The sequence below is a fragment of the Lycium barbarum genome, chromosome 7, assembly GCF_019175385.1.
Source record: "Lycium barbarum isolate Lr01 chromosome 7, ASM1917538v2, whole genome shotgun sequence".
In the NCBI taxonomy this organism is placed as follows: domain Eukaryota; kingdom Viridiplantae; phylum Streptophyta; class Magnoliopsida; order Solanales; family Solanaceae; genus Lycium; species Lycium barbarum.
This window is the reverse complement of record NC_083343.1, coordinates 23897113-23969201: the sequence shown is the minus strand read 5'-3', so window position 1 is coordinate 23969201 and position 72089 is coordinate 23897113. Positions and strand designations below refer to the sequence as shown.

Below are 72089 nucleotides of genomic sequence, written 5' to 3'. Positions count from 1 at the left end.
TGTTTCCATCCTTGCAACAGGATCAACGGTCTCATCATAGTCAATACCTTCTTCTTGATTGTAGCCTTGAACCACCCTTGCCTTGTTCCTTGTAGTGTTTCGAATTTCATCAAGCTTATTGCAAAACACCCATCTAGTCCCAATCATTGTTCTGTCTGAAGGCCTTAGGACCAAGCACCACACCTTGTTTCTCTCAAATTAATGGAGCTCTTCTTGCATAGCAGCTATCCAAGCAGCATCTTTTAAGGCCTCCTTGATATTCTTGGGTTCAATTTGAGATAGAAAGGCTGAAAAGGCAAACATGTTTCTCCCCCTAGACCTTGTTTGAATACCAAATTCTAAGGGAGTAATCACATTCTAGAGTGAATGAGATCCTTTGTGCTTCTAGTTGGATATTTAGACTTCAGGATTCGAAGAACCAGGTTCCTTAATGTTTGATATGTCATTAAAATATACAGAGGCATGACTTATGCTTCTTTGTTCATCCCCAGAAGTGCCGGACACAACATTATCTACCCGATGTTCAGCTTCAAGAGGGATAATGGAGGGACCTGAGTCCTCCATGACTTCTAGAGATTCTACTCCATCTTTTCATTGCCCTACTTGACTTGACTCATCAATTTAGTCATTCTATTGGAGATTTCAATGGTTTCATCAGAAGCCTTTGAAAACTCCCCATCTACATCTTCATCATCGTGTGTCCCCTTGTCACCCAATTCATTTGGTTCATCAAAGATCACATGCACACTTTCTTCCACACACTCCATTTTTTTGTTGTAGACCTTGTATGCTTTGCTATGAGAAAAGTAACTAAGAAATATTTCTTCATCACTCTTTGCATCAAATTTTCCCAAACCTTCCTTACCATTGTAGAGACCAAAATATTTGCATCCAAAGGCTCATAGGTAGGTCAACTTGGGCTTTCTCCCATTCAGCAATTCATAGGGAGTCTTCTTAAGCAAGGTCCTGATCAGCATCAATTGATCACATGGCAAGCAGTGTTAACAGCCTCAGCCTAAAAACGTTTGGACATACCACTTGGTATCAGCATTGTTCTGGCCATATCTTCAAGTTACCTATTTTTCCTCTCCACAACACTATTTTGATTAGGTGTTCTGGGAGTAGAAAAATTATGAGTTATACTATTTCAGCACAGAATTCTTCAAATTTGGCATTTTCAAACCCAGTACCATGATTAGATCTAATACTCACCACTTGAATTCCCAACTTCACTTGAATAAGTTCTACAAAGGCCACAGACACATGGAATGTTTCATCCTTGGTTCTTATAAACAGAGTCCAAGTGAACCTAGAATAGTCATCCACAATCACAAAGATATACTTCTTTCCTCCTCTACTTTGAACCCTCATTGATCCACACAGATCTATGTGAAGAAGATCTAGTAACCTTGAGGTGCTCATTTCCTTCTTTGGTTTGAAGGAGGATCCCACCTGCTTTCCTTTTATACAAGCATCACACACATTGTGATCATTGAATTTGGCATTTGGCAGCCCACGGAGTAGGTCCTTCACAACAAGCTTGTTCAGCAGAGAGAAACTTACATATCCTAGTCATCTATGCCACGGCTAAGCATCATCATCTATAGCACTAAGGCATGTCAAGTCACTACCATTTAATGAATCAAAATCTACAACATACATGTTCTTGAATCTTTTTCCTATCAGCACCACTTCACCAGATTTGAGATTGGTGACAGTGCAAGAATAGGACAAGAACTTCACTTCATTTCCCTTATCACAGATTTGGGACATACTTAACAAACTATATTTCAAGCCATTTACATAATAGACATTTTCAATCGCATGGGAGAGTGTCTTGCCAATTTTTCCAATGCCAAGAATATATCCTTTCTTACCATTTCTAAAAGACACACTCCGACATTGGAAGGCCTTAAATGAGAGGAAATAATTCATTCATTCTTCCAGTCATATGCTTCGAGCAGCCACTATCCATGTACTATTTTTGACTGCCTCCTCTCACTTCAGCCTCCAAACAGAGTGTCACGACCTGCCTAGGGGCCGTGACGGGTACCCGTAGCTAACCACCGAGCACCACTCGTTCTACTCTTCATCATACTCATATTACACTTCTTTAATATTCATATGCTCATAGTCATAGGAAAAACCATTTTTCATTTGAGAACATAGATACTTTTATAGATATAAGCCTTTCGGCTATCAAAATAAATACATACATATATATATATATATATACAACAGTAACCTCGTGAGACCATATAACCCACAATTGCGTATCTACGAACCTCTACTAGAGTGCTAGACATAGGGACGGGACAGGACCCCGTCGTGCCCAAAATATACATATATACACAAAAGAATAGTCAAAGGCACCTCCGGAACAACGGAGTGCTCTTAAATCATCTAACAGCTCCTACGAGTCAGGATCAAGCTCACCTCCCTGTCTACCTGTGGGCATGAACACATCGTCCAAAGAAAACGGATGTCAGTACGAACATTGTACTGAGTATGAGAGGCATAAGTAATGAAAATACATCAATGAGATAAAGGAAGTATCAATAAAAAGCAATTGTATCTGACTGTCACTTATAAAAGAAATAACACATGCTGGCTTACTTCATAATCATCATCATATCATGTATGCAAAAATGTATGAATGTATAAGTATAAGCTGCCCTTCCATATAGGTACGGTGCGATAATAATTAACCTGCGTCAAGGCCTCCCGCGTCCGGGGTATAAGCTGCCCACTGCAGTGGTGTGTCTGCCCGTCCATATAGGCACGGTGTAATATCATCAACATATACTCATCATAATGCATGTATAATAACTCAAAGATAGCTATACTTTATCGAGGTGACCTAAGGTCGTGAACCCCCGATTCCATTATGGAACATTTATAAGTATTCTGCCTCACCTTGAAGGAAATAGTATATAAGGTGAGTATGTATGATAAACGACATCATTAACTTAATGTTATTCTGCCTCACCTTGAAGGAAAATAATATATAAGGTGAGTGTATACAATATACGACATCATTCACTTTATGGTACTCTACCTCACCTTGAAGGAAATAATATATAAGGTGAGTGTATACAATATATGACATCATTAACGTTATAGGAACATCATATCATGAACTCTAGAATCTTTATACTTAACTCATCATCATCATTATTGAACTCATAATATCTCTCATCTCATATGGCTATTCATGAACATGGGCTATTAGTCTTTCCGAGATATAGAGGATTCATGAGGAAGAAGGAAAAATTATGCCATCGGATTCATGCCATAGAAATAAAGGACTAGCCTCATATACCTTTTCGTCTAGCTACTCTATCGCTTGAATGCTCCTCTTTAATATTCACGTTTCTACCTTCAAGAAAGTTCATACTTCTATTAGATAATCAACAATATAAGCATATTTGAACTAAAGCTATAGAAAATTGAGAAGCATCTCCTTTGTTTCTACTGCTTTCCCCATATCATATTTCAACTCCCAAACGTCAATAATAACATTGATAATATCATCATCAATGACTTTGGTCAAATTCATTATTATCCAATTCCTACAATTTCCTCTCATGGTCATCCATAATCATAATCATACTATCATGTTACACTCATTCTCATCTAATGTTTCTCTCATGCTCTTAACATCATTCACAACATAATTACATTCACAACATATCATTATTCATCATTCATATTAATCTAGTATGCACCATTGGCACTAATCTCATCTTTTGTAATCCATTTGCCATCTTCTTCCATAATCCACGTGTTTCAACTTTTCCATACTTTAAACAACATGGAGTAATCATGAAACTCACCTTCGAATGCATAGGAACGGGTTTCAGTAGGAAATACTTTACTTGGAGAAAACCCTAACTTCACTCCCAAGAGAATTCTTGACTTGGAGGAACCCTAGTGAGCTTCTTGCACTTGAATTCTTGATATTGATCTTTGTTTTCCTTTGTATTCTTGTAGATGAAGTATGTGGAACCTTCTAGAGGTCTTGAGAGAGATGAATAAGTGTGTGGGAAATGAAATTAATGAAGTGGGATCACATTTATATAAGTGAACTTATTCAGCCCGTCGGGACTTCCACGGACACTTGTTCGGTCCGTGGAACATTGCACGGTCCGTACAAGTGGTCGTGGTTCACCACCATGGAACACTTCGTTGCTGTTGGGTTATACAGACCATTATATGGTCTGTATAACATTCCACTGGCCGTATAATGTGGTCGTGTAACTCACAGTTTTCCCGAAGTTGTTCTCGTCGTTTTGTTTGGTCTCCAATCCTTATACAACCTTCTTAACACTTGTTTAATACTTCATTAATGATCTAAACATCCCTATAACTCACCCTCAAGTCCTTGCCAAACAATTCTTAACACAATAATTTATGAAACCTTTCCTAAACCTCACTTAAATTCCACTTATCCTTATCGATCCTTATTCCATCAATTCATATGACTTCAATATCTTAACGTAAGCATTCTAAGACCACCAAATATTCATCTTATAGTCTTAAAAACTTCCTGTCACCCTCAAGCTCGCATTGGTTCATTCACTATGCGACGACATGAAATTTCCAAGGTGTAACACAGAGTCACTTGTAAGGTTTAGGAACCCAAACCAACTTAGGTCCCTTAACTGATAGAACGGGTGAATTAAACTTCTTTTTTCCCATGCAGGCAGCACATTTTTCTTCTTTCGTGGACCAGGCCCCTCAACCTTAGAATTCTTTTCAGCAAAATTCTTGTCTTTCTGCAAGGACTGAAATTTAGCTTTACATGTATCCTTGTAGTGGCCAGTTAGGCCACAATGAGTGCACATCCAATTATTAGTCACAGTAACATACTTGCTATGAGGATTTTAGGGGGCTTTGGCTTTCTGAAAACCAATGCCTTGCCTTCCACCCTTACTCTTGTAAATAGCAGCAACCACATCAGAGGACCAAGTCCAATGAAGTGACTTGTCAAGATCAGTTTTAACCCTTTTCGGATCCTCTTGAAGTTGCTTATTCTTCTCTAGCTCAGCAGTGAGACTTATTTTGGTTTTTTTTAACCTCATTTTCAAGCTTAAGGTAAGTCTCACTGGCCACTTACTTCCCTTTAGATGGACAGTTCATCCCTTTTTTTCATTTGGCTTTGTAATAGAGAATTTTCTCTAGTTACTTCCTCAACTTGCTCCTTTAGATCTGCAACATTGACTACCAAATCATCCTTTACTTGTTCTAATTCATCAATTTCTTCACTTAGAGAATTATTCTCATTAATAAGGCTATGATAGGCATCAATCAACACATTTTCTAAAGATACCAAAAACAAATTAGAGTAACTTTTTAGATTTTTCTGAACATCAAAAAAATTTACTTCACTTAGAGAATTATTCTCATTAATAAGGCTATGATAGGCATCAATCAACACATTTTCTAAAGATACCAAAAAACAATTAGAGTAACTTTTCTGATTTTTCTACACATCAAAAACAATTACCTCATCTTTCTCATTATCATCATTCTCTTTAGATTTGGCCATGTGTGCAAAGATTGACTCGTATTCTGAATATTCACTGTCAATAGCCAGCATGGATGTGTCTCCTTCATCTTCAGACTCACTAGAGGAATTTCCCCAAGCAGCCAAAGCCTATTTTACGAAGTTGTCAGCAGCATCCTTTTCATTGAACTTCTTATCATGGACCTAGTTTCTCTTACCCGCCTTATCAGTATTTTTCTAATAATACTTCTTGTGAAGAGGACATTCTTTGATGAAGTGTCCAGGCTTCCCATATTTGTGACAGTAATCATTTCCTTTGAAGTTCTTGCTGGAGCTTCCTTTCTTTGGGACCCCATCATTTCTTCGAATCATCTTATGACATTTTCGAGTGAGGTACGCCATCTCAGATTCATCACTGCTTGTGTCACTTTTAGTAGCTTTGAGAACGAGGCTTTTCTCCTTCTTTGGCTCTCTTCTTTCAAGAACTTTCTTTCTCTTCATCTCATACGTCTTAAGGTTACCAATAAGCTCATCAATAGACAGTGTCTACAGGTCTTTGGCTTCAGTGATTGCATTCACTTTGCTTTCCCAAGAACCTGGTTGAACACAAAGTATTTTCCAGACTAGCCTGTTGGTTGGAATAATTTCTCCAAGAGAGTGAAGCTCATTGATTATGGAGGTGAAGCGAGTGTGCACATCGTGAATGGACTCATATTTTTTCATTTTAAAAAGCTCATACTCAGTGGTAAGCAGATCTATTTTGGACTACTTTACCTGAGTTGTTCCTTCGTGGGATATTAGAAGAGCTTCCCATATCTCCTTAGCAGATCCACAAGATGAAACATGATTGTATTCATCTGGCCAATATCACAAATCAAGATCTTCTTTGCCTTGTAGTTCTTATCCACAAATTTCCTGTCAGTTTTAGAGAATTCTTTTCTTATTTTTGGAACTGACTTGGAGGTCAATCAGTATTTATAGGGATAAAAGGACCATCACAGATGATGTTCTAAAGTTCTGAGTCCTTATTGATGATATAATCATGCATCCTAGTCTTCTACGACCTATAATACTTTTCATTAAACTGTAGGGGTCTTGTAGTTGATTGTCCTTCCTCGAGGTTTAGTGGAGCGTCCATGATGAAGATCCTTTCTAGGTGTTAACCTTTTATAAAGAACCTGCTCTAATACCAATTAATAGAAACTAAGCGTCCACCAACCAATATAGAGAACCAAGATCTCTATTTGTTCTCTCAAGCACACAAACAGAAAGTAAATAAGACAAGATATTTATGTGGAATCACCTTGCTCAAGAGATTAAAAATCACAACCCACCAGAGTGGGATTTCTACTTCACTAACTGAGCAACTTAAAGATTACAACATCTTGCAACCTAGGAATTAACATCTTAACTCCACACCCCTTAGAATAGCTCTATTGTAAGCTACAACCCTTGACTAACTCTAGTCAAGCAACCAACTCAACCTTGACTAACTCTAGCTAAGCACTCAAACACACCTTGGCTAACTATAGCCAAGAAACCAGAATAACAAAGGTTGAAACCTTCCTACAATGACACTTCTCGAAAGTATAGTAGGATTACAAATGAAGAGCAAATGACAAAGACTTAAAAAAACTAAGACCTAATACATCTTTAGTTGTTGGGATCTGGTCTGTTGAGTTTGATGAAGCTTTGTTCTTGATAGCACAAAACGAGCAGTGGCAGCTGCACTTGTGAGAATGTGATTTTCTGATTTTGCAAGTGTTAGGTTAAGCATTGTAACATATTGTATATGTATTGGGGAAAATGTGACCATGGATAGGGACATTTCATCTTTTGATATTGACCTTTAGCTGCAAGTTTGGCATCTAGCAAACTGCACCTATGCTGCTGCGGTTCTGCCAGTCGGCACAGTAACAGTATCGCAGCTTTACAGCTGTAGCGCATTGACTGTATGACACTCAGAGGATCTAATCGATTACCTGGTCCCTCAAGTATTTGTCAAATCATCAAAACACCAAATGGTATAACTTAGCACGGGTTTTACTTTCTTAACTTTGTTATTTACGCTTTATGATTTTAGTGAAATATGATTTTATAAATATTAGAGTAAATAATTTATTTTGTGATGATCGTGATATGCATGATGATTAGGACTAACATTTTTAATGTGTGTGAATTGTTATTTTTGCTTAAAGTTCATATGGAATTAATTACTTTCAAGTTGAAAGATTATATGCAATAAAATAAAAAAATTGGGGGAATAATCATATCAATACTTAAAGATGATTTATCATTATGAGATCATGAGATCCTATGATATTTACATTTGGATATTATTTATGGATTAATGACCTTTCATGAATTTAGTGTATTTTGACAACTTTAAGTTTCATACGTGCATGAAATAGTTAAAATGTGGGGGTATTTGGCTTATGATTAGAAGTTAACATTAGACAATTATTTTTATGCCTTCAAATGGAAAAATTTGTGTTCTTTGAAGGGGTGTGATTTAAAAATTGTATTCTTTCATAAACACTTGAAAGGTTGTGACTATTCATGAAAAGTTGTACATTATATACACCAAAGTATGTGGCAATTATATTTATGCTAGTTGATTTATTCATATGTTATTGCAAGCAGTGATATGAAGAATATAATAGAAAGAAAGAGAGATTTCTACGGTAAAAATATGGCAGAATGGAAATGATGAGGTTTTGCTTTCTTCCTCATTTAAAATAAAGGATCTTGAACAAATTGATGTTGTGTTGGGTATCAAAATTAAACAAATAGTGGGCGTATGTGTTGATTAACCTCACTACACTGTGAAAGTGCTACATAATATTTAGTCACTTAAACATAAAAGAGGCTAATACCTGATTTGATCCTAGATCGAGTTAATTAATAATTATTGAAAGTGGCTTTACTAGTGTAAGCAAGTGCTATTGGAAGGGCCAGTAGCCGATTTTTTTATTTTCTTTATAATAGTAAAGATTTGAGAAAGTCTAAGTTTCATACTATTTTAATACCGTGCAAGTTGGATATAGAGTATGTGAGAAAATAAATTCATCACATGATGGGCATTTACCTTGGGAGGAGGTGAAATTTCTTGAAATCAATAAATAGACTTGCAGTAGTAGAGCAAGGAGAGGAGTTGAATGGTTGAGGGATTTTTTTGTAAAATCCATTGATTTTTCAGAGTGTGAGCTCAACTTTGTGATAGTCAAGCCACATTAACTCGAGCATATAAATATACTATGTGAAATCAATCACATAAATCTTCGACATGATTATGTGAGCAAGTTAATTCAAGAAGGAATTATTACTCTCGAATTTGTGGAGTAAAAAAAAAAAGAAAAGTAATTTTGGTGACCAATTACTAAAACACTTATAAGGATGTTTGTGAAAACCAACCTCGAGCTGATTAAATTAAAACTCCTTCATTAGACCCACCAATAATGGCAACCCTACCCGATACTATTAAATCAATAGTTATGGGTTCAAAGGGTAACAACAAGTTATTGATACGTGGATGTTTCAGTACTAAATTAAGAGATATACTAGTACTGGTTGTCACAGAATAGAGGGTTGAGTTCTTATACTCTTAATGAGGTTCAGTTCAAGGAACAAGTATCTCAAATGTGACAAAGACACTGAAAGAACTTCACCTATATGAACATAGAAGTTGTGCCTCTTCGATTGAGAGGTGGAGTTACTCTCATTAATGTTTATGAATTTTGGATAGCACATGGCCATAAAAGTGCTAAGCATGTTTGAGTGGAAAGCATGAATGAAATGTTTATGTGTATAATGTCACCGATATTGGCACAAGGAATAACATGTTCAAAGCTATTATGCTACATAGGATTTCGATTTCATTTTGTGATATTATACTAAGGTAACGTTCAAATCGAAAGATACATTACTCTACGCGTGAACATAAGTTGATTTTGAGTCACAATTTATATTTAAACAAGTGGGGGATTGTTGGAATTTTGTTTAAATAAAATTAAATCTTTTAAATGAAAATGTATCTTTTAAATGAAAGTTTTTGTCCTTTCATTCTTTGATTACCACTACTTCTATTTAAAGCCAACTTCTTAACATTCCAACTTAACTTTTAAATCCTGTAGAATTTTCTTGTCTACAAAAATACTCTTTCTTCTCCAATTCCAAAAAATAAGTCCTAAGTTCTTTTCCAATAGAATTTCTTCACTATTTGCTTAGTGCAAAAATTCATAAGCTTGTCATATCCACTAAAACTATTTGCATAGAATCCCATAGTAATCTCGCACAAGAAAGGGAGCAAATATGGTTTTTAGAAAAGTGTTTGGCACCTATTTCAAGCCTCAATCCTGTGTTTATTGTTCATATTGTTAAACCTTCATCTTTGTATTCTTCTTCATGTATTTTTTGTGTTCTCGGATAATATTTTCCAACATTACTAACCTTATTGTGTTACTTCCTTTTTTTTTTTTTTAATATGAAATGTCAATTACTTGTATGTGAGGCCTGCCCAATGAGGCTATTGGGTGAGCCTACTATAGTACACACATACCGGGAGGCTAATACGATACCAAATTCATTAGCAAAGCATGGAAGCAACAATAGCACAACTTCTTTTTTGATCAACCACCTTCTTTTACTCAACAAGCAGTTCGGGATGGCCTATGTCACGATCCAACCGGAGAGCCATGACAGGCACCGAGATCTAACCTACCGAGTACTACAGAACATACGTGCATTACATAATCGTACCTGAGTGGGCCATAATGCTAACTAATAAATATCATCAACTAGAAGGGACACAAGCTCAAAAGATATATACATACATATATCATAAAGCTGAACCCAAAATATACAAGCCGACAAGGCTGTCAAGATAATGATACGACAAAATATGGACCAAGAAGGTCATAATACATCTAACTGTGCATATCTATCTACGAGCCTCAACTAGAGTGCATAACATAATAAGCACGGGACAGGACCCCGACATGCCCAAATGTACATAAAAGAATCATACTAAACTGAACTGCAACTCCGGAATAAGTGGAGTACTCCAATACAAGCGCTGAGAATGCAGCCCAAGGGTCTGAACCGTCTCTTTGTCTACCAGCAGGCATGAACACAGCGTCCACAAACAAAAGGACGTCAGTAAAAATAATGTATCGATTATGTAAGGCATGAAGAACAAATAATGAAGACAGGAAGGTAACATGAAATAAAGAGAAACAACCTGCACATCTGAATACCTCTGAAGGCGGATGACATGCATGCTTTCCTATTTTAAAAAAAATCATACATTTATATATATATATATATATAGGTATATATATCATACCATCATTATACCATACCCGGCCACAATAAGGCTCAGTGTCATCATACCAGGCCATAATAAGCTCAGTGTTACCGTACCCAACTGCAGTGGTGTGCACAATAGGTGTCGTACCTGACCGATTATAGCACGGATTGCTGTCATAAAATAGCTACACACACACACACACACACACATACACACACACACACACACACACACACACACACACACACACACACACACATATATATATATAAATATAAAGTGTGCGTGAGAGCACAAAAAAGCATTACGACTCTATCGGAGTGACCTAAGGTCGGTAAACCTCCGATTACCATTATGGAACTATATCGTCGACATATCTCACCTTGAAGGATCAATGACCATAAGATGAGATCAACAACCATAAACAAAATCAATAATGTCAAAAAAACATAAACTTCAAATATTTCTAAGAGTGGAGTCATTATGGATATCATTTGTATATGTTCATATCAATATGATCATGCCAAAATAAAGAAAGGGACAGCCTTAACATAGCTCAAGTCTTCCAAGTAATCCAACAACAAGCTTATCACCACTAGAGCGCCACTCTGATAACCAAAAATATATATACGACATAGATGGCACTTGTATATCAATGATAACTCGATTCCAAAGTGAAATAGAAAGCATTTCTCCTATTCCTTAATCATTACCACAAAATCCACAACCAACAATTTACATAACAATTCCATATGATCTCCTTCAACCTCATATTCACCATATTTAAAGATATACCATTGAGAAGCCCCATATACACTTGTATACAACACTTCCTCAACATTACGATTATCCCTCATAACAAAATTATGCTCAAAACACGCTAATAATCATAGATCAAGTTAACTTACAACTCAAAATATCATCAAGTTCATGTTTGAACTTTTCCTCCAGCTTCTTTCCCTCAAATCTTAGCATAATTACCACATAAACTCATAAACATGAAAATAAGATGAAATCTTACCCCAAGAAATCAATAACACTTCAATTCCAAGATCACTTCACCTTGAAATACTCTCCAAAACTTCTACAAGAAGAAGATACAAGTTTCAACCACACTTTGAAACCCTAAGTACTTTGATCCTCACTTTGATCTTTGATTTCTGCTTGGAGAAGTGTTTGAATATGTTGAGAGAGGTTTCTAGAGCTTTTTTGAACTTGGGGTTATGTTAAAAATGACTTAAAATGAAGAGGAGTCATGATACATACAATTAGAAAAATTCCACCGTCATCTAAAATATGGCCCGTATTCTTGGCGGTATAAAAGTATACCGTCCGTATAATGGGCCGTATTCCTCCACCTCAAAAATAGTATTCTCTGAAAATTTTTAAAATCCATAAATACGATCCATATCTCAAAATACGGACCATGTCTCTTTTTATACGGTCCATGTTTTATATTCCCCAGAAACAACTTTTGACGAACCTTTCTGCTTTGATTCACTTATTCTCTAACCCTTTCACAACTTACCAAACATGAACTTAAACCCTTATAAGCATAAGTTAAGCATGTCCAACCTCATATGACCTTGAAGACAAATCTGGGTGTCCAAAACTAAGACAACTAACGTACGACGAATCTAAATGTATAAAACTAGAAGATGCAACATTCCTCCCCCCTTAGAAAAATTCGTCCTCGAATGTTAAAATCTCAAAAATCCTATAGAAATTTTGGCAGAGTCTCCTCTATAATTGTACCACTACCAACCTGCCACACAGCAATCCAAACCATACAATGCCACACAGGGCCACAACAATCAATGACAACAACAGCCCCTTACGACCAATAAGAGTAACTGGTAAAAAATACATACTTTAAGACGATTGTGTTGTAGTCTGCATCTGCTATGGAGTCAGAATTAAATGAGGATATCTAGACTGCATATCTTCCTCAGCTTCCCAAGTCATTTCCTCAATATTTTTTTTCTCTATAGTACCTTTACCGATACCACATCCTTGGTTCTCAACATACGGACCTATAGATCCAAGATGGCAGTAGGGACCTCCTCATATGATAGTTGCTCGGTAATCTGAACGTCATCAATAGGTATAACTCTAGAAGGATCTCCGATACACTTACGAAGCATAGACACATGGAAAACGGAATGTACAGGCTCCAAGTCTGAAGGGAGATCTAACTCGTAGGCCACCTGGCCCACTATTCGTCTGATCCTGTAAGGTCCAATATATCTAGGGATAAGCTTGCCTTTCCTGTGAACCTCATAACACCCTTCATTGGTGATACTTTCAGGAACACCTAGTCGTCTATCTGAAACTCCAAATCTCATCGCCGATTATCTGGATAAGACTTATGGCAACTTTGAGCAGCCAATAGACTTTCCTGAATAAGCTTAACTTTATCAACTGCCTGCTGGATCAGCTTTGGTCCTATTAGCTTAGATTCTCCATCTTCGAACCATCCCATAGGTGATCTGCATTTCCGTATGTATAAGGCTTCATACGAAGACATTTGAATACTAGAATCATAGATATTATTATATGCAAACTCAATAAGTGGTAAATGATCATCCCAACCACCTCCGAAGTCTATCGCACATGCTCGTAACAAATCTTTCAGTGTATGAATCATACGTTCAGCCTGCCCGACTGTCTAGGGGTGGAATGCTATGCTAAGACTCACTTGCATCCCCGATCCTTTCTAAAGAGATCTCCAGAATTTGGCTGTGAATTGCGCACCTCTATCTGAAATAATAGATACTAGAACGCCATGAACTCCCACTATCTCGTTAATATACAGCTTCGCATAATCCTCAGTAGAGTAAGTAATCTTGACAGATAGAAAACATGCTGACTTTGTAAGCCTATCAACAATCACTCATATCAAACCAAACTTATGTTGAAAACGAGGTAAGCCTATAATGAAATCCATATTGATCGCCTCCCATTTCCAAGTCAGAATCTCTATGCTCTATAGTGACCTACTGGGCTTCTGGTGCTCAACCATTACCTGCTGATAATTAGGACACTAATCTACAAATTCAACAACATCCTTTTTTCATCCTGTCTCACCAGTAAATCTCCATAATATCATAGTTGTCACGACCCAACCAGAGGGCCACGACGGGCACCCGAAGCTAGCTTGCCGAGCACCTCAAACATACATCTCATAGTCATATCTGAGTGGGCCATGAAGCTTAAATATATATATATATATATATATATATATATATATATATATATATATATATATATATATATATCATCAAATTGTGCCTGTATATCTAAGCCGACAAAGCTGCTAAGGGATATATCAAAAATATACACTGAGGAGGTCATAGAACATCTAGTTGTACACATCTGTCTACGGAGCCTCTACATAAGGTGCATAACATAGTAAGGACGGAACAGGACCTCGCCATGCCCATATACGGAAAAGAATCATACCACTCTGAACTATAACTCTGAAATACTGGAGTGCTCCTGGACCAACGCTGAAGTGGCAGCCTAAGGATCCGTACTGTCTCCCTGTCTACCCGCTCTATGAACGCAGCATCCACAAACAAAAGGACGTCAGTACAGACCAAGTATTGAGTATGTAAGGCATAGAAGTAACATAAAAGAGATACAAGAAACTGTAAAGTAGGTGAATGCAACCGGTATACATGAATTGTCCATGTGAGTGAATCATATTGTCACGACCCAAACCGATGGTCCATGACTAGTGCCCGAGCTGGGCACCCGTATACAACCTGCTAGATATAATCAGACTAAAACTGAAAACAATATGGCACTCTGTAAAAGCATGCTATGAACTCATCATGTCATACATCAAAGAGAACTTGTCTATTGAGAAGCCACAGCTAACCAAAACATAACAAATATGCAAGCCGACAAAGCTTCCACTATACACGGGGACATCCAAGACGAACTACATCGATATAGCTGAACAAATCGTATATACACAACCCACATATGTCTACACACCTATAAAAGTATAACCAAGTCTATGTCAAAAGGATCTGTACCAAAATAACTCAAGCTCCGGAACAATGGAGATCTCCAAGCGGCTAGGCAGAAGTCCTAAGCCGGAGGATAACCAAACTGAGTGTCTATACCTGCGGGAATGAAACGCAGCCCCCGAAGAAAGGCGGTCAGTACGAATAGTGTACTGAGTATGTAAGGCATGAAATCGACATATACATAAAATCCTGGAAAACATTTGAGACATGTCAATGAATGGGCAAAATAAATGCATCAGTATAACTATATCAAAGAAACACATATATCCATAGAAATATCACAACAAAGGCCACAGCGTCACCCCCTGTCAACTGTGTCATATATACACATCACAACAAAGGCCGCAGCGTCACCCTCTGTCAACTGTGCCATACATATACACATCACAACAAAGGCCACAGGGCACCCCCTATCAACTGTGCCATATATATACACATCACAACAAAGGCCACAGCACACCCCCTGTCAACTGTGCCATATATATACACATCACAACAAAGTCCATAGCACACCCCCTGTCAACTGTGCCATATATATACACATCACAACAAGGGCCACAGCATCAACCCCTATCAACTGGGCCTTGTAATACACAACAAAGGTCACAGCGTCACCCCCTGTCAAGTGTGCCTTATATATACATGAAGAATGAAAATGAGTGTAGTGCATAATCAAAATGAAATAAAAGAGATCTCATTAATGTCACAAAATAGCCATATACATATATTATACTCATGGCATGCATAAGAGTTCAAATGAAAACTATCGCTCTATCCCACCTTGGTGGAACAATTTATAAAGTGAGATCAACAACAATGAAATAAATCGAGAAAATCATGAAATAGCTTAGCATTTTCATATCATCATTGAAATCATATTTGAGACCTTTAAGCATAAAATCATCCTCAACGTAATCCTCATAAAAACATTCTCGTTCTTAACATCATAAGAAGATTTAAGAGTCATAAACTTCTAGCTTTGAAATCAAGGAGGTTATGAAAACACTTATGGAATCATACCATAGGAATCATGTCTTTGAAAGAAAAGGACGAGCCTTAACATACCTGTTCTACTTCCTACTAGTTACGCTTAATCTCCCAAGATCTTAAATCTACATTCGAGAGCAATTACACTAACGTTAGACTCATCATCGTACACTTGTCCTAAGTTTTCAAATTAAACTATTTTATATCCTGCCGGAAATCGGGCAGCATCTCCCCTGTTTATATGCCTAGTCTGAAATCTCAAGTCAACAACCAACAACAACAACAACCATACCAACATCAATAATATCATTTCCAACACCAATATGTACCATAAAACAGCCCACACGCTATTTTCCAACTTTCATAACTAACCAACTTACTACACAATTATTTAACGACTTTGTCTCCGAGAATAAGCCTTAAATAATACCAAAAGAGAAAGATTCATACCTTTTTTTCTTGTTAAGAAAGCAATATCCTCAATATCCACGCTAAAATCCACCACAAAACAAGACTAGAATCACAACCATGCGTTATCCGGACCTAAACTAATATTCTGTCACTTGAAAATTGCTCACTTTTTGGTACCCTCACTCTCCCTACTGATTTCTGGAAATTTCTGGGCTAAAATCTGGTGAAGGGGGGGGGGGGGGGGGGGGGGGGTTACCCCTTACATAAGGGTCAAATTCGGGTCGGGGTCACTGTAGCAATTTACTGTACCAAGTCGGTACTGTAGCAGTACTGTAGCACAAGTTTCCGCTTTGTCAGCCGAACTTGTAACGTCTATAATTCTCTACCCCGATGTCGTATCTATGAGCAGTTTGTTGCGTTAGAAGCTAGACTCGACAAACTTCATTTTAGGCTTTTGTTTCACTTCAAAAAACTTCATATGCGAAAAGATATTCGTCCCCCAAGTTGGACCAAACTTTTCACACACAAACTTCACCCATCCTTTCTCCAAAGTCGTACTACTCCATTACTTCCCCTCATTTCCTTATAAAACCTTCCGATATACCTTATATACATCCTTCACTCATTAAATATACATAATAATGCTTGCTCCTTACATTCCATAGTGATTTTACTTAACCATAACTCAACGTGCTTATGTTTCAAATTTGATAAGTGCTTCTTCGAAGATACGGGGTGTAACATCCTTCCCCCCTTAAAAACATTCGTCCTTGAATGTTGTAGTGCACCGATCCTCAATATCCTTAGTGAATTTTTGTTCGATTACCATACACCTATACTATAATTTGGTCTGTTTCGTCCTGCTCTTTCTTAGCTCCTTATCAAATTCATTTGTGAGTCGTACAGTCTTCAATCTTCATGTATACAAGTTAGCTAGTATTCCATTCTCATTCTGTCTTCCTTCCTGTGGCTTAACTAGCCACGCCACGGATACTCACCGTCATGCGAGCGTCCTTCCTCTTCGTTCCTCATTTCTTTATTAACGGATGACTCCCTTGCTCGAATACAATGCTTTCTTTTATTGAATCCTCCGATGCTATCTCTGCTATCCCTACTTGTACTTGTTGAGCTTAGATACGTGCTAGATTACCCTCTCGTAATTCATCAGCCAAGCTCTCTGATTCATCGTAATTTTCTTATACTAATGTCCTGTTGCTTGTTCAGCGTTACTCTGCTACTGACAAATTCTTACTCTTAACGGCTACGTTTCTTCAACTATCTGTCTTAATTCCTTTCCATGATCAGTTATAACCATATCCTCAATACGATTTCTTAAATACGTACATTCCTAATGTTCCGTCACCATCTATATTATTCCTCGTAGCAGGATTATATATTGCAATGAACCAATAATCATAGTTCGAACTGGTCTATAGCTCACAATATCTTCGAGCTCTTGCCAAAACTCTCCCTTTAATACCTTTGCCTCAAATCTTGCAATATAACTTATAATTATGAAGTTAGGGCAATCTCGCTTTACCACAGCTTCTTTTCCAACATCGGTATGGTATACTTACCCTTGACTTCCTTATTCCAGTGATCACTTTATATATATATATATATATATATATATACATTCCTTGTTGGCTTTCCGGTGTGTCCATTCCCATTTGCGGGGCATAACCTTGCGCTGATGGTTCGTATAATTCTATAATACATACCCTTATGCTCAATATGGTTAGTGACCCGTGATATACTTTCTAAATTCTGGTGATGCTGCTGCCTTTCTATCTGCACCCACATCGTTCTTCCTCTCTTTAGAGATCACCACACCGCTTATCCTTACTCCCTTTGTTAAGATTTTCATATTTTTCCTTTAATATCAAGATTTTCTTCCGTCGTAACCCAAAGTGTCCTTTTTACTCATCATCCATTTCATCATTCTCTTTGTAGTTAGCTTGCAGAGCTTTCTTACTCTCCTTATTACTCTTTAGGATACATCGCCGCCTATTTAGGTGGGGCACAAACTTCCCTGGTCTAGAAATATCATATCTCACGTCCGTATGAAGTATTCTCTTGATCCGTTTTAATTCCTTTTCATACCTGCTTTGTGATATGATTATCTTTAATTCGTTCATACTCCCTCTTAATGCATTCTTGCTATGCCACTACGTCCCAAATTTTGGCCTCTTTAAGCTAACCTCTTTCTTTCCTTGGACTTTTGACAATGCCATACCTCGTTTCAGGACTAGATCTGCTCCCCCCCCCCCCCCCCCCACCTTTTAAGGGGCTTCTTATACACTAGTAACTCCCGAGTATCAGTAGTCATCAGCCTACCCTAACGATCCTCCGACTCTTTTGGTCTCTTATAATACCGGAATTCTCTCATCGTATAGCTTGACTTATTTTCCTTTCTGCTAATCGAGGGCTTTGCATTTGAACGAAGCGCTTATGCATTACAGATCCATTCTCGCTACCTTTTTTAAAGCCTTTCTACTTCTACCTTTTATGACTGAACATTTCCCGAATCAACGGGTTAATGGAAACATTGAAATCCATCAAAACATTTTACGGAACGTTTGGTCATACTTTGCTCTTTTTATCCTCCGTCTTCCTCCACAACTATTATCACTGAAATTCTTCTTACTCTGAGTTTCCGGTTTCACTTTACGTCTACAATATATCATTGAGAGTTAATATGCTACACTCTTTCACTTCCACTATCAATCCTTTTATTCACTTAGCTCACTTATCCGGAATTTTCCTTAACTACTTAGTTGCATCCCACCTATGCGTTGTAGTTCTTCTAGTGTTCTGCCACTTCTTGTTCGTGTCGTGAAATCCTTACAAATATACTCTCTTCTTTCTTCTCCTTCCTGCCGCCAAGGCTAGTCCATACTCATGAATATTTCCCATACATCTGTCTATTTCGTTTATAATCGAATCTCAGTATTCCTTATCCTCATCCTATGTCATACACATCACAACAAAGGCCACAGTGCACCCCCTGTCAACTATGCCATATATACACATTATAACAAAGGCCACAGCGTCACCCCCTGTCAACTATGCCATACATATACACATCACAACAAAGGTCACAGGGCACCCCCTGTCAACTGTGCCATATATATACACATCACAACAAAGGCCACAGCACACCCCCTGTCATCTGTGCCATATATATACACATCACAACAAAGGCCACAGCACACCCCTTGTCAACTGTGTCATATATATACACATCACAACAAGGGCCACAGCATCACCCCCTGTCAATTGGGCCTTGTAATACACAACAAAGGTCACAGTGTCACCCCTTGTCAACTGTGCCTTATATATACATGAAGAATGAAAATGAGTGCAGTGCATAATCAAAATGAAATAATAGAGCTCTCTGTAATGTCACAAAATAGCCATATACATATATTATACTCATGGCATGCATAGGAGTTCAAATGAAAACTATTGCTCTATCCCACCTTGGAGGAACAATTTATAAGGTGAGATCAACAACAATGAAATAAATCGACAAAATCATGAAGTAGCTTAACATTTTCATATCATCGTTGAAATCATATTTGAGACCTTTAAGCATAAAATCATCCTGAACGTAATCCTCATAAAACCATTCTCATTCTTAACATCATAAGAAGCTTTAAGAGTCATAAACTTCTAGCTTTGAAATCAAGAAGGTTATGAAAACACTTATGGAATCATACCATAGGAATCATGCCTTTGAAAGAAAAGGACGAGCCTTAACATACCTGTTCGACTTCCTACTAGTTACACTTATCCTCCCTAGATCGCAAATCTACATTCAAGAGAAATTACACTAACGTAAGACTAATCACCGTACACTTGTCCTAAGTTTTCAAATTAAACTATTTTATATCCTACCGGAAATCGGGCAGCATCTCCCCTGTTTATATACCTAGCCCGAAATCTCAACCAGCAACTTACAACAACAACAACAACAACCATACCAACATCAATAATATCATTTCCAACACCAATATGTACCATAAAACAGCCCACACGTTGTTTTCCAACTTCCATAACTAACCAACTTACTACACAATTTTTTAACGACTTTGTCTCCGAGAATAAGCCTTAAATAATACCAAAAGAGAAAGATTCATACCATTTTTTTCTGGTTAAGAAATCAATATCCACGCTAAAATCCACCGCAAAACAAGACTAGAATCACAACCATGTGTTATCCGGACCTAAACTAATATTCCGTCACTTGAAAATTGCTCACTTTTTGGTATCCTCACTCTCCCTACTGATTTCTGGAAATTTCTGGGCTAGAATCTGGTGAAAAGGGGGGTTTTACCCCTTACATAAGGGTCAAATTCGGGTCGGGATCACTGTAACAATTTACTGTAGCAGTACTGTAGCACGAGTTTCTCTGTTGTCAGCCGAACTTGTAACGTCCATAATTCTCTACTCCGATGTCCTATCGATGAGCGGTTTGTTTAGTTAGAAATTAGACTCGACGAACTTCATTTTAGGCTTTTGTTTCACTTCAAAGCACTTCATATGCAAAGAGATATTCGTCCCCCAAATTGAACTAAAATTTTCACACACAAACTTCACCCATCCTTTTTCCAAAGTCGTACTACTCCATTACTTCCACTCATTTCCTTATAAAACCTTCCGGTATACCTTATATAAATCCTTCACTCATTAAATATACTTAATAATTCTTGCTCCTTACATTCCAAAGTGGTTTTACTTAACCATAACTCAACGTACTTATGTTTCAAATTTGATAAGTGCTTCTTCGAAGATACGGGGTGTAACGCATATATATAATTACTATGCGTATGAACTATCTTCTGAGGGCCGATGATATGCATAAATACTCTGCATGTATGAGGTCATACAGCTTGGTCATATATATATATCGTATCGGCCAGCATCATCATCATCATCGTATCATCACCATTGTATCTGTATCATCACATGATCAGGTGGTAGTGCGTATATAACGCTGTCACCTTTTCCTATTCCCCATACATATATACATATATAATTCATAATATGCGCGCATATAGAGCCTGAGGGGTCTCGGGTCTGTGCATGCATACATATATATTTATATAAATGCAATGCAAAGCATAAAACATGATAGGAGTACAAGTAACTCTAAAGATTATACTGAATATAAAGGAAAACCTTCTAAAGATACATTGTGGAACATTAATCAAGTAAGTTGTCCCTAACTCTAAGAGTGGAACCATTACGGATTGACGTTATGTGTACGTTCAGTTCACAAGGATCATGCCAAGAGAAAGAAAGGGATAGCCTTACATACCTCGTCGTCTCTTTACTACTCGACGCCTATCCTCCCGAGTTTGTAATTCTACATTCAAGATGATTCACATAGCAATTAGGATAGGGATATACCTATGATCAAATTTAAACTAGTTCTTGAGTTAACGGAATTCGGACACCATTTCTTTTATATCTTCTACTTCCACCAACCTTCAAACAACAACCGGATATCAATAATAATGCCAACGATTATATAGCTAAGAGATTATATACAATTTACACTTAATTCAATCCAAAACTTCCTTTCATAGTCAACAACTTCAACACAATACTTATGACTTTCTCTGCCATAATTTCCATCACTTTTGTGACTTACTATCCTCCAGGTTAACTCAATATAAGTAATAAAAGGGAGAGCATACCTTATACTTGAAGAACTTCAACTCACACAAATCTTGTTTTTAAACCAAATCCACCACAACTTCACCCAAATCAAGGACCATCTTTCATAAACTAGCTTAGGGTTTTGAAGCTTAATTCTTTACTTGAATTAGCTTAGGAGGTGTATGTATAAGTAGAGATGGGTAGATAGAGCTTGAAGAGTCTAGAAAAATCTGATTTTTGGGTGTAAATAATGACCCAAGGTCGTGGCCCTTTTAATTTATTAAAAAAAAAAATCCACCGCCTCACCTCGACGTGCACTTCGACGGACCGTCGTTCCACTTAACGGTTCATCCTGTTGCACCGTCGTTGTGTAGCCTAGATTCAGAGGCTAAGGTAACTCGATGGTGGTGACTCGACGGTCCGTCCTTCTACCCGTCGAATTGCACAGCCCTCAAACTTGCTTCGATTCAATTCGTTTAACCTCTAATCCTTTCGTGACTTATAAGTCATGAGCTTAAATCTTTGTGCACCTAAAATATCCCACTCAACATCATCGTAAGCTCGGAGATAATCTTAGTATTCGAAACCAATGCGGCTAGTACACCACGAATTTTAACATGACGAAAATAAGAGGTGTGACCATAGTACATTTTCGCCGTCCCTGGATAAATAGAGTAACGAGAATGATAAGCTTCTCCCATAATCTGTCGGTGTAACCCTCAACATCTGAAACACTCAACCTGCCTCGATATCTGAGAACCCCGTCTCTAGTAATCTCAAATGGCGACTTTTCCTTCTGTGGAGCTGTATCTCTATAATGAATTAGCATGGAATCCTCATACTGACGCTCCTGCACCTCGGCTATTAGTGATAAGGTTGTTGAATCCTGAATAGTAACTCCTGCATCGCCTGAGTCTAATAATCGAACTCCTGGGCTAGCTAATTGGTGAAGCTTATGAGCTAATCCCCATTTCTCTGACCGCAAATAAGATAGGTTACCCATGGATCTGCGGCTAAGGGCATCAGCCGCTACATTTTCCTTCCCTGGATGATAAAAAATATCAACATCATAATCTTTTAACAGCTCTAACCATCACCTCTAACGCAAATTCAACTCCTTCTGCTTAAAGATGTACTGAAGACTCTTATGATCGATATATATACATCAACATGTACACCATATAAGTAATGCCTCCACATTTTCAGTGCATGAATCACTGCAGCTAACTCTAAATCATGTGTTGGGTAATACTTCTCGTGCTTTCTCAACTGTCTCGAAGCATAAACGATAACTTTACCGTGCTGCATCAACATAAAACCCAGTCCGACGCTCGAAGCATCAGTCAGATCCTTTTAGAAATGTTAGGACTAGTGCCGAAATTAATTTATCCTTCAATGTTTGGAAACTTCGTTCATAAGCGTCGGTCCACTGGAACTTAGTTGCCTTTTGAGTCAACTTCGTGAGTGATGCAGAAAGGGAAGAAAAGGCCTTTATAAATCTCCTATAATAACCTACCAAGCCTAGAAAACTATGAACCACTGTTGGTATCGTGTGTCTAGGCTAATTCTTCACGGCTTCAATCTTCTGTGTATCAACCCTGATACCCTCTTCTGATATTATATGCCCCAAGAAAGCCATAGAGTTCAACCAGAACTCACATTTAGAGAACTTTGCATATAACTTTTGATCATGAAGAACTCTGAGTACTGCACGCAAATGATCTGCATGCTCAGCCTTTGATCTAGAGTAGACTACAATATCGTCAACGAATACAATCAAAAACTGGTCTAAAAAAAGGTCTAAATACACGGTTCATCAAATCCATAAATACTGTTGTAGCATTAGTCAAGCCAAATGACATCACACGAAACTCAAAGTGGCCCTATCTTGTTCTAAAAGTTGTCTTAGGAATATCCTTCTCGTTGACCCTAACTTGATGGTACCCTGACCTTAAATCTATCTTCGAAAAATATCTAGCACCTTGCAACTAGTCAAATAAATCATCAATTCTCGGAAGCGGGTACTTATTCTTTATCGTCACATTATTTAGATGCCTGTAGTCAATACAAATTTGTAACGATCCATCTTTCTTTCTTACAAACAACAAAGGCGCTCCCCATGGCGATGTACTAGGCCTAATAAAACCTTTCTCAAGCAAGTCCTTCAACTGCTCCTGCAGCTCCCTCAACTCAGCAGGTGCCATTCTATAAGGAGGAATAGATATTGGCTTAGTATCTGGTAAAACATAGATAGTAAAGTCAATTTTCTGCTCCAGTGGAAGACCTGGAAGGTCGTCCAGAAACACATCTGGAAACTCATTAACCACTGGAATAGACTGAAGGGTCAGTGGCTTCGCTTCTGCATCCCGAACCCGGACTATATGATATATACAACCTTTGGAAATCATCTTCCTTGCCTTGAGATAGGAAATAAACCTACCTCTTGGCGATGCTGTATTACCCTTCCACTCTAAAACTGGCTCTCCCGGAAACTGAAATCGAACCATCTTCGTTTTACAATCAACATTAGCATGACAAGAGGTCAACCAATCCATACCCATAATGACATCAAAGTCTACCATATCTAATTCAATCAAATCTGCTATAGTATGACGATCACATACTATAACTACACAATCTCTATATACTCATCTAGCTATCACTGGATCACCAACGGCTGTAGATAACTCAAAAGGTTTAATCGACTTGGGTTCCACCCCTAACTGACCAGCAATAAAAAGAGTAACATACAACAATGTAGAACCTGGATCTATCAATGCATCTACATCATGGGAAGATACTGATAGTATACCTATAGCCACATCAGGAGAAGACTCGAGATTTTATCGACCAGCCAATGCATAAATACGGTTCTGAGAACCGCTCGAACTAGACGCTCACCCTCTACCTCTACCGTGACCTTTTGATGTCTAAGAGCCTCCCAAAGGGCGTACTGATGATTGCGAATCGGCTGCTGATCCTGTGGGCTGAACTATACCTCTACCACCTCTCGATGGATACTCACGCATAATATGTCCCAGCTGACCGCAAGCATAACAAATATCTGAACCCAAGCAGCACTGTCCAGAATGTAACCTACCACACTGAGTATATCGCGGTAAAGGTGGCCTCATCTGGCCCGACTCATCTTTATACCGAGAACCTGAGGCTCTGGAACCCCGACCTAGTTCTGAATAGGTAGATCGATCAAATCTCTAACTTGTGAACTGTGGAGGCACACTAGTCGTTGAATGGGCTGAATGCCTAGGATACTGCTGCCTCTAACCCCCTCTGAACTCACTAACAGCATTTGAAGATCTAGCTCTCTTACTATGACCCCTATCATGCTCACTCTCGGCCCTTTGCTGCTGCCTAAGCTCCTGAAGGTTAAGAGCATGCGCCTGAATACGAGAAATATCCATACCTATCTGAACTGAGGCCGTCATGTAGTCACCAATCAAGTGTGGTCCCAATCCGCTCACAACGTGGTAAACACGATCCGCGATCTCAGCTACAACAGCTGGAGCATATCTAGCCAGTGAATTGAAATGAAGACTATACTCCTGAACACTCATGCTCCCCTCTCTAAGGTTCAGGAACCTATCAGCTCGGGCCCGTCGAATCTCTGGCGGAAAATAATGCCTAAGGAAGGCATACGTAAACTCCTACCACACAAGTGGGAGGGGGGTGCATTAATTCCTCTAGAAGACACCCATGTCTCATACTAATAAACACCATCATCCCGTAGTTTATAGGAAGATAATTCTACTGACTTGGTGTCTGAAACATGCATCACCCGCAACGTCCTCAACATCCCATCTATAAAATTATACGGGTCCTCATCTGGCTTCGATCCAAACAATTCTGGAGGGTCTAAATTAATAAAATCTCGAACCCTGGCACTAACAGCCCTGTCACCATAACATGCACCCTGACGTTGGGCCTGAGCGGTTACTAACTGGGTCAACAACTGAATAGCCTCTCGCATCTCCTGGCCTGAGGCATCCGATGGAGAAACTGAGGGGTGCTAGAGCTCCTCTATGCTCCGTTGGAGCGAGCGGAGTATGAGAGGACTAAGATGGAACCTCATTCTGGGACTCGTCCTCCTCAACCTCTACAGGTGGTACCCGACCAGTTCTCCTTCCGGCCGCTAACTTGCCTTTCTGGGCCACTAAAGCTTTCTTTGTCACGGGCATTACTGAAATCACAACACATGTCAGGAAAAGAGAATCCTCATAACATGGCTCTATCGCACGATCTAAGATGAGAAAGAAAGGTAATCTTCCTAAATGTCCTGCAGCCACCTGTTTATAGTGTGGTGCACACTCATAAACAAGACTATACTAGACACGGCTCGTAGATAGCCCTAGGACGAGCTTCTCTGATACTAATTTTTTCACGACCCAACCGGAGGGCCATGACGGACACTCGGATCTAACCTACCGAGTACTACAGAACATACATGCATCACAGCCATGATGCTAACTAATTAATATCATGAACTGGAAGGGACATAAGCCCAAAAGATATATACATACATACATCATCAAGATGAACCCAAAATATACAAGCCGACAAGTCTGTCAAGATAATGATACAACAAAATATGGACCTAGAAGGTCATAAGACATCTAACTATGCATATCAGTCTACGAGCCTCTACTGGAATGCATAACATAATAAGCACGAGACAAGACCCCGCCATGCCCGAATGCACACAAAAGAATCATACCAAACTGAACTGCAACTCCGGAATAAGTGGAGTGCTCCAATACAAGCACTGAAAGTGTAGCCTAAGGGTCTAAACCATCTCCATGTCTACCTACGGGCATAAACGTAGTGTCCACAAATAAAATGACGTCAGCACGAATAATGTACCGAGTATGTAAGGCATAAAGAACAAATAATAAAGACATGAAGGTAACATGAAATAAAAAGAAACAACATGTACATCTGAAGGCGGATGACATGCATTCTTTCCTTTTTAAAAAAAAAAAAATCATTTTCATACATATGTATATCACATACCATCATCATACCGTACCCGGGCATAATTAGGCTCGGTGTCATCATACCCGGCCATAATAGGCTCGGTGTTACCGTACCCAACTGCAGTGGTGTGCACAATAGGTGACGTACCCGACCGATTATAGCGCGGCTCGGTGTCATAAAATAGCTATATATATATATATATATATATATATATATATATATATATATATAAAGCATGCATGAGAGCACAAAGAGGCGTGACGACTCTATCAGAGTGACGTAAGGTCAGTATACCTCCGATTACTATTATGGAACTATCATCGTCGACATATCTCACCTTGAAGGATCAATGACCATAAGATGAGATCAACAACCATAAACAAGATCAATAATCATGAGACAAGATCAATAATGTCATAAGAACATCAAGAACATAAGCTTCTAATATTTCTAAGAGTGGAGTCATTATGGATATTATTTGTATATGTTCGTATCAATATGATCATGCCAAAAGAAAGAAAGGGACATCCTTAACATACCTCAAGTCTTCCAAGTAATCCAACAACAAGCTTATCACCACTAGAGCACCACTCTTATAACCAAAAATACATATACGACTTAGATGGCGCTTGTATATCAATGATAACTCGATTCCAATGTGAAATAGACAGCCTTTCCCCTATTCCTTAATAATTACCACAAAATCCACAACCAAAAATTTACATAACTCCATATGATCTCCTTTAACCCCATATTCACCATATTTAAAGATATACTATTGAGCAGCCCCATATACACCTGTATACAACACTTCCTCAACAATACTATTATCCCTCATAACAAAATTATGCTCAAAACACGCTAATAATCATAGCTTAAGTTAACTTACAACTCAAAATATCATCAAGTTCATGTTTGAACTTTTCCTCCAGCTTCTTTCCCTCAAATCTTAGCATAATTACCACATAAACTCATAAACATGAAAATAAGATGAAATCTTACCTCAAGAACACTTCAATTCCAAGATCACTTCATTTGAAATACCCTCCAAAACTTCTACAAGAAGAAGAGATAAGTTTCAACCACACCTTGAAACCCTAAGTACTTTGATCCTCACTTTGATCTTTGATTTATGCTTGGAGAAGTGTTTGAATATGTTGGGAGAGATTTCTAGAGCTTTCTTGAACTTGGGGTTATGTTAAAAATGACTTAAAATGAAGAGGGGTCATGATATATAAAATCAGAAAAATTCCACCATCATTAAAAATATGGCCCGTATTCTTGGTCGTATAACATTATACGGCCAACTACCATCCATATAATGGGTTGTATTCCTCCACCTCAAAAACTGTATTCTCTGGAAATTTTTAAAATCCTTAAATATGGTCCATATCTCAAAATACGGACCATATCTCTTATTATACGATCCATATTTTATATTTCCCAAAAACAACTTTTGATGAACTTTTCCGCTTTGATTCACTTATTCTCTAATCCTTTCACAACTTACCAAACATGAACTTAAACCCTTATAAGCATAAGTTAAGCATGTCCAACCTCATATGACCTTGAAGACAAATCTCATTGTCCAAAACTAAGACAACTAACGTCCGACGAATCTAAATGTATAAAACTACAAGGTGTAACAACCTACAACACAAACAATTTGTCCGTTAGGTTGATAGCTCTTCTTGTCCACATGTACCAACACTCTTTTTAACTTCTTCTAGTGTTAGCCCCCCCCCCCCCCCCCCCCCCCCTATATGCTTTCCCCTTGTAGCGTCCCTCTGAATGGACGTCCTTTTAGTTCGGATACTTTTGATAGCCATCTTTTGGCCGCTTCCACAAATCGTGTAACTCCCTGTACTGTAAACTTCTAATACATTAGAGTACATATATTTTGAACTAAAAAATAAATAAAATTTCTTAGTACACGCACATCTTACTGCAGGTGAGTTTGCTATGAACATAAGGCCACTGAATTCTCTGTTTCAGCACCACACATGAGAGCATTGATTTTCTTCTTTGCTTGTGTTGTTTCCACATTTGCTGCTCCAGCCCTCCCCCCTATAATCCGTGACAATCCAGTTGATCTTACAACTACAGACATTGGAAATGCAACAGTTTCTGATGCAGTCCACGGCTTGCTTCATCTGCACCAGCAGTTATCTTAACTGCAATCTCCAATCCAGCCATCTCCTTCCTTTTAGTCTGTTTCTTCACGAGGTCTTCCATTAGCCACTTTTGTTTTGACCCAATTCTGGATGAGCTTTATGTTCTCTTCTAAGGTCGTTGGCATGACCAATGGAGCTGCGCAGCTAATTATGCCTTTGGTTCTTTCGCTAAGAAGAAAAAATGTCTTTCATTTACTTTCTCATATATTTCATGAGTGAGATATTTGTTCTAGTCTGTCTATCAACACATGCAGATCTTTAGGACCTAAAATTCGCTGGAATTTAGAATTACACAACTTCGTTTTGATTGTATGGAACTTATAGGTAAAAATTAGATCAAAATGGAGTAAAACAACTCCTAAAATATCAGTTTCCTACCTGTCTTTTCTTGATGATTAGTTAAGTTACTCGGACTCGGGTGTGGGTGTCCGGTACGGATGCGGATCTAGAGGTCGGATCCTTCATGATCTAAACTTTAAGATTCGGGAATACGGATCCAGGTATGGATTCGGGTGCGGGGATTCGGCTAAAATAATTCAAATATCTAAAAATAGAATTATAAAACCTAAATAATGAGAAATTATGTGGAAAACTTGAGGGGAAAATATTAATCAAGAGGAAAATCTCGGGAGGAGATAAAAGGAAAAGAAGTGACATAGAAATTTCAATATACAAGGTATTCCATTTACTTCAACTTCACCATAGCTTTTGTTTTTCTGGAATTTCTCCCTCGATTTTGGTCAAAGTACCCAAAATTAGTTGACCATATCGGGTACAAATCCCACATCCATGTCGTGTCGACACGGAGGCGCCACCGAAAGTGAAGAGTCCGAGCAACAGATGATTACAGCTATTGGACACAGCATGTATCAGAATATTCTTGAATTTCTAGTGATCTTTTGTCAAATAAAAAGGTGGAACACCTAAGTAATACAAGATCTTTCATTTGTTTAGCATGGATGAGGCTTTTGTTTGTCCTTTTCCTGAAGAGACTTGGAAAATCATTGTTTGCGTGATCCCATTTCACCGTTAACTCATGCTACTCAGTTCTTTGGGCCACCTTTATCACCGCAATATCGTGGCATTGGGAATAAATATGGAGTGGCGCCTCAGTCGGTGTAATTTACAGAGAAGAGGTTTGAACATATGCAGCAGGTGGATGATATGAAGTGAAACAAATGCTCGAACTTTTTAAGACAAAAATTAGAGAAAATACTACTAGGTCTCAAGTTTAAATGTATCATTTTGCTTCCCTTTGGGATATGAATGTTCCTCAGGATGTTGAGGCCACGTTTGATTTCTTTAATTTCTTACCCACACTATTATATCTAATAGAAGCTTGTAACTGGATACCTACCCCGCAGCATCAAATTCAGCTTTCTTTCAAAACTAGATGGGATTAGCCCGTGCAAGCACGGGCCCAACTCTTCGCACGGTAGCGGGTAAAGTTCACTAATGGCCTCCGTATTGATTTTTTGGCCCCACTTAACAAACTTTTTAAAAATAACCTCCGCTTTAGAAAATTGGCTAGGTAACGTTTTATTGCCGATCGAGCATAAATTGTGGACATAAATTAATTTAACGAACCTGCTGAATTGACCACAAGTCATACCTTATAGACAAGAGTTAGAACTTATGTCCAATGGGGCAACAAAGGGAAGCTTTTGTTACCCACAAGGCATAACTTCTAGCTCTTGCCTACAAGGCAAGAGTTCAGGAAGCTCTTGCCTATAAGGCAGGAAATCAGAATATTTCAAGACAGTGAACTGCTCAATTGACCACAAGTTCTACCTTATAGGCCAAAGTTAGAACTTAACAATAGTTCTTCTAACAATTTTTTTCAAGTTAAGGTCATTTTTTAAAGATTTTGTTTAGCGGGGACAAAAATTCAAGACCAGGCACTTTGGGGGACACCACGCGTCATTTCTACCATGGTTGCATATTTAGTTTCCACAGTAACAATGCTTCATATATATTTTTAAAAAAAAAATCATAATCAAAGATTCTTCCATACAACATGGGCATAATCTGGCTATCTTTTTACAAGTATCTGCAAAAAAGGACATATGGACAATGCCTCTCCAATAACCAATCCAGAGCCTCTATTACTTCATCTTTATCCATGATTTTTGTTGTAGAAAGCCTGTACAATTATCTGCATTATGCGATCAAGTAGCTTTGTCTTACAGGTTGATGCAGCGAGGTTGTCCAGCATACCTTGTTCAACTCAGAACAGTCTAGGCTACTTTCTTCCTTTGCCAAAACACTTGGTGCTGCTGCAACACATGGTTTAAATGGAAGTAAAACTGCATGATTTAACACTTTTAAGTGACTGCCCTTCAAATGATAGATGATTTGACATCGACACTGAGAAAATGTGAGACAGGCCATTAACCTCGATACAAATTCCTCTTCAGAATATAGGATAATTATGAGAAGATGGGCACTCAACAATTCTCCTTTGAGATGGTTTCTCCATATATAATCAACGACGAAACAGAAAGAAGATAGAGTTCGCATTGATTTATTGAAAATCAACAATGCATACAATATCCAGGGAACCTGGGCTTTAATAGTTCTTTCAACAATATGACTTGAAATAAGGAATAATAGATAAGCATGACACATACTTGCACTATAAAAGCACCTGATCATCTTCCGCTAGCTTCAATGAAAATGGCTTTTCACCATGCCATAAACACATTAATATAAAGAATGCAATTAAAAGCAAGGGTACTTCAAAGCTCACTATAGAGAAGATATGCTATTCCTTGGGGTTCATACTAAAGCCTAGAATCATCTAAAGAGCAACTTCACTAATATGGCATTGTATATTTGTTTTTGTGGGTAAATTGTAGTTCCCAGGTCGTTTCAAAATGGAGTACTTGTCAGATACTTGGGTAGCGGAAGTGGTTAACACAACAGATTCCAGGGTACAACCAATAGCAAGTAATTGCTTGAAGGAAATGCTTACCATATCTCAAATAATTATAACTGGTGGTAATGTTGTCAACAGAATGGAATCCTTAAGCAGAGAGTAAAACTCCCTGAGAAGGGAATGGATAGCTCTCATAGACTGTGCAGATAAAATTTCTTTCAGTAAAAAGTTAGATACAAATCAGAAAGGAGATTGGTTGAAAAGAAGAAGATAAAGAAACTTAATACCAGGCAGGCACAAAGAGAATTATTAGAGAAACAACCAGAATCCTACCTAGAAAACATCACTCAGCAGACTTGTAGCTTTTTATTGCAAGATGAAAGTGTAAGTCTTGTACCCTGCAAATACAGAGAAATATTAATATTACATCTCAAAAGATGTTTAACAACCTACAAATATTGACATTGCACCGTGAAATATACAAAACATACACCACAGTAGATAAGGAAAATCCATTCTGGTTGCATTGCATTTGAAATTGAGGATTTCATTTGATGAAGTCAACAAGAATCCACATTTTGTTTGGCTTTATTTTCTCTTTCAGGATGCTCGGATGGATGTACATTCAAGCAGAACCTAATCCAATCAGTCGCTAATGACTGCAAGCTATATTCCTCAGTTTAGTTTAGTGTTATATTACGCCAAAGGAATCAACACCAATCAACAGTGGATGTGCTGGGAGAAAGGAATCTATAGAAGTACTCTAATAATGCAATTTTTTAATTATTGAATTCAATATTGAGCGGCTTCAGGCCGTAGAAATTAAAAGATCTAGATAAGTAGAGATGAAAGCTGAAATTAAAACCAAGCCTGATAAAATACATTTTGCAATTCAGCACGATGAAAATGAAGGCCTCCATAATAGGATTTTCCATATTCAACTTTCCTGCAAAAGTAAATACTCATGGGGAAAGTTGGTAATCAAGTATACGTCAAAAGGTTAGTGATCAAGCTATAATCACGATCCCCATGTAAGTCAGTCCTATTTCTGTTGAGTAGTTTGTGCTTGTGAAAAATAGGAATTATGTCGATCTAGAACCAAAAAAAAATGCCTCTAGCTCCTGTCATACCTTAGATTATACCTAATGATCGTCGTGAAAGGGAATAATACAAAATATTTCTCCCTCTGCTGCTTGAGTGCTTTAGAAGAAGATGATCCATAGGTTAGCTCTTTCGAGGAGGATGCAGAAAACTCCACCAAGTGTGCAGAAAACTCCACCAAGTGTTTGTAGGATCCATAGGTTCCATAGTCTGCCCCTCATTCCAAAATGTTTGGCTAAAAGTCTACTGACCATCCTCCGAAGGGTCGAGATAAGAGGTTAGTCATACCAAAAGGCAGCTATCATTACAGTCATCCGAAGCTTTAGATCAAATCTATGAAAACAATTAAACAGATTTAATTAGAGCATGAAGATTAAATAGTACTACTTGTAACGCAAACCTTAATTATGGATGCAAATCGAACATATCAAAGTACTCAGCAATCACATCATCTGTAGTCAAATCAACTCCCATGGAGTATCCATAGAGAAGGACAAATATACATGTCCTGTAATTTGTTGCAGCATACCACAATATCTATGAAAATATAGAGATGGAATAGTTAGCTAAAAAATAAAGTTGTAGTTAAACTCTACCTTATTAGAATTAAAGCAAGGAAAAAAGTACACCTTTTCAGCCTTTTCTGGGCCTCATATGCTTTGGCATGGTCTCCGTCAAAAGCCTCCACACCTAGCTTTCTTGACCACAGATGAAGGTTAATTACTGTTTTTGTCTTATATCCTGGAATTGGGACATCATAGGCAACAACAGTTATACTTTCTCTTCCGACCCATTCCTTCCTCCCATCAGCTCCTTCAATGACCTCCCATAGAATTTTACATGATATGAAATACCATTCCTGACAATTTCCTATGGATTTCCCATCAGAGAATAATGGTCCTATTACTTCAGAAAATAGCAACAACAAAAAAAACTATTGAAGTATAACAAAGCTGCATTCTAGCATCAAGGTCCCCCAACAATCTCATTAAGTGTTTCAAACTGCGACAAGTAAAAAATTAACATATCATACCTCAAGCCAATAGCTTTCAGCAACTTTCTCCTGGCCATCTTTTGTAATACGTTGTTTGAAAACGACATACCGGTATCTAAGTCCATAACCCCATGCAGGGTAGTTTAGCATGGCCATCGAGTCTAGAAAAAAAGAACAAGTCTTCCAAAACCTCCATTCCCTAAAGCTGCATCTGATTCCTGTCAATCATTACACTAAACAGCTTAAGCTAATTTCAGCAGACTACTATCCTGAGTATGTCACACGTCAGATATGCTTTGATTGAGGGGGTCAAATAAAACCAAAACACACTGGTGGTTTTTCATTAGGAGATCAATTGACATAATTACTATGGAGATAGACCTAAGTAGAAGGTCCACATGCTCTATATCACAATGTCAGAACGGTGAGGAGAATGGGATAGTTTTACTGTGTTGATGTGCTATTAAACCATTTTGGAAAAGCATATCAATCAAACTTGTGCAATCTAGAAACGGGAGCTAGTACCCTTCAACATTTCTCATTTAGAGCATAATTTAGGTGTCACTTTTTTATATGCGAGTACCACTTTTGAGTAGCTGAACTGTATCCGAGCTTTAGTTAAAGCATCTCCATAAGGTCCTATTAGCCCCAAGTTATCAATAGCATTGAGTAAAGCTCTTCCTAAAATCATATATTAAAGAAACTCACTCCAAATGAACAACCTGTCAGTCATATCATCAAACAATTCGGATGCATATTCCACTTCAATGATTATTAGTGCTAATAATCACATTTAAAAAAAAAAAAGGGGGGGGGGGGGGGGGGGGGGTGACAAAATCGGACAAAAAATATATGGGTGCAATGTCGTCTTCCCTTTTTGTCATAAAAGGAGAGATGGAAACACAAGCTGGTGAACCAATAATTGTATATCATTGATCTTCCCTCATTCCTTGTACATCTCCAGCTATATTCGAGGAGGCGGTTCGAGAAATTCTGAGAAATTACCAGCAAATAAGTGCAATAAGCAAAGATTGAATGGAGGAAAAAATTTACCAGAACTGAGAGTTGAAACCAGACATAAAGTAGAACCAGATTCCGTATCTATCCGCACCTAGCACCGTTGCAATGTATATGGGGCTGCTAAATTACATATTGCCAACGTCCCACGACAGCACAGTTGATACCAGATGGCTTTCGTCCACGTAATTCTGGTTGTACTCCATCTTTGGTTTGACTGAAAGGATACCAAATGCAGAAGAAGTTTACTGAGGAAGAAAGAGACAGAGCGAACAGGCAGATGGAAGAGAGACAAAAGGATAACTGATGCGGTGGGTATTGACGGTCGATCGAAATGACAAGTAGCATAAAAAAGTATTCCTAAAAGACAATGCTGCCCTTAGATATGAATTTATTGTCAAAAAACTGACTTGTCGATCCTAGAAAAGAACCAGCTCTTCTATATCTATAATAAATTACTGATACTTAATAATGACATAGGATCATCATAAGCACGTATCACAACAAGTATTTTTCCCTCATTCCGTCTTCAGTATTAGATTATAGATATGATCACCACCTCTCCTTGCAAATTAGACAAGAATATAAACAGACAGATTCAGAAACAAACCATCACAGTTTCACCAATTACATGTACTAGATAGAAAATTTTACGCAATATCGTAGGCGAAAATTCTGCCTTGAGCTGATACTATAAGCATACTCTTCCCTTCTCCATTTGCCTCAACCAAACAAAGTATATCAATCTCAATACCACCAGCATTTCCTCCAATTCCTCTACCAAGCCTGATAATATCGACGTGATATTTCAGCGACCACTTGGAATAATCTATCTTCAACTCCATTATGTCCACCAATGAAGCTCCACCATCGCATTCCTGAATAACATGGAGACGCTCACCCCAATCTGCCACTATGCACCTTCCTAGTGCTAGTCATTACCTTATCCCAAAAAAACCAAAAAACTACCGCAATCATGAGTTCTTAGCAAAAATTATCCCTTAGATTGGGGAGTAGACCTGACATTATATTTTCCTCCAAGTCCTTGAGCACTTAAATACCTTATGCCCGCTAAGTTAGGAGAACATCGGCACATATAGTCAACCTAATAGAGCTAAGCTATTATACCATGTAAACTAACGGGAACATGTAACTTTCACGTGAGGAGTAAGAACCTTCCCCCAACTTTGTTCTTTTCACCAGTAAAGCTCTTCTTCCAAATCATATTTCCCCTACTGAATAACTCTCTATTACTCTCGCTTAGAGCAAAGCACATATATTTTGAAGTATCTTGCGCTATGAAACTTTGTATCTTCAAACACGAGGTATTAAGCGTCGCTTTCAAAACATATTCAATTACATTCATGGATCTTATCTAAACTAATACCCATTCAATGTTGCTAGTAAGTTAGATCCAAACCCAAAACATTTTAGCAGCAGCTCATGGTAGATTGACGGCCAGCAAAAATTAAAGTACTCATATTAAATGAATACATCAACAATAACTACACCTCAATCTCAAAAAAGTTAAGAGTCGGCTATATGAATACTCACTGACTATGTTTCTCCATTTCAGCCCAACCTTGAATGAATGCATACGATTCATACAACTAGCTCCAACTAATGTAGGACTGAGGTGTAATTGTTCAATAAATCGACTATCCTGGCACAGGTACAGGAAGCAAAATTTAGGAAACTAGAAGTATATAGTTTGAGTGAAACAACCAAAATAATGATACACACTACAAACACAGGCATCAATGAGACTGTTTGTAGGCTAATCTCAACAACATACCCAGTGAAATCCCACAATGTGAGGTCTGGGGAGGGTAAAGTGTACGCAGACCATACCCCTATCTCGAAAGACAGGGAGGCCGTTTCCGAAAGACCCTCGGCTCAAGAGAAATCACAACGAGAAAGGTTAGATAAGCACAAGCAGTTCAAAGCAGAATGCAAATGAAACTAAAGAAAGCGAATAAGTCAGAATAAAGCAGTCTGAAAAAAAAGGAACAATAGCTACCACAGATAAATAAGATAATCGAAGTACAAGAAACCACATATAGTAGCAAGAAACAAAGGGCAATAGACTATAGATCGAAACAACGACTACCTACTAGCCTTCTACCCTAATCTGAGTCCTCCAAAACCTCCTATCTAGGGTCATGTCCTGGGTAAGCTGAACCTGCGCCATGTCCTGTCTCAGCACCTCTCCCCAATACTTTTTCGGCCTACCCCGACCTCTTCTGAAACCATCCATAGCTAACCTCTCACACCTCCGCACTGGAGCGTCTCTGCCTCTCCTCCTCACATGCCCAAACCATCTCAGTCTCGCTTCCCTCATCTTGCCCTCCACTGATGCTACTCCAACCTTATCCTGGATATCTTCATTCCTAATCCTATCTCGGCTGGTGTGCCCACACATCCATCGCAGCATTCTCATTTCCGCAACTTTCATCTTTTGGACATGAGAGCTCTTAACTGCCCAACACTCTGCCCCGTACAACAAGGTCGGTCTCACAACCACTTTGTAGAACCTGCCTTTAAGTTTTAGTGGCACCTTCTTATCACACAGCACTCCTGAAGCAAGCCTCCATTTCATCCACCCTGCGCCAATACGATGTGAGACATCATCTTCAATATCCCCATTTTCTTGTATAATAGACCCGAGATATTTGAAACTTCTTTTCTTTGGGATGACCTGGGTACCAAGCCTCACTTCCACGCCAGACTCATGTGTCACGTCACTGAACTTGCATTCCATGTACTCTGTCTTGGTCCTACTCAACTTGAACCCTTTAGACTCCAGAGTTTGTCTCCAGACCTCCAGCTTAGCGTTCACTCCGCTGCGTGTCTCGTCGATCAAGACTATATCATCCGCAAATAACATACACCATGGCACCTCACCTTGAATTCGCCGCATCAGACAATCCATCACTAGAGCAAATAAAAATGGGCTAAGAGCTGATCCTTGGTGCAACCCCATCTCCACTGGGAAGTACTCCGAGTCTCCTCCCACTGTCCTTACCCTGGTCTTGGCTCCCTCATACATGTCCTTGATCGCCCTAGTGTACGCTACAGGTACACCTTTGGCCTCCAAGCATCTCCATAAAACCTATCTTGGCACTTTGTCGTAAGCCTTTTCTAGGTCGATGAAAACCATGTGCAGGTCCTTCTTCCTCTCCCTATACTGCTCCACCAGTCTCCTCACAAGATGGATGGCTTCTGTAGTCGAGCGCCCCGGCATGAATCCGAACCGGTTCTCTAAAATGGGCACGCCTCTTCTCACCCTCATCTCCACCACCCTTTCCCACACCTTCATAGTGTGGCTTATCAGCTTGATCCCTCTATAGTTGTTGCAACTTTGAATATCACCTTTGTTCTTATACAAAGGGACCATCATACTCCACCTCCATTCCTCAGGCATCTTCGCCGTCTTAAAAATAACATTAAACAATCCAGTCAACCACTCCAAACCTGCCCTGCCAGCACTCTTCCAAAACTCCCCAGGGATCTCGTCAGGACCGGTAGCTCTTCCCCTGCGTATCCTGCGAACAGCACCCTTAACCTCCTCCACCTTTATACTCCTACAATACCCAAAGTCGCGGCGCCTCTCAGAGTACTCCAAATCTCCCATCACAATGTCTCTCACACCTTCCTCGTTCAAGAGTTTATGGAAGTATGACTGCCATCTCCGTCTAATAAGAGTTTCCTCTACCAATACTTTTCCATCCTCGTCCTTGACGCACTTTACTCGATCCAAGTCCCGTGCCTTTCTCTCCCTCACCTTGGCTAGCCTGAACAACTTCTTATCCCCGCCTTTGTCCTCTAGTTCTGCATATAGACGTTCGAAAGCTGCCGTTTTTTGCCGCCGAAACTGCCAACTTTGCTTCCTTTCTCGCAATCTTATACGTTTCCCTATTCGTCCGCTTCTCCCCCTCATCTTTGTTGTCTACCAACCTCGCGTACGCCACTTTCTTTGCTTCCACCTTTCCCTGGACTTCTCCATTCCACCACCAGTCCCCACGTTGCCTACCACGGCGACCTCTCGAGACTCCCAGGACATCTCTAGTTGTTTCCCTAATGCAGCTCGCCGTCCTATCCCACATACTGCTCGCGTCCCCCCTACTCTCCCAAGCCCCCATAGACATCAACTTCTCCTCATCTCCTGGGCACTCGACAAAGTCAGACTCCCCCACCTGATCCTTGGCAGGTCATCCGCGACCCTCTTCCTCTTCTTCCTTGTAATCCCCAAATCCATCACCAAAAGTTTATGTTGGGTCGTAAGGTTCTCACCCGGAATGATCTTACAGTCTTTACAAAGACCTTTATCCTCTTTTCTAAGGAGCAAAAAGTCTATCTGCGTCGCAGCCGTCGAACTACGAAAGGTTACCAAGTGCTGCTCCCTCTTCGGGAAATACGAGTTGGCTACTATCAATCCAAAGGCTTTAGCGAAATCCAGAAGTGAGACTCCTCCTCCATTCCTGACTCTGAGGCCGAAACCTCCGTGCTCATCATCATAACCCCCCGAGGTTGAGCCGATGTGTCCATTGAAATCTCCCCTTATGAATAACTTCTCGGTGGGTGGTATACCTCCTACCACTTCATCCAAATCCTCCCAGAAGCGCCTCTTCTCCTCCTCTATCGCTACGAAGCAGATGAATAACCTATTTCCACAACCTAATATCACATTAATTTAATGCATACAATAAACCCTAACTTAAAGGGGAATTTTTGGTGTGCGTTTTCCAACACTCATAATGTTATTTATATAAATTGTGGCGTTAGGGTTAAGCGTTGGACAAATTAATAGAACCGTTAATTAACTAGCCAACACTGTCTGGTTTCATAAAATCATTTAATGTGCCGATCTTTGATTGCGTAAGAGTTAAACTTTGCCTTATATATAAGCAGTATATTACAAGAAAACATTGAAGTAATGATTAAACAGTTAAAGGAAATATTCACATTCTATATTTTCATAGGTTAGAAATTAACTTCGGTATTTATGTGTTATATCTTCCCTTCTTTGAAAGATGCTGTTTTGTTATACATTGTCTACAGGGTAAATATTTACCTGAATAGGGTGTTCGCATCAAATCATATAAATTTACTATAGCTAATTAGTTGAGAGTAAATTTTACTTAACCCCCTCAAATAATTTTTGGGTTTGAAAAATAATACCCCCTTCCCCTTTTGAAAGGGAACCCCCTTGATCTTAAATCAACAGAGAAAAATAAATTGGATCATTGCATGTATATTAAAATGTCACAAATAGCCCTCAATTAATATGGATTATAACATGCACTTTTTCAATAACTAGTGTTTAGACACGTGTTGCACACGTATCTCATTTTGAAGAGTAAAACCGATTTAAGATGATATAGATATTATTAAAATAATCATTTGACGAGTTACACAAAATTTAATGAGAAAAACGCAAGCTCAAAATGATGAATAATGAGTCTATTAGGTCAACATTTATTATCATTGGAAACCACAAACATACTGAAGATTACTCCCTCTGTCTCAAATTGTCTGTCATGATTTCTAAAAATAGTTGTCTCAAATTATTTTTCATTTTAGAAGTTCAAGAAAAAATATTATTATTTTTCCCCATTTTACCCTAAGTAGTTATTGTCTTGAAGACTACAAATTCCTCAATTGATGGAGATGGCACATAAATAAAGTAAATAAGTGAAGAAATATTATATCTTTTTTTTAAAAAACTGGTACTATTGAAAATATTATATCTTAAGACATAAATAAGGGTAAAATAGTCAAACGCCCCTCCTAATTAATGTTTCTTAAGGGGAGAGATAGAGATTGACAAAAAAACTATTGGGGAAAGGTGATTAGGTAGGACATGGCGCAATTACAGTTTACCGAGGACATGACCTTAGATAAGAGGTTCTGGAGGACAAGGATTAGGGTAGAAGGTTAGTCGATAGTAGAGCGTTGTCTCGCTTTTCCTTCCTTAACAGTAGTCGTAGTATTTCTCATGTAGTTTCTTATCCTTTGTTTTCTGTTATTATCTAATGTCTCTTGTTATTCGCTTAACCTACTATTTTGTTGTAGTTACTGTTCCTTTTTCCTTTTTAAACTACTATATTTTTGGTTTATCCTGAGTCGAGGGTCTATCCGAAACTACCTCTCTACCTCCCAAGGTAGGGGTAAGGTCAATGTACACTCTACCCTACCCCACTTGTGAGATTATATTGGTATGTTGTTGTTAAGGGGCGTGTAAAAGACCCCTCCTAATTAATGTTCTTAAGGGGCGTGGAAAAGAGTCACAACAGATAATTTGAGACGGAAGAAGTACTTTCAGATGAACGTGAAAGAATATCCTTCATATTCAGGTTCTTGAAAGTCGAATTTTGGTAAGGAAGAAACATTTCTTTAGTGGTACTTTTAAATATCTACTTCGATCACCATTTTAGCTTGGTATTGTGCATAGTCAACTAAATTGGTATCACCATTTCTCACTTGGTTAAAATTTATTTTTCATTAAATATTATGAGTTGTTTTATATATTGCTATCATTATTTTGATAATAAAATTCAATGCAATAAAATAATATTCAAACAACTTCAATTTTGCAGTTCTACTAATATATCAAATACTCAGCTTGATAATTTTCTCATATTTTTGTATTTCAAAAACACAGTTACAAATGAATGCAATATTGGCTATGATTGCAAATACTTCACGTCTAAAAATTTTGTTTTGACTTTAACATGTAAGCTCCTTTTTATAGCTGCGTATATATTAAGCATATGTTGTCGAATGAAAGTAGCATGTGTAGAAGTTGTACATTTATAAAAAAAAAAATTGCTAAAAGGTTACTACAAGTTCCATTTTCAAAATATTTAGAATGGTTGTTCAAGTTGTGATGAGATTAAAAAAGCTACATATCCTGAAATCTTCAAACAACATTCTTTAATCAGTGTAAAAGACACATCGAACCACTTCTCGAAACAATAATAATACTATAGGCATAGATGGAACTAGAGTACCACATGCGTTCTTCAAAAAATCACGTTGTATCTACAAGGCAGTGTTATCAAAAGCGAAAAGTGCAAAAAAGCTCTAAGTTCAGCTGGGGCTTTAAGTGCAAAGCGCAAATAAAGCGTGGCCTTTAATTAAAAAAAGCGCAATGGTGGAAAAATACAAATATATATATGTTTAGTCCAAGATTAATAATAATAAGCATGAATAACAAATATATGGACAAAAGAAATTGTAAAAATATTACGATAAAGTGAAATATCAATCATCTATTGTCACCTCCTCAAGAGAGGCTCATTGGCAAGGAAAAGGCTCATTAGCAAGGAAAAGTATGTCTTAGAGTCTTGATGACGACACTGAAGCGCACATAAAACGAGGTGAAGCGCTGAACATGTTTTGAGTCTCGCTTCAGGACTTAAGCGCTCTTAAAGCGCGCCTTTGATAACACTGCTACAAGGTCAAATTATCTTTTTAATATATATATATATATATATATAGAGAGTAGATGGTTAATCCCCTTATTTTTTTCCTATGTTTACTTATTTCTATTTTGAATCTCCTTAAAGAAGATTTTGGCTCTAACACTACAACAACAACAACAACAAGCCCAGTATAATCCCACCATGTGGGGTCTGGGAAGGGTAGAGTGTACGCAGACCTAACCCCCACCTTGAAAGGTAGGGCGGTTGTTTCCGAAAGACCCTCAGCTCAAGAGAGGAAAACAAGACAAAAGGTCAGATAGGGCCAAGCATATCGAAAACAATATGAAAACAAGCAATAACAAAAGCGAGAAAGTCATGATAGAACAGTCCGGAAAGAAAGGAGCATTAACTACTATAGATAAATAAGATAATCAACGTACAACGGCCCAACAAATATAAGCAGCAATCAAATACAGAAATCAAATGGCAATAAACAAATGAGCAAAACTACAACTACTATGGTGAAAGGATAAGCCACTTAGCTTTCTATCCTACTCTGAGTCCTCCACAACCTCCTATCTAAGGTCATGTCCTCGGTGAGCTGAAACTGTGTCATATCCTGTCTAATCACCTCTCCCCAATGCTTCTTCGGCCTCCCTTTACCTCTCCTGAAACCGTCCATAGCCAACCTCTCATACCTCCGCACTAGAGCATTTGTGTCTCTCCTCTTCACATGCCCAAACCATCTCAGCCTCGCTTCCCGCATCTTGTCGTCCACCGATGCCACTCCCACCTTGTCTCGGATATCTTCATTCCTAATTTTATCCCTCCTAGTGTGCCCACACATCCATCGCAGCATTCGCATTTCCGCGACTTTCATCTTCTGAACGTGAAATTTCTTGACATTGAAATTTTGGCTCTAACACGGAATATAAGATATGCTAAAATTGCTACCTTATTATGCCTAAGGGTTAGAAAATGTAAGGTGAACGGATAAAATAATAAACTAATGATTAAAAGGTATATATATACTTGACTAATTGGAAAGTGCAAAAAAAACTCCAATCCAGCAATTTCCATACAGGTTCTGTTAGTTTATCAAAACTGCAAACTTAAAAGAAAACCAAAAACAGTTGAAATAAGGAATGAAAGTTAAAGAGGAAACCATCTAATAGAAAGCCAATTAACAGAAAAAAGCAATAAGATCTATCATGCCAAATAAGAAGAGCAAAAATAAGTAATAAATTTATGGGGAAAAAAGATTGAACCAATAAGTAAAATTTCGCGTAAAGAAAGATGAGAGGATGAAATACAAAAGTGAAGTGAACTGACATTTCATTGGGCATTTTATAGAAGGACGAAATCTATACGAAAAGGTTGTGAATGAATGAGTTTATTGATACAAGTTAAGAAGGACCAACAATTAAAGCTCATTAAGAAGTGGAAAATGGTAAGTCCTAACCATGTATTCGGTCTAGTCTAGCTGAAGTTATTTGTTAAATAACTTTTTTTATGAAGGGCAAAATGGTCAATCAACTTTTAACGGGTATTTTCGTAATTCAACTTTAGGCTTAGGACCTTCCCACTTTTAGTATAATATGATTAAAAAATTTAATAATGCAAACCCAATTTCGACAGTTAAAGTCTGGCATTGTCATCTCTGCACATCTGCATTAACGGAGTTTCGATAAAGAAACAGAGCTAGGAAAGGGAGTTGCAGGTTGTTATTTTGAGAACTTAAAAGAAGTAAGAGGAAGAAAAAATGATATATTACTTTACTAGTAATACTAAATCTCAAGAACTAACCTTTAAACTCCATGAAGTTAAATCACTATGTCCATGTCTCAAGTACCTAAATTTATAAGTGGGATTTATTATGCAACTTCAGATTCCTCACTCCTAGTCCCCCTCCTTTCTTTCCTTTGATTACCTCCTGCCATCTTCCCGAATAGAATGTTTTGTTAACCGCATTGCCTTCCCACAGGAATTTGTTTCTCATAGTATTCAACTTTTTCTCTATTATTGTTGGCATTTTAAAGAGTGACATCAAATAAGTTGGAATACCATCCAACACACTATTGGTCAATGTAAGTCTACCCCCAAAAGATAAATATTGTCTCTTCCATGGTACCAATTTACCACTACACCTATCCAGGACCCCCTACCACAACCTTGAATCATTCTTATTTACTCCAAGTGGTAGTCCTAAATAAGTGGTTGGTAACTGCTCTACCTTGCATCCTATAACATCTGCCAGCTCATCAATACAATGTTCAGTATTAAGACTAAACACGCTACTCTTTGCCAAGTTTACTTTCAAACCCGACACAGCCTCAAAAGCTAGTAGTACTCCTCTGAGATGCAGAAGTTGAGCATTTTCAGCTTCACAAAGTATCAAGGTATCATCAGCATAGACAATATGAGAGACATTCAGTTCTTCCCCTTCATTTCTTCTAACCTTCAGTCCTCTGATCCATCCAAAATGTTCTGCCTTCTTAAGCATTCTACTTAAGATTTCCATCATCAACAAGAATAGGTAGGGAGATAGGGGATCTCCTTGTATGAGTCTCCTATGTGATTTGAAGTATCCCTGTGGACTCCCATTAATTAAAACTGAGAAGCGAACTGCGGATATGCAAAATTTTATTCACCCAATCCATTTCTCCCCAAAATTCATTTGTTTCATCAAATTTAACAAACATGACCAATTCACATGATCATACGCCTTTTCCAGATCAAGTTTGCAAGCTACCCCTTTAATCATCCTCATGATCATACTGTTTTGTTTTGGCTCTGTGTGCCATTTACACTACGCCACAAAGGAAAGAAACCAAACAAGATGTTAATTAGTACCATAGAAAAGTATGCTTACATTTTTCGAATGTTTAAACCTCTGAATTTTCCGCTTATCCCTGCTTTGTCAAACATCTCTGACGTTTTCCTTCTCCTCTTCAGGTTCTATAATATTTGTAATGCATTTACTTTTTTACTCCATCGTGTTTCTCCTAGAGGCATCAAATTAGTTTCCACTGGGTCAGATTAGTCACTGCTAATGGAATAAGGTCGCAACAGTTGGTTCCTACTGGATTTAAAAGGAAAATTACCAGAGGATGTGGGAGGAAAGACAGGTGTGCTGCCAACCATTTATCTTGGAGTGCCTTTTGGTGCCACAAAAGCAATTCCAAAGATATCTGAAATGTTGTCTAATAGAAGTGTGAAAATAAGGTAATTAACCGGAAGCGCCAATACTTATCCTTGGGTGGATGCATTACCAACCTATATGATGTCCATTTTTCCTATTCCAACAAATGTGGTGGATCGAATAGATGCTCTTAGAAGGAACTTCCTCTGGCAAGGCAACTGTGACACCAAGAAGATCCGTTTGGTAGAATGGAAGTCCCTGATTATCAGCAAGAAGAATGGACGTATGGGAGCCAAACACCTGATAACTCAGAATCATAGTCTATTGATGAAATGGCTATGGAGGTTTGCCTCAAATGAACAATCTCTCTGGAAGAAGGTAATTACTCAAAGGTATCAACAACCAAGCCTATCATAAATCTAAGGGCAAAATTCATGAATAAGTGCAGTCAAAAAGTGGGTAATATTCAACACGAACTAACAACAAAATGGCACTGTAGGAGAAGTTTGGGATGTTCATGGCTGGAACCTGAGCTTCAGAATTCTATAACACCCTCAATCTATTCAAGGGCACCTCTTCTCCCGAGGATAGTCTTATATGGCAAGTGGATAAACAAGGGACAATTTCAATCAAGTCAGCTTACAAGGAATTCAATCATTCAAACAACCAGAATAGCTGTTGGCCCTGGAAACTAATCTGGAAAGTCAAAATTCCTCACAAAGTGGCTTGTTTCACTTGGCTCGTGGCCAGGAAAGCAGTCCTAACTCATGAAAACCTTAAGAAAAGGGGCTTCCACCGATGCTCTAGATGTTGCATATGTGGAGAAGAATCAGAGACAACCAACCATCTTTTTTTACTTTGCAAGTTAACTATACAACTTTGGAGAATTTTCCTTAATTTAAAGGGATTCATGTGGGTGATGCCAAGAGATACACTTGAAATGCTGGAGTGCTGGAACAAATATAGCACTCAATCAAAACAGAAAGAAAGATGGAAGATTGTCCCTGCTTGCGTTTGGTGGTCAGTTTGGAAAGAGAGAATTCAAAGGTGTTTTGAAGACAAATTATAGCTTTATCCAGGAACTGAAGATGAAGTGCCTGGCCCTTTTCTATTTTTGGTGTAAACGTGAATATACGGAAGACAGAGAATCTTTTGTTGATGTTCTAGGATCTTTGTAAGTAGGTTTTAGCTTAGTACATCTTGTAATATTCCCTTGTAATTACGGACAGCTGCAGTTTTTATGTTGCGGCAAATAGTTATAAAAAAATATGTTACCTTCTCAAAAAGAAATTACCAGAGGATGAGCAACAAAGTAAATAGCAAATAAACCAGAAGAACAACTTTAATCGTACGGTTAGATCTTGAAGAAAGCTTTTCATAGTCTCCTTACGAGAATTTTATTGGTTGTTTGGACAATTTAAGCGGAAAGATAAAACTCTGCAATATTTGGAAAATTAGCCATTTTAATACACACTTAATTATGAAGGGGAGCCTTGGCGTAACTGGTAAAATTGTTGCCATGTGACTCGGAGGTCACGGGTTCGAGCTGTGAAAACAGCCTCTTGCAGAAATGTAGGGTAGGGCTGCGTACAATAGACCCTTGTGGTCCGGCCCTTTTCTGGACTGCGCATAGCGGGAGCTTAGTGCACTGGGCTGCCCTTTTAATACACACTTAATTATCAGAAAGAGGCATGTGACTCTCATTTATAGTGCTTCTTAATACTTGAAGATAACATAGGATGAGCATAAACAGGTATCATAGCAAGTATTTTCCCCACATTCTGTCTTCAGGAGTAGACTATAGATATGATCACCACCCCTACTTGAAAATTAGGCAAGAATATAAGCAGAGGACAATAGATTAAAAAACAAACCATCACAGTTTCACCAATTACATATACTAGATTGGTTAATAGATCCAAGTACTTAGACTGACACAAGGGATGCAACATTAAGGACAAGCAAGGGTCTCAAAGTGTTGAAAGGCTCGGCACCAGTGATATTTGTACCCATAAGGATCCTGCTTGACAGAAGCAAAGTTGGAGACATTACATACCTCCTCAAAGGTCCTGCCAATGATATCGTAGGCGAAAATTCTGCCTTGACCTGACACTATAAGCATAATCTTCCCTTCTCCAGTTGCTTCAACCAAACAAAGAATATCAATCTCAATACGACCAGCATTTCCTCCAATTCTCCTACCAAGACCGACAATATCAACGCGATACTTCAACGACCACTCGGAATAATCTATCTTCAACTCCATTACATCCACCAATGGAGTTCCACCATATTCCCGAATAACATGGAGACGACCGCCCAAATCGCCAAAATAACGAATCTTTCTCCCACTTTCAGGAACCCTAGTACTAGGCATGTCCCTAAACCTCTCATTCTCAACATCGAACGCTAGAAAAGAGTTGTTCTTGCAAACCCAATGAAGACAACCCTGCGAAAATACACCTCTTTTCAAGAAGTAATCAAAATTATCCTTGAACCTTTTCTTGTATACTTCCATGTACCACTTTCTGATGCATAAATCAAGATTTTATACACACAATCCCCAACAGGGTCGTTACGATTTTCTAAAAAACACTTATACAGGCAAACAATGCTATAAAATCCGACCTTAAAGGATCAAATGCTAAATTTATAGCTTTGATAGCAGAGTGACTAACTTCACGAGGCAGAGAAAGAGAAGTACAATAACGTGTACATGGGTTATACACATAAAGGTTATGTCCACAGGTAATAGAAGGATCCGATAAAAACCCTAAACACAACCCATTACAAGAATGAACGTGCTGAAAACCCAAAAGGATAGTTAACCCTACGAATGGAAGAAGGGATGGTTCTAGAGTATTTGTTGGAATTATTGGAATTGGGTAAGTATACGAGGTGGTCCATGAGTTGTTTGAAGGAGAATGTACGGAACAACAGCGGCGGAAGTGGCGGCGAAATTTGGGAGTGGAGATTACAAAACACCAATGTTTCGAAACGCAGCGGAATTGGAGAAGAGATTTTGTGGGTAATCGAAGGAGAATTTCCTCTGGAAGGTCTTCCTTGTCTGTGATCGCTTCGCCGGTGGTAGAATTGATCTCGCCTGCGATCGGTGAAGCCATAGGTATTCTCATCAAATTTGGGATGAAAACAATTTGGGGAAGAGCCCGGATTGGCTTATAAGTCTCAGCTTTATTATTTTATTTTATTTTTCTTGTGTTTCACTGGCCAGCTTAAATTCATTTTGTGCTTAAAATAAGCTTAAAAAAATAATTAAGTTCATTTGACTTAGCTTATTTAAAGTAGCTTATAAGTTGAAAACAGCTTATAAGCCAAAAAAAAATAAGTTAGACTACCACAACTTATTTTTTTTTAGCTTATAAGTTATTTAGATAAGTCCATCCAAACAAGCTCGAAATGAAGATGAACAGCTGGGCTGTAGAAATTTATATAAATTATGTTACAGTTACTGGTTGGACTAATTAACAGACCATTAATTAACTAGCGTCCAAAAACGTATTTTTTTCCAACACTATCTCAATTCAATGGACTATCTTATGGTTTCATAGACTCGTTTCATGTGTCATCTTTGTTTGCAGCAGCAACAACAACAACATATTCAGAGTAATTCCACAAAAGGGGTTCGGAGGGTAGGATGTACTCACATCTTACCTCTAACTTCTAACTTTGTGGGGGTAGAAAAGTTTTTTCCGATGACCCTCGGCTCAAAAGAAAATAGATAGTAAAATAGCAAGAGACAAAATAAATGCAGTAACATACCCCTACCTCCATCTTTGATTGCATAAAGGTTAAATTTTACGTTATATATAAGTAGTATAATACAAGAAAATATTAAAGTAAGGATTAAACCGTTAAAGAAAATATTCACATTCTATATTTTCACAAGTTAGAAATTAACTTCCGTCTTTATGTGTTATATCTTCCCTTCTTTGGAAAACAATGTTGTTTAGTTATGCATTTTCTAGAGGGTAAATATTTACCTGTATCGGGTGTTTGCATCAAATCATATAAACTTACTATAGTTTATTAGTTGAGAGTAAATTTCACTTAATCCCCTTGATTAAGTTTGTGGGTTTGAAAAATAACACCCCCTCACGTTTAAAAGGGAACCCCTTGATTTAAATTGGAACATTGCATGCATATATATTTAAAATGTCAAAAATAGCCCTCAATTGATATGGATTATAACATGTACTTTCTTCAATAACCAGTGTTCAGACATGTGCGCTGCACGTTTATCTCATTATAAACATTATAACAGTTTTAAGATGATATAAATAATAATAAAATATTCATTTGATGAGTTACACAAATTTGATGAGAAAAATGCTAATGCAAAATGATGAATAGTGAGTCTATTCGGTAAGCATTTATTATCATTGCAAACCACAAACATATTGAAAATTACTCCCTCTGTCTGAAATTATGTGTCGTGATTTCTAAAAATAGTTGTCTCAAATTATTTTTCATTTGAGAATTTCGAGACAATTAATTATTTTTCTCATTGTTCTTTAAGACTACAAATACCTCAATTGATGGAGATGGCGCATAAATAGAGTAAGACCTCATTTATTTGCACTTAAGGAAGGTCTTAATGTTAATCACTTAGATTTCAATCATTAAGTTCTTTTGTTTTTTAGGTCTGGATCTTAATCATAAAGTGTGCTTGTTTTCTTTCCTGATACAACCACTTAATAGGCATGAATAGATCTTAATGATTAAGATATATAACAAAGTGTTAACATCATCAAGATGTATATTTAAGGATTTTTACAAAGATGATAGTTCTTCAATTCCATCCACTGACCGCTACCGCCATTAGACATCATTGCCAACTACCCCCATCGTTGCCTTACATTATCAACTACCACCACCCACCAACTACCAACCACAACATGCTCAACCACAATCACCACCATCATCAATCCCTACAATCAGTCGTCACCACCACTAGCCACCTTTTACAATCATCACTACCAACCACCATCATCATAACAACTACAACCATTAGTCATCACTATATAATGCCAACCACCGTCATCATTCACTACCATGATTTTCAGTCGCCACCAGCATCAACCATTATTGTCAGCCACCATTACCACTAGCTACTACAACAACACCACAATTAGTCAATACCATCTTCAATTCCCGCAACCATCATCACCCCCACCAAGCGCCATATATTAAAAATGTTTTGTTGATATAATATTAATTTAATATTTTATTAAATTTTAAATTTATTAATTTTTAAATAAAGATAAATTTTATACATTCAGATACTGAAAAAACAAGTCTTAATTATTTAGTATTCAGATCTTAATATATCATCGTACAGTAGCGGAGCCACATGGAGCCGAGGGGATTCCGAACCCCTTCGGCGGAAAAAAACACTGTTTTTATAAGGTTAAAATTATTTTTTATGTATATATAATAGATGTTGAACCCTTCTTCGTATGTTTACTCTTTTATATTTTGAACCCTCTCGACGGAAATTCTGGCTCCGTCACTATCATCGTAGTATTTTGAATCCACTTAATGAAGATTCTGGCTCCGACATCGACGGAAATCCTGGCTCCGCCACTATTATCGTAGTATTCTGAATCCACTTAATGAAGATTCTGGCTCCAACAGTAACTACAGGACATGCTAAAAATTGCTACCTTCTTATGCCTAAGGGTTAGATAATGTAACGTGTACCGATAAAATAATAAACAAATGACCATTATCAAAAAATAATAATAAACTAATGACTAAAGGTATGAATATACTTGAATAATGGGAGTGCAAATAAACCTCCAATCCAGCAATATCAATCCATGTTCCATTAGTTTATCAAAACTGCAAACTTAAAAGTAATTCTAATATGAAAAGTTAAAAAGAGAAATTGAAATAAGGAATGAAACAACAACAACAACATACCCAGTTGAATTCCACAGTGTGGGGGTCTGGGGAGGGTTAAATGTACGCAGACCTTACCTCTACCTTGGTAGGGAGGCTGTTTCTGAAAGACCCTCGGCTCAAAAGAAAACAAGAAAACAAGGGGAGAAAAGTCAGATACCGACAGGCAAATCAAAGCAATGCGAAAATGAGAAAAAACAAGGGCAAAGAAGTCATGATAAAACAGCATGGAGAGACAAGACCCAACACATAAGAGCAGGAAACATAGGGCAATAAAAAGTAGAGCAAAGCTACACCTACTAGTGCGATAGAAAAGCGAGACTACCTACTAGCCTTCTACCCTAATCTGAGCCCTCCACAACCTCCTATCTAAGGTCATGTCCTTGGTAATCTGAAACAGCGCCAAGTCCTGCTTAATCACCTCTCCCCAATATTTCTTTGGCCTTCCTCTACCTCTCCTAAAACCGTCCAAAGCCAACCTCTCGCACCTCCACACTGGGGCATCTATGTCTCTCCTCTTCACATGCCCAAACCATCTCAACCTCGCTTCCCGCATATTGTCCTCCACCGATGCCACTCCCACCTTGTCCCTGATGTCCTCATTCCTGATCCTATCTCTCCTAGTGTGCCCACACATCCACCGCAGCATTCTCATTTCCGCGACTTTCATCTTCTGCACGTGAGAGTTCTTGACTGGCCAACACGCTGCCCCGTACAACAGAGTCGGTCTAACCACCACTTTGTAGAACTTTCCCTTAAGTTTTGGTGGCACTTTCTTGTCACACAGCACTCCGGAAGCGAGCCTCCATTTCAACCATCCTACACCAATACGACGTGTGACATCATCGTCAATATCCCCATTTTCTTGTAAAATAGACCCAAGATACTTGAAACTTCCTTTCTTTTGAATGACCTGGGTACCAAGCTTCACTTCCACATCAGCCTCCTGAGGTACACCACTGAAACTAACGGGAACATGTAACTTTCACGTGAGGAGTAAGAACCTTCCCCCAACTTTGTTCTTTTCACCAGTAAAGCTCTTCTTCCAAATCATATTTCCCCTACTGAATAACTCTCTATTACTCTCGCTTAGAGCAAAGCACATATATTTTGAAGTATCTTGCGCTATGAAACTTTGTATCTTCAAACACGAGGTATTAAGCGTCGCTTTCAAAACATATTCAATTACATTCATGGATCTTATCTAAACTAATACCCATTCAATGTTGCTAGTAAGTTAGATCCAAACCCAAAACATTTTAGCAGCAGCTCATGGTAGATTGACGGCCAGCAAAAATTAAAGTACTCATATTAAATGAATACATCAACAATAACTACACCTCAATCTCAAAAAAGTTAAGAGTCGGCTATATGAATACTCACTGACTATGTTTCTCCATTTCAGCCCAACCTTGAATGAATGCATACGATTCATACAACTAGCTCCAACTAATGTAGGACTGAGGTGTAATTGTTCAATAAATCGACTATCCTGGCACAGGTACAGGAAGCAAAATTTAGGAAACTAGAAGTATATAGTTTGAGTGAAACAACCAAAATAATGATACACACTACAAACACAGGCATCAATGAGACTGTTTGTAGGCTAATCTCAACAACATACCCAGTGAAATCCCACAATGTGAGGTCTGGGGAGGGTAAAGTGTACGCAGACCATACCCCTATCTCGAAAGACAGGGAGGCCGTTTCCGAAAGACCCTCGGCTCAAGAGAAATCACAACGAGAAAGGTTAGATAAGCACAAGCAGTTCAAAGCAGAATGCAAATGAAACTAAAGAAAGCGAATAAGTCAGAATAAAGCAGTCTGAAAAAAAAGGAACAATAGCTACCACAGATAAATAAGATAATCGAAGTACAAGAAACCACATATAGTAGCAAGAAACAAAGGGCAATAGACTATAGATCGAAACAACGACTACCTACTAGCCTTCTACCCTAATCTGAGTCCTCCAAAACCTCCTATCTAGGGTCATGTCCTGGGTAAGCTGAACCTGCGCCATGTCCTGTCTCAGCACCTCTCCCCAATACTTTTTCGGCCTACCCCGACCTCTTCTGAAACCATCCATAGCTAACCTCTCACACCTCCGCACTGGAGCGTCTCTGCCTCTCCTCCTCACATGCCCAAACCATCTCAGTCTCGCTTCCCTCATCTTGCCCTCCACTGATGCTACTCCAACCTTATCCTGGATATCTTCATTCCTAATCCTATCTCGGCTGGTGTGCCCACACATCCATCGCAGCATTCTCATTTCCGCAACTTTCATCTTTTGGACATGAGAGCTCTTAACTGCCCAACACTCTGCCCCGTACAACAAGGTCGGTCTCACAACCACTTTGTAGAACCTGCCTTTAAGTTTTAGTGGCACCTTCTTATCACACAGCACTCCTGAAGCAAGCCTCCATTTCATCCACCCTGCGCCAATACGATGTGAGACATCATCTTCAATATCCCCATTTTCTTGTATAATAGACCCGAGATATTTGAAACTTCTTTTCTTTGGGATGACCTGGGTACCAAGCCTCACTTCCACGCCAGACTCATGTGTCACGTCACTGAACTTGCATTCCATGTACTCTGTCTTGGTCCTACTCAACTTGAACCCTTTAGACTCCAGAGTTTGTCTCCAGACCTCCAGCTTAGCGTTCACTCCGCTGCGTGTCTCGTCGATCAAGACTATATCATCCGCAAATAACATACACCATGGCACCTCACCTTGAATTCGCCGCATCAGACAATCCATCACTAGAGCAAATAAAAATGGGCTAAGAGCTGATCCTTGGTGCAACCCCATCTCCACTGGGAAGTACTCCGAGTCTCCTCCCACTGTCCTTACCCTGGTCTTGGCTCCCTCATACATGTCCTTGATCGCCCTAGTGTACGCTACAGGTACACCTTTGGCCTCCAAGCATCTCCATAAAACCTATCTTGGCACTTTGTCGTAAGCCTTTTCTAGGTCGATGAAAACCATGTGCAGGTCCTTCTTCCTCTCCCTATACTGCTCCACCAGTCTCCTCACAAGATGGATGGCTTCTGTAGTCGAGCGCCCCGGCATGAATCCGAACCGGTTCTCTAAAATGGGCACGCCTCTTCTCACCCTCATCTCCACCACCCTTTCCCACACCTTCATAGTGTGGCTTATCAGCTTGATCCCTCTATAGTTGTTGCAACTTTGAATATCACCTTTGTTCTTATACAAAGGGACCATCATACTCCACCTCCATTCCTCAGGCATCTTCGCCGTCTTAAAAATAACATTAAACAATCCAGTCAACCACTCCAAACCTGCCCTGCCAGCACTCTTCCAAAACTCCCCAGGGATCTCGTCAGGACCGGTAGCTCTTCCCCTGCGTATCCTGCGAACAGCACCCTTAACCTCCTCCACCTTTATACTCCTACAATACCCAAAGTCGCGGCGCCTCTCAGAGTACTCCAAATCTCCCATCACAATGTCTCTCACACCTTCCTCGTTCAAGAGTTTATGGAAGTATGACTGCCATCTCCGTCTAATAAGAGTTTCCTCTACCAATACTTTTCCATCCTCGTCCTTGACGCACTTTACTCGATCCAAGTCCCGTGCCTTTCTCTCCCTCACCTTGGCTAGCCTGAACAACTTCTTATCCCCGCCTTTGTCCTCTAGTTCTGCATATAGACGTTCGAAAGCTGCCGTTTTTTGCCGCCGAAACTGCCAACTTTGCTTCCTTTCTCGCAATCTTATACGTTTCCCTATTCGTCCGCTTCTCCCCCTCATCTTTGTTGTCTACCAACCTCGCGTACGCCACTTTCTTTGCTTCCACCTTTCCCTGGACTTCTCCATTCCACCACCAGTCCCCACGTTGCCTACCACGGCGACCTCTCGAGACTCCCAGGACATCTCTAGTTGTTTCCCTAATGCAGCTCGCCGTCCTATCCCACATACTGCTCGCGTCCCCCCTACTCTCCCAAGCCCCCATAGACATCAACTTCTCCTCATCTCCTGGGCACTCGACAAAGTCAGACTCCCCCACCTGATCCTTGGCAGGTCATCCGCGACCCTCTTCCTCTTCTTCCTTGTAATCCCCAAATCCATCACCAAAAGTTTATGTTGGGTCGTAAGGTTCTCACCCGGAATGATCTTACAGTCTTTACAAAGACCTTTATCCTCTTTTCTAAGGAGCAAAAAGTCTATCTGCGTCGCAGCCGTCGAACTACGAAAGGTTACCAAGTGCTGCTCCCTCTTCGGGAAATACGAGTTGGCTACTATCAATCCAAAGGCTTTAGCGAAATCCAGAAGTGAGACTCCTCCTCCATTCCTGACTCTGAGGCCGAAACCTCCGTGCTCATCATCATAACCCCCCGAGGTTGAGCCGATGTGTCCATTGAAATCTCCCCTTATGAATAACTTCTCGGTGGGTGGTATACCTCCTACCACTTCATCCAAATCCTCCCAGAAGCGCCTCTTCTCCTCCTCGTCCAAGCCCGCTTGTGGCGCGTAAGCACTAATAATGTTCAAGGTAAACCCTTCCACAACTAACTTAACCGCCATCATCCGGTCATTTACCCTCCTAACCTCTACGGCCTGGTCCCTTAGCTCACTATCTACTAAAATACCTACCCCATTCCTATACATTGTGTCGAATGAGCTGGCAAATTTTAACCACAATCTGCTCTGTGAAAGAGCTGGCAGATTTGATTATAATCTGCTCCTATAAATATGTGATATGATGTATTTTAGGAAAAGATATTAGGAGTTATTCTAGGAAAATAGTTAAGAGGAAATCCCTTGATTTAAGGATCTCCTATGAATTAGGGATTGAATAGTTTTTTCTGATCTTTTTGTTCTAGTATAAATACTGTACAGTTCTGTGAATAAAGTAAGCTTTGCATTCTCTGAAAGCTTTCATGGTAACAGAGCGGGAGTTTTATCCCTAATACCATATGGGCAAAACAAATTCTTCTGGAACATCAACAAAAGACGAAAGTTCTTCTCCGACAGAAAATCTGATGGCACAAGGAGGCGATGCTTCTCACATGCCCTTCCAGTTGACTTCTCATCGATTAAACGGGAAGAACTATCTGGAATGGGCACAGTCCATAAAGCTTGCAATCGATGGCCGTGGAAAGTTGGGACATCTGACCGGAGAGACGAAAAAGCCAGAAGTCGGAGACCCAAAGTTGAAAACTTGGAGATCAGAGAACTCACTCGTGATTGCCTGGCTAATAAATTCCATGGAACCAGTCATAGGTAAACCTTATCTTTTTCTACCCACTGCTAAAGATGTGTGGGAAGCCGTTAGGGAGACATATTCTGATGTAGAAAATGCCTCTCAAATTTTTGAGTTAAAAATTAAACTATGGCAAGCTAAGCAGAGTGAGAGGGAAGTCACTGCTTATTATAATGAAATGTAGTCTCTATGGCAGGAATTAGACCAGTGTTACAATGATGAATGGGAGTGTCCAGTGGATAGTGTGAAAGCAAAAAGAAGGGAAGAAAATGAGAGAGTTTACCTTTTTTTAGCAGGACTAAACTAGGAGTTTGACGAGCTTAGGTCACGAATCCTAGGAAAGAACCCTTTGCCCTCACTTCGTGAAACCTTTTCTGAAGTTAGGAGAGAGGAAACTAGGAGGAAAGTTATGCTAAAACCTGATTTTAACCTTGAACTAAAACCTGCCATAGACTCTTCAGCTCTTGTAACAGTGAAAAATGAAGACGACAAAAAGAAAAAGCCATGGTGCGATCATTGTAAAAAACACTGGCACACCCGTGAAACATGTTGGAAGATTCATGGGAAACCACCAAACTGGAAGAAGAAGAAAGGAGTTGATAATCGTGGCTCTCAATATCAACATGGTCAGGCTTTCCAAACTTGTTTTGATCAGGGATATCTGCTCCAGAAACATCTCCATTCACAAAGGAACAACTGGAAATTCTGCACAAACTCCTTCAATCTCCACAATTTCGTCCTAGTGCACCAAATCCTTCTAATCCTTCTTGTTCTTTTGCTGAAACAGGTATTGTACCGTCAGCTTTTCTTAGTGCCAAATCTAACCAAATAAATCTTTGGATCATAGATTCAGGAGCTAGTGATCACATGACAGGAAGTTCCCATTTTTTCTCTACTTACACTCCTTGTGCAGGGAATAATAAAGTCAAGATAGCTGATGGTTCCTTCTCTGCAATTGCTAGAAAAGGAACTGTTAAACTATCACCATCTCTCGCACTTCATGATATCCTTCATGTTCCAAAACTTTCTTGCAACCTGGTTTCTGTCAGTAAATTAACCCGTTCTCTTAATTGTCGTGCTATTTTTTACTCTGATTTGTGTGAATTTCAGGACAAGGTCTCGGGGAAGACGATTGGCAGTGCTAGAGAATCTGGAGGTCTTTATTTTCTTGAGAATGGGAACAACTCACTACAACTGAATCCAATTTGTTTGAACTCTACTTCTGTTTTGAATAAAGTCATGCTTTGGCACTATAGGCTTGGACATCCTAGTTTTTATTATTTAAGACATTTGTTACCTCAACTATTCAGAAATAAAAATCCGTCTTTGTTCCAATGTGAATTCTGTGAAATGGCTAAGCACCACCGATCTTTTTTTCCCTCTCAAAAGTATCAGGCTTCAAAGCCTTTTACGATGATTCATAGTGATGTTTGGGGACCATCTAGGATTTAAACAATGTCTGGAAAGCGATGGTTTGTAACTTTTATTGACGATCATACTAGACTGAGTTGGGTTTATTTATTGAAGGATAAAACGGAGGTAAAAAATGTGTTTGAAACTTTCTATGTCATGGTAGAAACACAATTTAATGAAAAAATCAAGATTTTTCGAAGTGATAATGGTCGTTAATTTTTTTAATGAACAATTAGGAAGTTTTTTCAAAAAAAAAATGGGGTAGTACACCAAAGCTCTTGTCCAGATACACCTCAACAAAATGGTATCGCAGAAAGGAAGAATAGGCACCTTTTAGAGGTAACGAGGGCTTTAATGTTTACTAGTAAAGCTCCACAGTACCTTTGGGGAGAGGCTCTCTTGACTGCTACTTACCTTATTAATAGGATGTCATCCCGGCCTCTTAAATTTAGAACACCTTTTAATGTATTCAGAGAGAGTTTTCCTAGTTCTAGACTAACTGCAGATTTGCCACTGAAGGTTTTTGGGTGTACAACGTTTGTTCATATTCATCCTCATAATCATAGTAAACTTGAATCGCGAGCTAAGAAGTGTGTTTTTGTAGGATATGCTCCAAGTCAAAAGGGATATAAGTGTTATGATCCACATGCTAGAAGGATAATTGTCACAATGGATCTAACTTTTTTTGAGTCCCAACTCTATTTTACTACTCATCTTCAGGGGGAATATCATGTAGGTGAAGATTTGTCTTTTTGGGATATTGAGGAAACTAGACATCAGACAAATAAGGAGGTAGACTTTACAATAAATGCTAATGTGAGGGATATAGGAGAAGATATGAATAAGTGTGATCCAAGAGATAATAGGGACCCAAGTGACTTAAATGATAAGAACTCTGATAATGAACCTGTAGAGCCTTCAGATGACAAAATTAAAAATGGAAACAGAGAACAAACAAAAGAAATACAGGTGTATTCGAGAAGGAACCGAACTCAAGGCAAAAAGACCAAAAATTCTCAACACTATCAACAGTCAGTTCCGCGGGACCTTACTGGAATCCAAGGTAATCTTCCACCTGATTCTAATTCTAATTCCTTCTCAGATCTGGATCTTCCTATTGCAAAACACAAAGGTGTTAGAAATCCCTCTAAATATCCTATTTCTATGTTTGTGTCCTATAAAAAGTTGTCTCCTAGTTATTCAGCCTTTACTTCACAACTTTCTAGTGTGGAGATTCCAAAAAATGTGCAGGATGCTCTACGAGTTCCCGAGTGGAAGGAGGCTATTTTGGAGGAAATGCGAGCTCTTGAAAAAAATGAGACATGGGACTTGGTGGATCTACCAAAGGAAAAAAACCAGTGGGCTGCAAATGGGTGTTCACCACCAAATTCAAATCAGACGGGTCCTTGGAGAGGTATAAGGCCCGCCTAGTAGCAAAGGGATTTACGCAAACATATGGCATTGACTATGTCGAGACGTTTGCTCCAGTAGCTAAGCTAAACTCAATTAGAGTTCTCTTGACAATCGCGGTAAATCTTGATTGGTCTCTTCAACAGTTAGATGTGAAGAATGCTTTCTTGAATGGGCAATTAGAGGAAGAAGTCTATATGGACCCCCCGCCAGGTTTTGAAGAGAAGTACAAGTCAAAGATATGTAGACTTAGAAAATCTCTTTATGGCCTCAAACAGTCTCCACGGGCTTGGTTCGAAAGATTTACTCAATTCGTGAAGAAGCAAGGGTATGTGCAAGGACAAGCAGATCACACATTGTTTACTCGACATTCACTAGAAGGAAAAACAACAGTTCTTATTGTGTACGTCGATGATATCATCCTCACAGGAGATGATGTGGTTGAAATAAAAAAATTAAAGGAATGTCTTGCCTCAGAATTTGAGATAAAGGACTTAGGCCCGCTGAAGTATTTTCTTGGCATGGAGGTTGCACGATCAAAGAAAGGAATTATAGTCTCACAAAGGAAGTATGTTCTTGATCTGTTAAAAGAAACAGGAATGAGTGGTTGTAGACCAGCTGAAACTCCAATTGACCCAAACGTAAAGTTTGCAAAGGAAGGAAAATTGATTGATAGGGGCCAATATCAGAGATTGGTAGGCAAGTTGATTTACTTATCTCATACTAGACCTGATATCGCCTTTGCTGTGAGTCTAGTTAGTCAATTCATGCATTATCCACGAGAAGAACACCGAGAAGCTATTTATCGAATACTAAGGTATCTAAAGAGTTCCCCTGGGAAAGGGTTGTTCTTCAAAAAGAATGAGCAAAGAAGTGTTGAGGCTTATACGGATGCGGACTGGGCTGGTTCATCTACGGATAGAAGGTCTACATCTGGATATTGCACATTTGTGTGGGGAAATTTAGTGACATGGAGAAGTAAGAAGCAAAACGTGGTGGCTCGAAGTAGCGCTGAGGCTGAGTATAGATCCATGGCACATGGAATTTGTGAAATGTTATGGCTCAAGAGATTATTGCAAGAACTAAGAAGACCTATGAGTCTGCCAATGAAGTTGTATTGCGACAATAAGGCTGCCATAATCATTGCTCATAATCCAGTTCAACATGACAGAACAAAGCATGTTGAAGTGGACAGACACTTCATTAAAGAGAAGATTGAAGATGGAAGCGTGTGTATCCCTTTGAGCACTGTTCACCGCCGGAAACCCACTGGCGGAGGCTTCCAAGTGCAAAAACGAGAAGACAAGAGGCAAAAAAAAAGCAAAGAAAAGAAAGGAAAAGAGAAGAGAAGAGAGAAAGAGAGAGAAAAAAGAAAAGGTACTGTTCACGCCGGAAAAGTATACCCGCCGGCGGTGGTTCGCTGCCAGGAAGGAGGGGGGTGGGGTGGGGTGGGGTGGGGTGTTGTTACCGTTGAGAGATGGAAGAGAGAGTGAGATGGAAGCGAGAGAACAGTGAGCAGTCTCGTCGACAAATAATGAAAATAGAAAAATTCTACCTTTAGAACTGAGCAAGAAGGAGTTTATGGCCATAAATCCTCCTAATAATTGCATAAAATTATAAAATTTCATCACAAAACAGTGTCAAAGAAATTGAGACTAGTGAACAACAAAGAGCTGTATTTTAGAACTGCAGAACCAGTCTGACCAATCTTATGGTCCAAGAAGAATAAAAGAGTCACTCTAATTGCAATTGCGTAATAATAAATGTTAAAGCAGTATACTTGAGGAAGTTTCAAATGCTAAAAAATGCTACACAACTAACACAACTAAATAAATGGGAGATGCATGCCTATCAAATCAACAATCAAAGGTAGATATCTGCCTAACTAGAATGACGAATTTCATCCCAAATAGAACAAATCCTAATTTTGTAATCAGGTTTCAAAGAACCAGCAATTGAAATTCATGCCTCTTGCAAAGAAAGCAGCATTATTAAGTTATTCAATAAAGATAACCATGAGCCCCTAAGGCATAAGCCCCCCGCCAAAAAGAGGGGGAGGGGTAATGATAATGCTAAGGCGGCCTATTAACCATCGCTATTAGCAGTCCAATAGGCACAGAAATGTAAACTTCAGATTGATATCGTCCATCATATTGCCACCCTTAATAAAAATAATCTCACCAACTTCTTTTCAATTAGAAGCTTGAGAAACAAATAGGACTATGAAACAGTGTTATCAAAAGCGAAAAGCGCAAAAAAACTCTAAGGTCTGCCTGGGGCTTTAAGCGCAAATGAAGTGTGGGCTTTAACGTAAAAAGGCGCAATGGTGTAAAAATACAAATATATAGATGTTGAGTCCAAGACTAATAATAATAAGCATGAATAACAAATATATGGACAAAGAAATTGTAAAAACATTATGATAAAGTGAAATATCAATTATCCAGTGTCACGTCTTCAAGAGAGGCTCATTGGCAAGGAAAAGTATGTCTTAGAGCCTTGATGATGACACTAAAGCGCACATAAAGCGAGGCAAAGCGCTCAACATGTTTTGAGCCTCGCTTCAGGGCTTAAGCATGCCTTTGACAACACTGCTATGAAATACTCTCCCACCCTACCTCTTCTGGATATCTTCCTTGATTGCCTAATATAAGATATTGTGTGACTATTATTCTATTAAGCTACCAGCCATTTCAATTGTATAAAGAAACATTCATCTATTAAAACATGGAAAGCATAGTCCGTGAGAGGTTAAGAGCTCCATTAAACCAACCATTTTATAAACAAAGAACAACTCCCATTATCCCAACCCTGCAAACATAAATAAAGACAAGGACTATGTCACCTTGACTTGGAATAAGCAAGCATGCACATCAAAACAAATCCACAATCTAAAAGTTTACTTAACTTTTTCTCCTTTTCTTGCTTTCTCAAGACAATGTTCCACAAATCAAACTAAGTTCAATTAGTGACTCACTACATACTCAAAAGAAACAACTGCTCACACTCTATTTTTCTTCACGGACTATTTTCTATCATTGTCTATAAATTGCTCCCAACTCTCGCTGTGATTCTCTCTCTGAATTGGTGTACTTAAACTGAGAAGCAAATGCTTCTATTTTTAGGAAGACTACCATAAACTTCAACCAACCACAATTGGTTCTATTTGCAATTTACATTCCGCAAGTTGGCACTACATTATGCATTAACTTGTTCTGCAAATATAAAATGGTCACCATAATGGAAAAACTTGTCGCCATTGCTACTTGTTTATACACTTTGTTCTTTTTTTCTTTTCTTTTATTTTTATTTCAATAGGAACCCCACATCGACTTTCCAAGGAAAACAAGCCATCAGTGTAAAGTCCACACCATGATCTCCATCGGCCTGATCTCTCAACTCTCTCCCCCTTTACATACATTAGAATTCTACCTTCCCCATGATTCAAAGGAATAATAATCTGCATGCAGATGAGGTTAAGCGTGTTCAGGTGAATATTGTACTCCTTAGCCCACATATAACTCTTCAAATCTTTCAAAACCCCAAAATTCATGGTAGCTAAGGGAATAGGTGAATCAACCCAACACAACTTTCCCTTTAATTCCGCCAAAAAAGTCCCACATGATCAAAAGAACCTTCTGGTAGCACCACTGTGCCAAACTCCTCTTTCCCCAAATCAATTACACGATTGCATCATTATTATTTGTGTAATGATTTTTCATCCCATTCCGGCATCCAAGCCAATAAAAAGTGTTCTCAATCAAAAAAACCCACACGCGAAAAAATAAGGGCATTTTACACTAACAACCCTCCAAGAAAGATCTTTCAAACAACAACAGTCATTCCACCTCAAGACCGCACAGCCAGTATCATATTTGTTACTACAAGCATTAACAAAAACATACTCATTCCTCTCCTTTACATACCCAAAAGCACTACCGCTCCAAGTAGCAGGAAAGTTAGTATTAGGCACCTTAACCAATTCTTGAGTAGTTGGATTTCATACATGAAATTCTTCCAAACCAACAAAGCACATCAACTCCTCTTTAAAAGGCAAAAAATTGACCGAATCATGCAAATTCAATGTAAACTCGAAATTATGATTCCCATCAAAATTAACCGATGATATACTTAATCTAGTAGTATATTCACCGTTGTAAATGTCACGATGGCAGCTTTCTTCTGTGACGAAAATTAAGTTGGGCTTTTGAGATGAACGTGCTCTATGAAGGGATTTGAAAAATAGGTCATCGATTATGCTTCGCCATTCCTTGCAAACACACCTCAACTTGCACAACAACTTTGAGGGTACCCTTGAGAATATGTCCATCATCACATCTTTTGATGGTACTGTGTTGTTGCTAAGTATAATCTCCGCTTCAGAAGCTATTGTTGATTTTGACGATTTTAAGGTTTTCTTCTTCATCGTCTTATCTTCTCTATTGTGTTTTGGGATGAAAAAGGAGCATTCCACCATCTCTATCGCTACGAAGCAGATGAATAACCTATTTCCACAACCTAATATCACATTAATTTAATGCATACAATAAACCCTAACTTAAAGGGGAATTTTTGGTGTGCGTTTTCCAACACTCATAATGTTATTTATATAAATTGTGGCGTTAGGGTTAAGCGTTGGACAAATTAATAGAACTGTTAATTAACTAGCCAACACTGTCTGGTTTCATAAAATCATTTAATGTGCCGATCTTTGATTGTGTAAGAGTTAAACTTTGCCTTATATATAAGCAGTATATTACAAGAAAACATTGAAGTAATGATTAAACAGTTAAAGGAAATATTCACATTCTATATTTTCATACGTTAGAAATTAACTTCGGTATTTATGTGTTATATCTTCCCTTCTTTGAAAGATGCTGTTTTGTTATACATTGTCTACAGGGTAAATATTTACCTGAATAGGGTGTTCGCATCAAATCATATAAATTTACTATAGCTAATTAGTTGAGAGTAAATTTTACTTAACCCCCTCAAATAATTTTTGGGTTTGAAAAATAATACCCCCTTCCCCTTTTGAAAGGGAACCCCCTTGATCTTAAATCAACAGAGAAAAATAAATTGGATCATTGCATGTATATTAAAATGTCACAAATAGCCCTCAATTAATATGGATTATAACATGCACTTTTTCAATAACTAGTGTTTAGACACGTGTTGCACACGTATCTCATTTTGAAGAGTAAAACCGATTTAAGATGATATAGATATTATTAAAATAATCATTTGACGAGTTACACAAAATTTAATGAGAAAAACGCAAGCTCAAAATGATGAATAATGAGTCTATTAGGTCAACATTTATTATCATTGGAAACCACAAACATACTGAAGATTACTCCCTCTGTCTCAAATTGTCTGTCATGATTTCTAAAAATAGTTGTCTCAAATTATTTTTCATTTTAGAAGTTCAAGAAAAAATATTATTATTTTTCCCCATTTTACCCTAAGTAGTTATTGTCTTGAAGACTACAAATTCCTCAATTGATGGAGATGGCACATAAATAAAGTAAATAAGTGAAGAAATATTATATCTTTTTTTTAAAAAACTGGTACTATTGAAAATATTATATCTTAAGACATAAATAAGGGTAAAATAGTCAAACGCCCCTCCTAATTAATGTTTCTTAAGGGGAGAGATAGAGATTGACAAAAAAACTATTGGGGAAAGGTGATTAGGTAGGACATGGCGCAATTACAGTTTACCGAGGACATGACCTTAGATAAGAGGTTCTGGAGGACAAGGATTAGGGTAGAAGGTTAGTCGATAGTAGAGCGTTGTCTCGCTTTTCCTTCCTTAACAGTAGTCGTAGTATTTCTCATGTAGTTTCTTATCCTTTGTTTTCTGTTATTATCTAATGTCTCTTGTTATTCGCTTAACCTACTATTTTGTTGTAGTTACTGTTCCTTTTTCCTTTTTAAACTACTATATTTTTGGTTTATCCTGAGTCGAGGGTCTATCCGAAACTACCTCTCTACCTCCCAAGGTAGGGGTAAGGTCAATGTACACTCTACCCTACCCCACTTGTGAGATTATATTGGTATGTTGTTGTTAAGGGGCGTGTAAAAGACCCCTCCTAATTAATGTTCTTAAGGGGCGTGGAAAAGAGTCACAACAGATAATTTGAGACGGAAGAAGTACTTTCAGATGAACGTGAAAGAATATCCTTCATATTCAGGTTCTTGAAAGTCGAATTTTGGTAAGGAAGAAACATTTCTTTAGTGGTACTTTTAAATATCTACTTCGATCACCATTTTAGCTTGGTATTGTGCATAGTCAACTAAATTGGTATCACCATTTCTCACTTGGTTAAAATTTATTTTTCATTAAATATTATGAGTTGTTTTATATATTGCTATCATTATTTTGATAATAAAATTCAATGCAATAAAATAATATTCAAACAACTTCAATTTTGCAGTTCTACTAATATATCAAATACTCAGCTTGATAATTTTCTCATATTTTTGTATTTCAAAAACACAGTTACAAATGAATGCAATATTGGCTATGATTGCAAATACTTCACGTCTAAAAATTTTGTTTTGACTTTAACATGTAAGCTCCTTTTTATAGCTGCGTATATATTAAGCATATGTTGTCGAATGAAAGTAGCATGTGTAGAAGTTGTACATTTATAAAAAAAAAAATTGCTAAAAGGTTACTACAAGTTCCATTTTCAAAATATTTAGAATGGTTGTTCAAGTTGTGATGAGATTAAAAAAGCTACATATCCTGAAATCTTCAAACAACATTCTTTAATCAGTGTAAAAGACACATCGAACCACTTCTCGAAACAATAATAATACTATAGGCATAGATGGAACTAGAGTACCACATGCGTTCTTCAAAAAATCACGTTGTATCTACAAGGCAGTGTTATCAAAAGCGAAAAGTGCAAAAAAGCTCTAAGTTCAGCTGGGGCTTTAAGTGCAAAGCGCAAATAAAGCGTGGCCTTTAATTAAAAAAAGCGCAATGGTGGAAAAATACAAATATATATATGTTTAGTCCAAGATTAATAATAATAAGCATGAATAACAAATATATGGACAAAAGAAATTGTAAAAATATTACGATAAAGTGAAATATCAATCATCTATTGTCACCTCCTCAAGAGAGGCTCATTGGCAAGGAAAAGGCTCATTAGCAAGGAAAAGTATGTCTTAGAGTCTTGATGACGACACTGAAGCGCACATAAAACGAGGTGAAGCGCTGAACATGTTTTGAGTCTCGCTTCAGGACTTAAGCGCTCTTAAAGCGCGCCTTTGATAACACTGCTACAAGGTCAAATTATCTTTTTAATATATATATATATATATATATATATATATATATATATATAGAGTAGATGGTTAATCCCCTTATTTTTTTCCTATGTTTACTTATTTCTATTTTGAATCTCCTTAAAGAAGATTTTGGCTCTAACACTACAACAACAACAACAACAAGCCCAGTATAATCCCACCATGTGGGGTCTGGGAAGGGTAGAGTGTACGCAGACCTAACCCCCACCTTGAAAGGTAGGGCGGTTGTTTCCGAAAGACCCTCAGCTCAAGAGAGGAAAACAAGACAAAAGGTCAGATAGGGCCAAGCATATCGAAAACAATATGAAAACAAGCAATAACAAAAGCGAGAAAGTCATGATAGAACAGTCCGGAAAGAAAGGAGCATTAACTACTATAGATAAATAAGATAATCAACGTACAACGGCCCAACAAATATAAGCAGCAATCAAATACAGAAATCAAATGGCAATAAACAAATGAGCAAAACTACAACTACTATGGTGAAAGGATAAGCCACTTAGCTTTCTATCCTACTCTGAGTCCTCCACAACCTCCTATCTAAGGTCATGTCCTCGGTGAGCTGAAACTGTGTCATATCCTGTCTAATCACCTCTCCCCAATGCTTCTTCGGCCTCCCTTTACCTCTCCTGAAACCGTCCATAGCCAACCTCTCATACCTCCGCACTAGAGCATTTGTGTCTCTCCTCTTCACATGCCCAAACCATCTCAGCCTCGCTTCCCGCATCTTGTCGTCCACCGATGCCACTCCTACCTTGTCTCGGATATCTTCATTCCTAATTTTATCCCTCCTAGTGTGCCCACACATCCATCGCAGCATTCGCATTTCCGCGACTTTCATCTTCTGAACGTGAAATTTCTTGACATTGAAATTTTGGCTCTAACACGGAATATAAGATATGCTAAAATTGCTACCTTATTATGCCTAAGGGTTAGAAAATGTAAGGTGAACGGATAAAATAATAAACTAATGATTAAAAGGTATATATATACTTGACTAATTGGAAAGTGCAAAAAAAACTCCAATCCAGCAATTTCCATACAGGTTCTGTTAGTTTATCAAAACTGCAAACTTAAAAGAAAACCAAAAAACAGTTGAAATAAGGAATGAAAGTTAAAGAGGAAACCATCTAATAGAAAGCCAATTAATAGAAAAAAGCAATAAGATCTATCATGCCAAATAAGAAGAGCAAAAATAAGTAATAAATTTATGGGGAAAAAAGATTGAACCAATAAGTAAAATTTCGCGTAAAGAAAGATGAGAGGATGAAATACAAAAGTGAAGTGAACTGACATTTCATTGGGCATTTTATAGAAGGACGAAATCTATACGAAAAGGTTGTGAATGAATGAGTTTATTGATACAAGTTAAGAAGGACCAACAATTAAAGCTCATTAAGAAGTGGAAAATGGTAAGTCCTAACCATGTATTCGGTCTAGTCTAGCTGAAGTTATTTGTTAAATAACTTTTTTTATGAAGGGCAAAATGGTCAATCAACTTTTAACGGGTATTTTCGTAATTCAACTTTAGGCTTAGGACCTTCCCACTTTTAGTATAATATGATTAAAAAATTTAATAATGCAAACCCAATTTCGACAGTTAAAGTCTGGCATTGTCATCTCTGCACATCTGCATTAACGGAGTTTCGATAAAGAAACAGAGCTAGGAAAGGGAGTTGCAGGTTGTTATTTTGAGAACTTAAAAGAAGTAAGAGGAAGAAAAAATGATATATTACTTTACTAGTAATACTAAATCTCAAGAACTAACCTTTAAACTCCATGAAGTTAAATCACTATGTCCATGTCTCAAGTACCTAAATTTATAAGTGGCATTTATTATGCAACTTCAGATTCCTCACTCCTAGTCCCCCTCCTTTCTTTCCTTTGATTACCTCCTGCCATCTTCCCGAATAGAATGTTTTGTTAACCGCATTGCCTTCCCACAGGAATTTGTTTCTCATAGTATTCAACTTTTTCTCTATTATTGTTGGCATTTTAAAGAGTGACAGCAAATAAGTTGGAATACCATCCAACACACTATTGGTCAATGTAAGTCTACCCCCAAAAGATAAATATTGTCTCTTCCATGGTACCAATTTACCACTACACCTATCCAGGACCCCGTACCACAACCTTGAATCATTCTTATTTACTCCAAGTGGTAGTCCTAAATAAGTGGTTGGTAACTGCTCTACCTTGCATCCTATAACATCTGCCAGCTCATCAATACAATGTTCAGTATTAATACTAAACACGCTACTCTTTGCCAAGTTTACTTTCAAACCCGACACAGCCTCAAAAGCTAGTAGTACTCCTCTGAGATGCAGAAGTTGAGCATTTTCAGCTTCACAAAGTATCAAGGTATCATCAGCATAGACAATATGAGAGACATTCAGTTCTTCCCCTTCATTTCTTCTAACCTTCAGTCCTCTGATCCATCCAAAATGTTCTGCCTTCTTAAGCATTCTACTTAAGATTTCCATCATCAACAAGAATAGGTAGGGAGATAGGGGATCTCCTTGTATGAGTCTCCTATGTGATTTGAAGTATCCCTGTGGACTCCCATTAATTAAAACTGAGAAGCGAACTGCGGATATGCAAAATTTTATTCACCCAATCCATTTCTCCCCAAAATTCATTTGTTTCATCAAATTTAACAAACATGACCAATTCACATGATCATACGCCTTTTCCAGATCAAGTTTGCAAGCTACCCCTTTAATCATCCTCATGATCATACTGTTTTGTTTTGGCTCTGTGTGCCATTTACACTACGCCACAAAGGAAAGAAACCAAACAAGATGTTAATTAGTACCATAGAAAAGTATGCTTACATTTTTCGAATGTTTAAACCTCTGAATTTTCCGCTTATCCCTGCTTTGTCAAACATCTCTGACGTTTTCCTTCTCCTCTTCAGGTTCTATAATATTTGTAATGCATTTACTTTTTTACTCCATCGTGTTTCTCCTAGAGGCATCAAATTAGTTTCCACTGGGTCAGATTAGTCACTGCTAATGGAATAAGGTCGCAACAGTTGGTTCCTACTGGATTTAAAAGGAAAATTACCAGAGGATGTGGGAGGAAAGACAGGTGTGCTGCCAACCATTTATCTTGGAGTGCCTTTTGGTGCCACAAAAGCAATTCCAAAGATATCTGAAATGTTGTCTAATAGAAGTGTGAAAATAAGGTAATTAACCGGAAGCGCCAATACTTATCCTTGGGTGGATGCATTACCAACCTATATGATGTCCATTTTTCCTATTCCAACAAATGTGGTGGATCGAATAGATGCTCTTAGAAGGAACTTCCTCTGGCAAGGCAACTGTGACACCAAGAAGATCCGTTTGGTAGAATGGAAGTCCCTGATTATCAGCAAGAAGAATGGACGTATGGGAGCCAAACACCTGATAACTCAGAATCATAGTCTATTGATGAAATGGCTATGGAGGTTTGCCTCAAATGAACAATCTCTCTGGAAGAAGGTAATTACTCAAAGGTATCAACAACCAAGCCTATCATAAATCTAAGGGCAAAATTCATGAATAAGTGCAGTCAAAAAGTGGGTAATATTCAACACGAACTAACAACAAAATGGCACTGTAGGAGAAGTTTGGGATGTTCATGGCTGGAACCTGAGCTTCAGAATTCTATAACACCCTCAATCTATTCAAGGGCACCTCTTCTCCCGAGGATAGTCTTATATGGCAAGTGGATAAACAAGGGACAATTTCAATCAAGTCAGCTTACAAGGAATTCAATCATTCAAACAACCAGAATAGCTGTTGGCCCTGGAAACTAATCTGGAAAGTCAAAATTCCTCACAAAGTGGCTTGTTTCACTTGGCTCGTGGCCAGGAAAGCAGTCCTAACTCATGAAAACCTTAAGAAAAGGGGCTTCCACCGATGCTCTAGATGTTGCATATGTGGAGAAGAATCAGAGACAACCAACCATCTTTTTTTACTTTGCAAGTTAACTATACAACTTTGGAGAATTTTCCTTAATTTAAAGGGATTCATGTGGGTGATGCCAAGAGATACACTTGAAATGCTGGAGTGCTGGAACAAATATAGCACTCAATCAAAACAGAAAGAAAGATGGAAGATTGTCCCTGCTTGCGTTTGGTGGTCAGTTTGGAAAGAGAGAATTCAAAGGTGTTTTGAAGACAAATTATAGCTTTATCCAGGAACTGAAGATGAAGTGCCTGGCCCTTTTCTATTTTTGGTGTAAACGTGAATATACGGAAGACAGAGAATCTTTTGTTGATGTTCTAGGATCTTTGTAAGTAGGTTTTAGCTTAGTACATCTTGTAATATTCCCTTGTAATTACGGACAGCTGCAGTTTTTATGTTGCGGCAAATAGTTATAAAAAAATATGTTACCTTCTCAAAAAGAAATTACCAGAGGATGAGCAACAAAGTAAATAGCAAATAAACCAGAAGAACAACTTTAATCGTACGGTTAGATCTTGAAGAAAGCTTTTCATAGTCTCCTTACGAGAATTTTATTGGTTGTTTGGACAATTTAAGCGGAAAGATAAAACTCTGCAATATTTGGAAAATTAGCCATTTTAATACACACTTAATTATGAAGGGGAGCCTTGGCGTAACTGGTAAAATTGTTGCCATGTGACTCGGAGGTCACGGGTTCGAGCTGTGAAAACAGCCTCTTGCAGAAATGTAGGGTAGGGCTGCGTACAATAGACCCTTGTGGTCCGGCCCTTTTCTGGACTGCGCATAGCGGGAGCTTAGTGCACTGGGCTGCCCTTTTAATACACACTTAATTATCAGAAAGAGGCATGTGACTCTCATTTATAGTGCTTCTTAATACTTGAAGATAACATAGGATGAGCATAAACAGGTATCATAGCAAGTATTTTCCCCACATTCTGTCTTCAGGAGTAGACTATAGATATGATCACCACCCCTACTTGAAAATTAGGCAAGAATATAAGCAGAGGACAATAGATTAAAAAACAAACCATCACAGTTTCACCAATTACATATACTAGATTGGTTAATAGATCCAAGTACTTAGACTGACACAAGGGATGCAACATTAAGGACAAGCAAGGGTCTCAAAGTGTTGAAAGGCTCGGCACCAGTGATATTTGTACCCATAAGGATCCTGCTTGACAGAAGCAAAGTTGGAGACATTA

The 72089-nt window shown here is 38.4% G+C and overlaps 2 protein-coding genes across 42 annotated transcripts; both read right to left on the bottom strand.

The window, feature by feature from the left end:
* Positions 1-30987: 30987 nt before the first annotated feature.
* On the bottom strand, positions 30988-48863 carry LOC132603305 (uncharacterized). Of its 41 annotated transcripts, XR_009568133.1 has the most exons (7): positions 45375-48844; positions 35112-35292; positions 33694-34276; positions 33094-33601; positions 32846-32909; positions 32297-32361; positions 30988-32161 (listed from the first exon to the last, which is right to left on the bottom strand). XR_009568133.1 is itself a non-coding variant. In XM_060316304.1 (4 exons), exons 1-3 carry the CDS (start codon positions 48160-48162, stop codon positions 35204-35206), a joined length of 660 nt encoding a protein of 219 aa, XP_060172287.1. In that variant the 5' UTR covers positions 48163-48825; the 3' UTR covers positions 34283-35051; positions 35170-35203. The 41 variants fall into 41 exon arrangements, 3 of the variants coding, with proteins under 3 accessions (XP_060172287.1, XP_060172288.1, XP_060172286.1); XR_009568110.1 differs by having other exon boundaries at positions 30988-31452; positions 32060-32161; positions 32297-33601; XR_009568116.1 differs by having other exon boundaries at positions 30988-31391; positions 32060-32161; positions 32297-33601.
* A 3678-nt stretch (positions 48864-52541) lies between these two features.
* Positions 52542-54453, bottom strand: LOC132603304 (uncharacterized). Its single transcript, XM_060316302.1, has one exon. It carries the CDS (start codon positions 54442-54444, stop codon positions 53509-53511), a length of 936 nt encoding a protein of 311 aa, XP_060172285.1. The 5' UTR covers positions 54445-54453; the 3' UTR covers positions 52542-53508.
* Between the last annotated feature and the right edge of the window lie 17636 nt (positions 54454-72089).

What these genes read in the sequence shown, in the direction of transcription:
- LOC132603305 (XM_060316303.1), bottom strand. Translation starts at nt 38,124, where the DNA reads ATGTATGAGGGAGCCAAGACCAGGGTAAGGACAGTGGGAGGAGACTCG.
- LOC132603304 (XM_060316302.1), bottom strand. Translation starts at nt 54,444, where the DNA reads ATGTATGAGGGAGCCAAGACCAGGGTAAGGACAGTGGGAGGAGACTCG.